Here is a 72,089-nt window from a genome sequence, read left to right as displayed (position 1 = left end):
CCAGTTGTTAAATCCATATTTTCAGAAGTGTGGGTGAGAAACTGACCAATATTTAAGCCCTTTTTTAACTGTAAATCTACACTTTCACTTCCACTTTCTAGAGTGGAAGTGACTTTCACGTTTACATTCAGAAACCTACTGGTTGTGGCTGGTCAAAGATGGAGATTTATAGTAAAAAGGATTTAAATATTGATCTGTTTCTCACCTACACCTATCATATTGTTCAGAAGATATGGATTTAACCACTGGAGGCTTATAGATTACTTTTATGCCTCCTTTATGTCATTTTTGGACCTTCTGAATTCTGGTCACCCTTCACTTGCATTGTTTGGACCAACAGAGCTGAGATATTCTACTAATAATCTTCATTTGTGTCAAAGCCGTACACACATGGAATGGCATGAGGGTGAGCAAATGAATGAATTAAAAATAATAGTAAATAGTAAATGAATTAATTTTCATTTTTGGGTGAACTATCCCTTTAATATTATTTATAACCTGCTACACTTCAAGCAGAATGTAGTACCTATAATACAAAGCTGCAATGTAACACTAAATGATAAACATGACATTTACAACATAAGTGTGTTAAGGCATGTTAAAAAATATTGATTTTGGGTTTAATGGACTGTTACCTTTCCTTTATTTATTTAAAAAAAAATGCAGTAATCTAAACAGAATATTAATATTTATTTATATTTACTTTATAATACATTAGAACTTATGTCTGTTCTATGAATATTTTCAGCATTTTTTCCTGTAAAATGTAGAAATATGTGTATGGGGGAAGAATTAGTGACGGATGGGTGATTGTAAACTAAATAAAATGTGTCAGATATTCTTTATTTATTATGTCCATTCTACATAAGTGTGCAACAACCAAGTGCATGTTTATTTAGTCAGAAAAAAACAGTTAACTGACCTACTCATATGGAGTTCTTGTATAGTAATTCAAGTCATGACTCAATTTACCTGCATTTAGTCAGCAAACTCAAGATGATAGTTTCCAGTTGATGTTGACAAGATTGTATGATTTTCAGTGCTTTTCTTCTTTTTTAATTTTTTTCTTATTATTTCACAAGCTGTATTCGTCCAGTCATTGCTATCAACCTCATTCAAATAAGGGTTGTGTTTTTTCGGTGAGTACTGGGGCATGTTTCCCTATGATATTCAAAATGTCACTGCTTAATTTCCCTCTGCCTCTCTCTCTCTCTCTCTCTCTCTCTCTCTCTCTCTCTCTCTCTCTCTCTCTATCTATCTGTCTGTCTGTCTGTCTGTCTAGCTATCTGAGTTAGAACTGACATTGGTAAATAATGCAAGCATATCCTTATGCTATAATTATAACAGGAGAGCATCATTAACAATTATAGTATAGGCCAATAACCTGTCAGTCATGAGCACTACCTTGTACACGTTACAACACATTACACAGTGCATAATAACAGTTTAAATTAATGCACAGATAAATAGAAAATCATATTCATAGCATACTCCGAAATATTTATACACTGTGTATCATATCAAACATTCAGAAAAAGGTTTCATTCACAAATATAAACCCTTTCAGAAAATTACAGTTCTTACCTGCTCATCTGTAATACCTGCCTGTCTGCTTTCCTCACCCAGAAAACCACAACTGATATTTTCTATGGATGCCTTTAACATCTATACTGACTGCACATATGACTCATGTGATATACAGGTGCATCTCAATAAATTAGAATGTCGTGGAAAAGTTCATTTATTTCAGTAATTCAACTCAAATTGTGAAACTCGTGTATTAAATAAACTCAATGCACACAGACTGAAGTAGTTTAAGTCTTTGGTTCTTTTAATTGTGATGATTTTGGCTTACATTTAACAAAAACCCACCAATTCACTATCTCAACAAATTAGAATACATCATAAGACCAATAAAAAAAACATTTTTAGTGAATTGTTGGCCTTCTGGAAAGTATGTTCATTTACTGTATATGTACTCAATACTTGGTAGGGGCTCCTTCTGCTTTAATTACTGCCTCAATTCGGCGTGGCATGGAGGTGATCAGTTTGTGGCACTGCTGAGGTGGTATGGAAGCCCAGGTTTCTTTGACAGTGGCCTTCAGCTCATCTGCATTTTTTGGTCTCTTGTTTCTCATTTTCCTCTTGACAATACTCCATAGATTCTCTATGGGGTTCAGGTCTGGTGAGTTTGCTGGCCAGTCAAGCACACCAACACCATGGTCATTTAACCAACTTTTGGTGCTTTTGGCAGTGTGGGCAGGTGCCAAATCCTACTGGAAAATGAAATCAGCATCTTTAAAAAGCTGGTCAGCAGAAGGAAGCATGAAGTGCTCCAAAAGTTCTTGGTAAACGGGTGCAGTGACTTTGGTTTTCAAAAAACACAATGGACCAACACCAGCAGATGACATTGCACCCCAAATCATCACAGACTGTGGCCACTTAACACTGGACTTCAAGCAACTTGGGCTATGATCTTCTCCACCCTTCCTCCAGACTCTAGGACCTTGGTTTCCAAATGAAATACAAAACTTGCTCTCATCTGAAAAGAGGACTTTGGAACACTGGGCAACAGTCCAGTTCTTCTTCTCCTTAGCCCAGGTAAGACGCCTCTGACGTTGTCTGTGGTTCAGAAGTGGCTTAACAAGAGGAATACGACAACTGTAGCCAAATTCCTTGACATGTCTGTGTGTGGTGGCTCTTGATGCCTTGACCCCAGCCTCAGTCCATTCCTTGTGAAGTTCACCCAAATTCTTGAATCGATTTTGCTGGACAATCATAAGGCTGCGGTTCTCTCGGTTGGTTGTGCATCTTTTTCTTCCACACTTTTTCCTTCCACTCAACTTTCTGTTAACATGCTTGGATACAGCACTCTGTGAACAGCCAGCTTCTTTGGCAATGAATGTTTGTGGCTTACCCTCCTTGTGAAGGGTGTCAGTGATTGTCTTCTGGACAACTGTCAGATCAGCAGTCTTCCCCATGATTGTGTAGCCTAGTGAACCAAACTGAGAGACCATTTTGAAGGCTCAGGAAACCTTTGCAGGTGTTTTGAGTTGATTAGCTGATTGGCATGTCAAAATATTCTAATTTTTTGAGATAGTGAATTGGTGGGTTTTTGTTAAATGTGAGCCAAAATCATCACAATTAAAAGAACCAAAGACTTAAACTACTTCAGTCTGTGTGCATTGAATTTATTTAATACACGAGTTTCACAATTTGAGTTGAATTACTGAAATAAATGAACTTTTCCACGACATTCTAATTTATTGAGATGCACCTGTATTTCATATTTTCAAAATTCATAGTTTTGTGAGTAACAGACCTACAGACCGAAATTGCACGTTGTCAGACACTGACTGTCTTATGAGACACAAAGTTTTATTCCTGCAGGGGGCGCTTGATGCTCTGAAAACCGAATCCTCCTTCTATACGCATTTAAATCTCAGATCGCTTTATATCTCATTGCAGACATTTTACACTGGATAATATTTTTTTAATAAAAAATTATAATTGCAAGGAATTCTGCCTCGAGCATTATTTTTAAAAGCATTTAAAAAAATCCTCATTCAGTAATAATAAGTGATTGGCCCATCCTAGCCAGCGCTGAGAAAGTAACAGGTACCACCTGTTCAGAACTTGAAATAAATTTAAATCAAGCCAATCTTACTAGTAATTTTTTCAGTGAAGATAACCCAGGATTAAGAATTACTTATTTGTACATGCTTGCTGTCTGCATTGTTTTAGCCCCTTCATAAGGAAATTATACAAATCAGGTAACGCCGCAAAAATTACCAAAACATTTATGCTAAACATGGCGCATAGAATTCAGTTGTTCAGTGAATTCACCCCTCTCTGTTTATATACTCAGTATACTCGTGGCTCAGTGCTATTTCTGTGCATTTAGCACCTAGTTGTACTGGATTGTGAGTGTTCAGTCAATAAGATGTACTTTTTGTGCTGAAATGCTGTGTGCAAAAGTGGTTCAAGTGTGAATTTGCCCCTGTGTGTTTACATTTTGCATACATAGTCTCAAATGCTGTTTCCTTTAGTGGTTAATAGAAGGAAATGCAATACCACACTTGCAGAGCATCACGAGTCAGTGTGCTTGCAGAATAGTTACATATGCATGTGTGATGTTCAGAACAATTTAAATCCAACAAATTTACAGTAGTATCTACCCATAAAACTGTCTATGAATAGTTTTAAATGTGCGCTCAGTAATTTTTTCCCCATTAAAAAAGTTGTACTCCTTAAGAAATTAATTCTGAAACATATGTATAAAATCCTGACCACTCACATGAGATGAGAAATCTAGTAATATCAGTAACCTAATAAAAGTTGTTTTATTCTACATGGAGAAGGTCCGCACATGGGGGCTGCCATTTTAGAATTACATGACCAGCTGAATGCTATTCGCTTAATCTCAGTTGCTGAGTTCGGAATGGCATACTACCATACTACTCTTAATATTTCTGCCATAGACAGATATGGCAGAAGTAGTATGTGTAATATGGGTAGTGTAACATAGGCTGGCAAGCAATGACAGGCAGGAACAGATGATGACGATGAAGTGTAGAACCCAAGTGCAGTTTATTACTTGAAGCATGGTAAATCCAGAAACATGAATCCAAACAAACAGACTTGATTTGACTTGACTTGAATGACATAACATTACACATAAACATGAACATAAACACATCTAGAGGTCCCAATGCCCCGAAACATAAACACCAAGTTCAATAGGGAGCTGGGGTGGGGGGATGTTGGCCGTGGCGACTTGACGTGGCTACATGGCATGACATGGTAACATGGTATGACAGGGTCACTGACTTGGCCGTGGCAGGCGTGGGCGGACCGTGGGGCAGAGGCGGGCCTGGACCATGGAGCAGACACGGGCCTGGACTGTGGAGCAGAGGCTGACCTGGACCTTGGAGCAGACGTGAGCCTGGACCATGGAGCAGACACGGGCCTGGACCGTGGAGCAGAGGTGGGTCTGGATCGTGGAGCAGAGGTGGGCTTGGGCCGTGGAGCAGAGGCTGACCTGGACCTTGGAGCAGAGGTGGGCCTGGACCTTGGAGCAGAGGTGGGCCTGGACCATGGAGCAAAGGCTTGCTTGTGACATGGCATGGAGCAGTCTGAGGCTTGGCTGAGACATGGCATGGAGCAGACTAAAGCTTGGCTGTGACATGGCATGGAGCAGACTGAGGTTTGGCTGTGACATGGCATGAAGCAGACTGGGGCGTTATTGTGACAGGCTCAGGCATTGCTGTGAAATGGCATGGAGCAGGCTGAGGTGTTGCTGTAACATGGCATGGAGCAGGCTGAGGCATTGCTGTGACATGGCATGGAGCAATCTGGGGCTTGGCTAAGACATGGCATGGAGCAGACTAAAGCTTGGCAGTGACATGGCATGGAGCAGACTGAGGTTTGGCTGTGACATGGCATGAAGCAGACTGAGGCGTTATTGTGACAGGCTCAGGCATTGCTGTGACATGGCATGGAGCAGGCTGAGGCATTGCTGTGACATGGCATGGAGCAGACAGAGGCTCGGCTGTGACATGGCATGAAGCAGACTGAGGCGCTATTGTGACAGGCTCAGGCATTGCTGTGACATGGCATGGAGCAGGCTGAGGCGTTGCTGTGATATGGCATGGAGCAAGATCAGGATCTGGGGTGGAAGGTGACGCAAGCTCTGCGACCATGACGTGGGATCCTGGCTCGGCGACCATGACGTGGGACCCTGATTCGGCGACCATGATGTGGGACCCTGGCTCGGCAACCATGACATGTGACACTGGCTCGGCAACCACAACGTGGCACTCTGGCTCGGCGACCACGACGTAGCACTCTGGCTCAGCGACCATGACGTGGAACTCTGGTTCGGCTGCCATGACGTGGATCTGTGGTTCACGACCATGACGTGGATCTGTGGTTCGGCAACCATGACGTGGAACTCTGGCTTGGCGGCCATGACAGGGAATTCTGGCTTGGCGGCTATGACGTGGGGCTCTGGCTTGGCGGCCATGATGCGGGGCTCTGGCTTGGTGGCAATGACGTGGGGCACTGGCTCGTTATCTGCCTCCCCCACAGAGAATGGTGAACCACTTATCAGTAGGGCAAGGTCGATATATTGAGCCACAGTGCAGGTATTCCAACTGCCAGGCATACAGGAGTGCACCGGCTCATTCAAGCCTGCACTAAAATAGTGTTTGAGGGTGATATCATTAAATTCCACCTCGTATGCCAGGCTGCAGAAGTCCTCCACGTAGTCTTCTATGGAACGTTTTCCTTGACGTAGACGTATTAGTAGATCTGCTGGGTTCATTTTGGTGGTCAGGTATTCTGTAATGTAGGCTGGCAAGCAATGACAGGCAGGAACAGACGATGACGATGAAGTGTAGAACCCAAGTGCAGTTTATTACTTGAAGCGTGGTAAATCCAGAAATATGAATCCAAACAAACAGACTTGACTTGACTTGACTTGAATGACATATCATTAAACATAAACATGAACATGAACATGAACATGAACACATCTAGACGTGACAGGTAGTATGTCATTCCGAACTCAGCCAGTAACCGGCTTGTTATTGGACACTTTCATTCGTGGATTAAAATAAGTTTCTTTCTTCATCAAAACAGATTTTAAAATTTTTAGGATTTCATTTCAGGCCTCCTCCTTTAAACAATGCAGGTGAATGTACTCCAAAATGCATATTTAGGGTGCATCAAAATAATCCTCAAAACTCCAGTCGACAAATAAAGTTCTTCTGAACCCAAACGATTGATTATTTTTAGAAACAAAACAATACTTATATACTTTTTAACTACAAATGTTTGCTTCCGTACATCTCTGTAACGCGCACTCATGAGAGGGATGACGTAAGCTCGTTGGTAAGGTCACGTGTGGAGGAGGCAGGAAGCACGTCATTGTTTACAAGAGAAACTTGCACAGACCACAGACCAAGCCCCGTTCACAAACCAAAACAGTCCAAAATAATTTCAAACACGATGTCAAAGGATTTTGATTTTAGAAGAGGAGATGGAGTTTTTCACCCAACCCTACCTATTTGAGCCCGAATACACTGATGAGAAACTGAGGGAGATGGAGGAGGCTGCAGCAGCAGCGCAATCACAAGTCTCGGGGAGGCAGAGATCTATGAAGACATGGTGGTGCACATGTAGTAAATGCCAACCAATGCCAACAGAGGCAGAGAGCTTGTGCTGCCACGACTGGACCATAGCAATCCCACCGCTGGAAACAATTAGCGAGGCAGCCGGTGAGAACACTCCTAATCCTAACTGCTTTCCCGAACATAATGGTTTTCCACCATTACTGAGCCCCAGCGTTTTTGAAGTGTTTTTCAGTTTGCCACGAATAAACTGGAAGTGCCGTCCAAGGCCAGAAGGACCCAGTGGCACCCTATCAGTAGAGTAAGTATCATGTTTTGTTTGTTACTATAGCTACTATATAGAAATATATAGGCTATATGACAAAGTTTTCACACATACCTGAGTTCGCTGGAAAAACAGCACGGGCACAGCCGATGAATTCAGATATCGACCCTTTGTTTCTTTCGATGGTCTGAAATCCTCATGGGTAAAATGTTCACTGCACACCCTCCAATATTTGAGAGAATGTAGGGGTGTACTGATATCCAGGTTCAGCGCGATAAGCCAGAGCTTCAATAGCTCATGATCATGTATAGGCAATCGATGAAAAATAAATATTTTTCCCGGCGTGCATTTTCTTTGGGGTTTCTGAAGCATCCAGGATCCACACGCCAAACGACCATTTCGAACAATACACTTATACAAATACAAATCTACAGCAAAGACAACTAAACTTTTGTAAAGCGCTCCTTCTCTTGTAAACAATGACGTGCTTCCTGCCTCCTCCTCCATGTGACGCGTGACCTTACCAACAAGCTTACGTCATCCCTCTCATGAGCGCGTCACAGAGATGTACGGAAGCGAACATTTGTAGTTAAAAAGTATTAACAGTAAGTATTGTTTTGTTTCTAAAAAAAATCAATCATTTGGGTTCAGAAGAACTTTATTTGTCTACTGGAGTCAGATACGTCTTGGATGGCCTGAGGGTGAGTAAATTATCAGCAAATTTTCATTTTTGGGTGAACTATTCCTTTAATTAGTGAAACCAATCATGAAATGGTTATGCAGTGTGTATATCTGGCTGCTAACTCTTTTAAATATGTGGACATTGCAAAGGGACAGCATTTCCACCACAGGAAACCCCTAGTATCGAACAATAGCTTTATCTTCTTTGGCTGCAATGAGGTTTCTTTGGATTTTCCGGATGTAACCTAGTTACAGGTCACAGTAGAAAATCATCCCATCACATGACATTGCCTTCTTAAATCACTCAGCCTTGTTTGTAGCACCCTTGCAGGTTTTGCCTGCCTGTCTGTTACCTTTAAACCCAAGCATATTTTGAAAGGCAGTTCCTGTTTGGAACTTTTTCAACACAATTTCCTTTGTGAAAAGCAATCAATTCATTTTTATCAAGTGCCGAATGTCCTTTGATTTATTTTGTTTAAAAAATGCAATGTCTAGGCACTTTTGCAGCTAATTTACTGATGTCACTTTGCTTAAATGAGTTCACATTTACTATATAGTCTAGCCAAAAAAGAGTTAATAATGTTGCGACATTATGAACAATTCTGAACAGCACACTATATAGTAAATGTGAACTCATTTGAGCAAAGTAAAGTCAAACCCATGGGTGGGGTCAATAAGCATCAACAGGATGTGTAACAGCTTTTGTGATTTATTTCTTTTTTTAATTAGTTAGACTGTTGTTCATGTTGTTCATCTTCATTCACGTAAGTGTAGTTTAGCATTTTGAGTAACAACACTGGTGATAAGGCCCCCTCCAAAATATTTACAACAGCAGCAGATGGGATGGTGATTATTGCTAAGGATTCCATGTGTTTGGTATGCCTATATGTCTATGAAAGAAAACACAACATGAGTGTATGAGAACAAACTGTATTTGTAACTTTTCTTTTAACCAAAGAAGTAATTTGAAATTAAATAAATAATCTCTGCCCCAAACAAACAACATTAAAAACAAAAAACATTCAATTGGATTTTACATGGCATTTGCACATATGAAAATGGATGCTAAGTAAACTTTAGATCACTTCCTAACTTTTAATTCAGAACTGAAACCAAAATGCATGATTTCCGGTTCGACTTTCACCTTCTGCAGACTTGACAACTGCATAGGCCTATCTAGCTAAACCATGGTAAATGAAGACCAATAGGCATAATAAAAACATACAATTGCCATTTTACTATTTGCAATGCTTGATAGCTAGATAACATTTAAGTATTTCTTAAGAATCATTATATTTGAGGAAGTTGTAAATGAATCCTAAAGCTAATTCTTAATGTCAAGATAATGAGAAAAAGAAATCTTAGTCTTTTCTCTTTGTGTGGCTTATGTAACTGTTAAGCAAGGAGCTTGGGATGATCTAAGACTATAATCATATTAAGCAATGTAGTACTGGATTCCCTGGGGTCATTTCTCATAAGACTATCAGAAGGGAGAGTTTATTACATGGTTGAGTAACGAGTCACTCTATAAATCAAAATGTTTGCAGAGCTGTGAGGATGCAATTCAATTTTGGAGAAAAGCAGAGCTCTTTTAAATGACCATAAGAGAGACTTAGTGTACTAGAGGAGGGTTTAAGAGTACTAGGGATATTAAACTAGGGATGTAAAAGCATTTATAAGCCCTGGAGGATTGATGGTTGAAATTGTATGCACCATTTTACCTAGTGACTCCACAATGATCCACAAAGTTTTCAGACTTAAAACAAAGGTTTTGTGTGGATAAGAGGTGTAGAAATCCAATCTTTCAAAAGTAATTCTAGGAACAGGGCCAGATTTACCATATGGGCTGTTAGGCACCTGCCCAGGGGCACCATGTCTAATAGTCGTACGTCAGTTCAAATCTGCCAAGTTCACCACAGTGCATTCAATTTTTATTAAATGTTTACATTTTTCAGCATCATTATTCGGGTGTAAATTAATGTCTCTAGATCCAGACCAATGATGAGGTAGCGCTTTTCTCAGCGCTGGTCAGAATGTGCCAATCATAGCTATTTATTATCACTGTTTGAGGATTTTATATATATATATATACAGTACTGTGCAAAAGTCTTAGGAACATAATATATTTCACAAAAACATTTGTCTTAAGATGGTGTGGCGAGGAGGAGGGCGGGGCCGGGCCGTAACTACACACGCCAATCGGGCTAATCAGCCGAGGAGAGGGATAAGTGCAGCGGGATGCGGCAGTTTGAGAGAGAGAGAGCCACACGCAGCTGTTTATATTTTATATATTTATAAAATATTTTATTAAATATTACTCTGACTGTTTAGCCGGTTCCCGCCTCCTCCTTTCCCATTTTAACCTTGTTACATTGGTGCCGAAACCCGGGAAGGAGGAGAGATGCGCTGTCGTGGAGTCCTCGCCACTGCCATCTGCTTGTTTTTCTCTCTCTCTCCTCTTTCTCTCTCACTGTCGCTCCACTTTACCCTTTCCCTCTCCTCTTTTTTGTTTTGTTTTTGTTTTTTCTTCCCCTTGTCCCCCTCCCCAGCTATAGAGAGGCGAGGAAAAGCCTGGGCCCAGTAGGGCAGCGCCCCCCCCCCCCCCCACCCCCGGAAAGGAGGTGGGAGATATATGTCATGCTGGGGATTCCCCGGCCTGAGGCAAAGGAGGGAGGAGTGTGACGAGGAGGAGGGCGGGGCTGTGGCATATTGTCCAAGAAGGTTGGAACATCCTATCTGCCAAAAAACAAGAAAAACTGTGTCCAGGTGTACGTAGGAGAATTGGTGCTATTTTGAATGCAAAGGTGGTCAAACCAAATATTGATTTAGCTTTTTTATGTTTATTGGACTTTGTATGACATTAATTGATCAATGAAAACTATTTATTGCATTATTTTTGAAGAAATCCTCACTATGTAACATTTTTCACAAGTGCCTAAAACTTATGCACAGTACTGTGTGTGTGTGTGTGTGTATATATATATATATATATATACATTAGAGATATTGTTGGGGCGGATTTCCATCCACAGCTATGAATCATTGCAATTATTCGTTTTTATTAAAATTACAACAATACCTTACACCATTAATTTATTTTTAATAGGTAAACTGAATTGTGTTGTGTTTGTGGAATAATGGAAATGGTAGAGCATGTTTTGTTTTGTTTTGTTTTTTGAAAATATTATGTGGAAAGAAGATTGATGGTTAAGAGCTTATGACAGAACTTTTCAACTACTTTCTTGCGAGGGCCAGATTATCCAGATGAAAACTTAACGGGGGCCACATTTTTTTCCATATTTATCTTAGCTAACACTTTCATCGCAAGTAACAAGTTACTTAAAAAGCACCCTTAATACTTTGCCTTTATTCATATTAAAATAGTCACAGGGTATACTGTATATTGTATTATATTTTTTTAAGGTCTGACCATAAATTCCTTCATAAGATCTGGCTGAAGAACAAACATGACTTATACTCTTAACTAACAAATAATTTTTCATCAACTATACTTTGAAAAAAAACAAACAAAAAAAAAACATAATAATTAATTTAACATTTTAGGGCTATTGTTTACAAATGATTAAAACTGATGAGAAGCAGGCCTGCTAAAGCCCTCTCACAATATCAATATCACATTTGGAAAACAATGGTCATATAAAAATGTCATGTTTACATAAGAATGCATTTAAATTCTATTTTCTTTTTGGAAAAATGTAAAATGTCTATTCTTCCATTTTCTCTATAAAGTATCATCATATTCAGTGAGGAAAAAATTTGTCCTGCAAATATTGTGAATTTGCACACAATAGCCAGTGCAGGGGCCAGATTTTGTGTAGGTAATGGTAGGGAAAAGAATAACAAACTGAGTTGATGCTGCTTGTGATTGAGATGGCTGATTCACAGCTGTATAAAACCAAATATAATCTGTAGATTTAACCGCACTTCACACAACCAAGCAATTTTATATAAATACATTTGGTTGAAAAAGATGCTATCAAATGCTCACCTAAATGGTGTGATCCATATTTAGCAAAGCAGTGTAACTAAACTATCGCCAGAAAAGCTTAAACGCGTGCTTCGGTCCGCACAACTGATGACGTTTACTCCTAAAGAAATGAATTGTAATTTTGAAACATATGTATAAAATCTTATGGAAGTATGGAAGAACTAATATGGAAGTAAATTCATGACTAAAGTCTATGAAGCATAAAAGCATGTTGAATTGCTCTAATCGAAAAAATAAATGCATTGTATCATGTGGAAACATTTCACAATTAATTTCATTATTAAAAATTAATCAATAAATATTCAACTTATTCAAAATATTCAATATACCATCTAGATTTTTTGACAGGTAAAATTCAGCCCATTCTATTTCACTTAACAAAATTCACTTCCTCAAATTCAGTGGTTCAAATTCAGTTGGAAATTCAACCTTCCACATCCAGGAACTGCAGGAAAAGCAGCAGAGTACCGAAGCGCAATCTCAACCTGGTGCTATTCGTTCTCACTAGTAGGTGGTGAAATGCAATCGGGTGTTGACTGCTGAAGACCAAAGCTACAGGTAGAGAGAACAGCCGTGTATGTTTTGATAGTTTGTTTTTCAATTTGAAAAGAAATGAGAAGAAACAAGAAAATGTGAAAATTAAATAAAATAATATATTACAATAAAAATAATAAATGAATGAATGAAAAATTAATTAGGCCTAAACCAATAAACAATAGGCCTACATTTGTGCATGAGTTGGTTCAAAGTGGCCGTATGATATAGTACTAAATTCAGAAGGGATGATGTCGATGTTATACTGTATCTACGGGGAAATTGTCTATCTTGGCGCATCTTCCCATATTCCTTCTCTTTATAAACTCTCATCTTCCTGTCTGACACCGAAGGGCGCTATTACACGCACATTGTTATGCATTGATGATCAGTTTGGGCGCAAAGTGCAGATCTCCGCTTAATCAGTTAATGTTTGTACATTTACCCTATGTTAGTGCTTCCACCACCCTATTGTGCACATGAAATAGACCTGCCAACACGTTAACCTCTTTATACTTTTTATATAGTCTTCACAGACCCTAGAAACTTGCACCCCGATGGTCGACCCACAGATGATAAATGAAATATTGCAAACGCACATTAGATGAACAAAGCAGTGATTGTGTAAAAACAGTAGAGCGTAGCCTCCAGCACATAATAATTACAAAACTAGTTTAATTATTAAGAAAATAACTTTTAACATTTTTCAGTGAGCTAAATTACAAGTATTTATAAAGTTATGCACAAATCTATGAATGAGCAACACTATACGGTCAGATTTCAGCACTTCACAATGGACAGCAAAGAATCACTTAAAAGTGCGTCGCTCGTTCGTGTTAAGTGCAGGTTTGGGAAACCGCACGAGAAAAAGGAAAGGATGTTCGCAACTTCACAAGTAGAGAACGCTCTTAAGAGCTAAGAACCATAGTTATCGGAAAAGGCCCATAGTTATCAGAAAAGACCCATTGTTATCGGATAACGCAGCTTTTGTTTCTCATAATCAACAAGGTTTAAACAATGTTTTCCATGCTTGTTCAATGAACCATAAACAATTAATGAACATGCACCTGTGGAACGGTCGTTAAGACACTAACAGCTTACAGACGGTAGGCAATTAAGGTAACAGTTATAAAAACTTAGGACACTAAAGAGACCTTTCTACTGACTCTGAAAAACACCAAAAGAAAGATGCCCAGGATCCCTGTTCATCTGGGTGAACGTGCCTTAGGCATGCTGCATGGAGGCATGAGGACTGCAGATGTGGCCATGGCAATAAATTGCAATGCCTGTACTGTGAGACACCTAAGACAGCGCTACAGGGAGACAGGAAGGACAGCTGATCGTCCTCACAGTGGCAGACCACGTGTAACAACACCTGCACAGGATCGGTACATCCGAATATCACACCTGCGGGACAGGTACAGGATGGCAACAACAACTGCCTGAGTTACACCAGGAATGCACAATCCCTCCATCAGTGCTCAGACTGTCCGCAATAGGCTGAGAGAGGCTGGATTGAGGGCTTGTAGGCCTGTTGGAAGGCAGGTCCTTACCAGACATCACCGGCAACAACGTCGCCTATGGGCACAAACCCACCTTCTCTGGACCAGACAGGACTGGCTAAAAGTGCTCTTCACTGATGAGTCACAGTTTTGTCTCACCAGGAGTGATGGTCGGACTCGCATTTATCGTCGAAGGAATGAGCATTACACCGAGGCCTGTACTCTGGAGCGGGATCGATTTGGAGGTGGAGGGTCTGCCATGGTCTGGGGCGGTGTGTCACAGCATCATTGGACTGAGCTTGTTGTCATTGCAGGCAATCTCAATGCTGTGCGTTACAGGGAAGACATCCTCCTCCCTCATGTGGTACCCTTCCTGCAGGATCATCCTGACGTGACGATGTGACCCTCCAGCATGACAATGCCACCAGCCATACTGCTCGTTCTGTGCTTGATTTCCTGCAAGACAGGAATGTCAGTGTTCTGCCATGGCCAGTGAAGAGCCCGGATCTCAATCACATTGAGCATGTCTGGGACCTGTTGAACCGGAGGGTGAGGGCTAGGGCCATTCCCCCCAGAAATGTCCGGGAACTTGCAAGTGCCTTGGTGGAAGAGTGGGGTAACATCTCACAGCAAGAACTGGCAAATCTGGTGCAGTCCATGAGGAGGCGATGCACTGTAGTACTTAATGCACCTGGTGGCCACACCAGATACTGACTGTTACTTTTGATTTTGAGCCCCCCATTTGTTCAGGGACACATTATTCCATTTCTGTTAGTCACATGTCTGTGAAACTTGTTCAGTTTATGTCTTAGATGTTGAATCTTTTTATGTTCATACATATATTTACACATGTTAAGTTTGCTGAAAATAAAAGCAGTTGAAAGTGATAGAACGTTTCTGAGTTTAGATACTCGCGCTTGCCGCGTCCCCTGTGTAACGGCCTTTAGAACGGTCGCTTTGGCGCGTCCAGTGTAGACAATCTCAAGCCGTCGCGGTGCATTGTGCACCCAGTGTAGACGAGGAGTGACACTTCCTGTGTAGACAACAACATTGATTATGCCAGACAATCGGTCAGAAGTCCAATAAAAAGAACAGGCTCGGGTAAAAGAGAATGCAGTCTGCCTATTACTGCTCATGTGTGGCTGTTGTTTGTGTGTTGGATGTTAACTACCTCGATAGAGACAAAACGTGATCAATTATCTATTGAGCTGAACAGACCAATTCGGTGAGAAGAGCTACACGACCCATTTCAATTCACCAAAACCATATAAATTTTATTTTAAATGTAAAAAAATTTCTTACTACATTTTCTAACAGGAATATGATTATTATCATGTGAGCTATTTTGCCTGTGACAAAATGCAGTTTATTTTTATTTGCAAACTATTAGTATATTCTGGCAGATTTTATTGGATGGACCAGTGCTGCTCGTCATAGTAACATCATTATATTTGTGCTTAACTTTATAAACATTTGTAATTTACCTCCCTGGAAATGTTTAAAGATAGCCTTCATCCTTGGGGCCTGGGTAGCTCAGCGAGTATTGGAGCTGACTACCACCCCTGGAGTCGTGAGTTCGAATCCAGGGTGTGTTGAGTGACTCCAGCCAGGTCTCCTAAGCAACCAAATTGGCCCGGTTTCTAGGGAGGGTAGAGTCACATGGGGTAACCTCTCGTGAGGCGAGAAACCACGCCACCACAAGGACCTAGTAAGTAGTGGGAATTGGGCATTCCAAATTGGGGAGAAAAGGGGATAATAAATAAAAAAAATAAAGATAGCCTTTATCCTAATTAACTACATAATTACATTTTGTTTTGCAGTAGTTTTGTGCAGAACGATTGTGTATTTCTTTTACACAATCAATGCTTCATTCATCAGGTGCGCATTTTGCCTATGTGCATTTGTAATGTTTAGTTCTCACAAATTGCTGTGTGGGTTGAGATGAAAGCTTCCAGGATCAATGAACACATTGGAGGCCGTATAGTCCTGTCAATTACATTAATTGAATATAACTCACCTTGTTATTTTGGAGCGCCAAACAAGGAGACATGTGGAACCTGCGCTTTAGGGACATTCACCAATGGAGAGGTCTGCTCTTTACTCCTAGAGGTGACAGAAATGTGGTGCTGCACAACGCGTGGTGCGGGCGAGAGCACCCTTGGGTGTCAGAAAGGAAAAGGAGACGATAAGAAATGTCATTGACATTTTTCTGCTTTCTCTGATTTTATTTTATCTATTCATCCATTTATATATCTATTTTATGCATTATTATTATTACTATTAACCTTGGCTGGGCTTCCTGAAGCACTAAGTAGGACATTAGTAGCACTTATGTAGTACTTAATCTCTGAGGTGCGTTTCCCAAAAGCACTGTGTGACGAGGAGGGCGGGGCCGGGCCGTGAGTGCGCATGGCCGGCCCCCAGTCGGGCTAATCAGCCGAGGAGAGGGATAAGGCCATTATTTTGACTGTTCAGCTGGTTCCCATCTCCTCCTTGCCCATTTTAAACCCTGTTACACATTGTTATCCAAGTAGTTAATAAAAACTTTCATAAATTAATGCTCTTGAACCGAAATATGGTTAACAGCTGAGATTAGAACGAGACTGTGCAATGAGAAATTCCCTCTCTCTCTCTTCCTCCTCCTCTTCTTCCTTCCTCCAATGGCTGGTTCAAATCGGCTCACCTATAGTCTTTTTACAAGGCAGTAACAAATTGCATAATGATGCCTAATTTCTTTAAATAAATTCTGTAATAATTAGATAATAAATTTTGGCACCTCGTGAAGAATACAAACAACGTCCATGTTTGTCAATATTTCCACCTTATTTTCATGTTGAGAAGACAAACTCCTGGACATACTGGTCAAAGTGATCTGCACCTTTGGACTGAACAGCTCCCGTAATGATGCACTTAAGTTCAACTTCATAACAAGCGATCTACCTTCTGGTTTGGGAAACAGACGTTACTCTATCGTAAAATAACGAGCAACATCAGTTAAGATGATCGTTAAAGCTTACTACAGGACACGATGTCACCCGGTCCTCAACCGCTCCTCTGCCCTCTGGCAGAAGCCAGCTCGTTCCTCCCCCGGCAGACGGCAGCGGAAAATATGCACTTCTTGGAAAATGGCCGCGGTTCCTTCTGCTCTTGCCGGCCTCAACTCAAATTGTGAAACTCGTGTATTAAATAAATTCAGTGCACACAGACTGAAGAAGTTTAAGTCTTTGGTTCTTTTAATTGTGATGATTTTGGCTCACATTTAACAAAAACCCAGGCAGACGGCCGCAGCTGCTCCCCTGGCGGTCCGGTCCAATGCTGAAATCTTGGCCAATATGTCCAGGAGTTTGTCTTCTCAACATGACAATAATGCAGAAATATTGACAAGCATGGAAATGATATGTAACCTTGTTGAGATACCGAACGTTAATGACGATCACTGCATTTAATTGAAGAAATAATGATGACTTTGGTAAGATAGGGTTTCAGATTGATGCTCAGCTTTATAGAGATTAATGATAGAAATACATGTATGTGAATGCATGCAATGTGAATCATAATAAGGGACTCTAATGTTGCCAAAAGTTTGTTTCTTCTGCTGGAAACTAAATGCACAGAGTATTGTCATTTTTCTATTTCATAAAATGCATCACACATTTATTTATTTTTGAATCAGTGAATGCAAAACCTGGTGTAGTACTTTTTGTCAGTTAGTGCAAACTGTCCCTTCATTTACCTGTGCATTTGTCTTCTGGATTTTGGAAAATAATTAGGTAACATTCTAAAATAATTTAATCACATTTTATTACCACATATTAAGCCTAGTTTTTGGATATATTAACAGGCCTACCAACTCCATTGATAAAAGTGTCATTAATTTGTTTAAGTTAATAAATTCATTATAATGTAACATGGGCTAAAATGAAAATAAATTTAGTGCTAAAAAATGGTTATATTTGTGAATGGCAATTGTTGTTAAAGTTACAAAAAATGTCACTTTTTTTGTGCTTCAGTTCTTGAACACAGTTTTCCCTTGGCACACCCAAAGCCTTGTTTCTGACTATGGCTTTCCAATTATCCAAATATATCAATACAAGTTATTAAACATTCCTTATTATCTGATAAACTGTGAAAATGCGAGAAAGATACATCTAAGTTGCACCTATGACTTTAGAGTGGTTCAAAACCCTCGTTAATTTACGTTATGTCTTTTAACTTTTTTTTACGTTTTTACTTTACAACTTTCATGCTTTTTGGGAAACGCGCTGTAGAGATTAAGTACTAATTTAGTGATACTAACGTTCAACTTATTGCCTCAGGAAACCCAGCAATGGACAAATAAGTGAAATGAGCCAAAAAAGTTTCCAATTCGGGACTGGTCACCCTACTACATTATACATAATGCCTACCTACACAGCAATCAGCGCTTCAAACATCTGAGTTATGTAATAACCTGGACTAGGCTTCCCCGACATCTATTGATCTTTGCATTTAAGAGTGTTTTCTATGAGTGATTTTATGAAAGTTCTTTATTTTTTACGTGCGTTTCCCAAAATTGCATTTAACATGAACCTGCAAGGATGTGCTTTAAGTGTTACTGAAGAGAGACACTGTCCATAAACGTGAAGTGCTGAAATCTGACCATATAGGGCTGCTCGACATTGCAGCTTCATTATATTCATTGCGTAACTTTAAAAACGTTTGTAATTTACCTCGCTTGAAATATAAAAAAATATATTTTTTAAATGTACAACTTAATTCACCACATAATTGCATTTTGTTTTGCAATAGTTTTGTGCAGAACATCCTGGTCACTTTCGTAACCTCCTTTCCCTGATGGAGAGAATGAGACGTTGTGTCAATGTAATGACACTAGGGGTCGCCCTTGGGAGCCCCAAACACCTCTGATCTTTGAGAAAAGGCCAATGGAAATTGGCGAGTGGAATTTGCATGCCACTCCCCGGACATACGGTATAAAAGGAGCTGGCTCGCAACCACTCATTCAGGTTTTGTGCTGAGGAGCTGATATAAGGTCTGGCCATTTCAGTGGGTAGTTCAGCATTGTGGCAAGAGGGACACAACGTCTCGTTCCCTCCATCAGGGAACGGAGGTTACGAAAGTAACCAGGACGTTCCCTATCTGTCACTCACTCGACGTTGTGTCGATGTAGTGACACTAGGGGTCCCTATACGAAATGCCACAACTAGCTGAACTGTGTTACGTGGACTGGCGGTGCAAAACGGGCAAACCATTGCGTGCCTCGTAGCTAGTGCACCAGGCCGTCACGTAACCTCCAACCAACGCTCCTATGAGCGTCGTACTGTCCCCCGCACCTCGGGGACAAGTCGACTGCCCAAAATGGGGACAGGCCGCCCCAGCTGTGGGGCGTAAATGCCATAAATGTCCGCGTCGGAGGGATGTCCATTCCCAAGGGGAAGACACCGCGGAGACCACATCCTGCCCGAAGGGGAGGCAATTGTGTGGAAATACGTCACATGGTCTTACAGAGTCTTGTCGGCAGTGTCGCATGTGGAGAATTCCCCATGGTAGGTCCTACCCAGAGAGGACGGAGCTCTACAAACACGGCGACCGGTAGCAGAGGGAAACCGCCTCATGGAAGATACATCACACGGGGTCACAAACAGGCAACCAGCGCATATGGAGCACCTACCGCACGTGTGGAAGATGCGCTTTAGGGACATTCACCAATCAAAGGGAGATCTGCTCTTTACTCCCAAAAGTGATAATGGTAACAACAATGCTACACAACATGTGCGGTACTAAACTACACGTGGTGAGGGCGAGAGAGCCCTTAGATGTCAGAGAGGAAGAGGAGACGAGGATGAGGAGCCAGTATATTGTACGGATAATTTTCATGCATGGCAGCAAGTTATTGACTTTTTTCCTTCTCTCTCTGATTGTAATATTTACAGTTTTCTGCAACAATCATCCCACCACTTTGTTGTTACCAACTAGTCCACAAATAACTTTTATTTGTTTACTTATTAATTTATCTGTTCATCCAATATTGACTAACCATTTTATGCATTAATTATTATTATTATTATTAGCCTTTTCGGTTAAAAAATAAAAAATAAAATAAAACGTATGTATAATGATATTAAATGGGCATAAAGTGTAGCTATAGGTGTTTAACTTGTATCAGGTGTAATTTCGCGTTTGTCCTGCAGGTGTCTGCATAAGTATACAGGTGCATCTCAATAAATTAGAATGTCGTGGAAAAGTTCATTTATTTCAGTAATTCAACTCAAATTGTGAAACTCGTGTATTAAATAAATTCAGTGCACACAGACTGAAGTAGTTTAAGTCTTTGGTTCTTTTAATTGTGATGATTTTGGCTCACATTTAACAAAAACCCACCAATTCACTATCTCAAAAAATTAGAATACATCATAAGACCAATTAAAAAAACATTTTTAGTGAATTGTTGGCCTTCTGGAAAGTATGTTCATTTACTGTATATGTACTCAATACTTGGTAGGGGCTCCTTTTGCTTTAATTACTGCCTCAATTCGGCGTGGCATGGAGGTGATCAGTTTGTGGCACTGCTGAGGTGGTATGGAAGCCCAGGTTTCTTTGACAGTGGCCTTCAGCTCATCTGAATTTTTTGGTCTCTTGTTTCTCATTTTCCTCTTGACAATACCCCATAGATTCTCTATGGGGTTCAGGTCTGGTGAGTTTGCTGGCCAGTCAAGCACACCAACACCATGGTCATTTAACCAACTTTTGGTGCTTTTGGCAGTGTGGGCAGGTGCCAAATCCTGCTGGAAAATGAAATCAGCATCTTTAAAAAGCTGGTCAGCAGAAGGAAGCATGAAGTGCTCCAAAATTTCTTGGTAAACGGGTGCAGTGACTTTGGTTTTCAAAAAACACAATGGACCAACACCAGCAGATGACATTGCACCCCAAATCACCACAGACTGTGGAAACTTAACACTGGACTTCAAGCAACTTGGGCTATGAGCTTCTCCACCCTTCCTCCAGACTCTAGGACCTTGGTTTCCAAATGAAATATAAAACTTGCTCTCATCTGAAAAGAGGACTTTGGACCACTGGGCAACAGTCCAGTTCTTCTTCTCCTTAGCCCAGGTAAGACGCCTCTGACGTTGTCTGTGGTTCAGGAGTGGCTTAACAAGAGGAATACGACAACTGTAGCCAAATTCCTTGACATGTCTGTGTGTGGTGGCTCTTGATGCCTTGACCCCAGCCTCAGTCCATTCCTTGTGAAGTTCACCCAAATTCTTGAATCGATTTTGCTTGACAATCATAAGGCTGCGGTTCTCTCGGTTGGTTGTGCATCTTTTTCTTCCACACTTTTTCCTTCCACTCAACTTTCTGTTAATATGCTTGGATACAGCACACTGTGAACAGCCAGCTTCTTTGGCAATGAATGTTTGTGGCTTACCCTCCTTGTGAAGGGTGTCAGTGATTGTCTTCTGGACAACTGTCAGATCAGCAGTCTTCCCCATGATTGTGTAGCCTAGTGAACCAAACTGAGAGACCATTTTGAAGGCTCAGGAAACCTTTGCAGGTGTTTTGAGTTGATTAGCTGATTGGCATGTCACCATATTCTAATTTTTTGAGATAGTGAATTGGTGGGTTTTTGTTAAATGTGAGCCAAAATCATCACAATTAAAAGAACCAAAGACTTAAACTACTTCAGTCTGTGTGCATTGAATTTATTTAATACACGAGTTTCACAATTTGAGTTGAATTACTGAAATAAATGAACTTTTCCACGACATTCTAATTTATTGAGATGCACCTGTATGTCCTTAAATGGCTGTACGATTACTCCACAGCTCTTGATAATCGACGAGCATTTTCAAGTACTGCTTAAATTTTGATGCTTTTGGGAAACGGGCTGCAAAACTAAGATGAATCGTAAGATGGATTCTACGATCCATGCGGGTGCAAGGCGATCGTATGGTGAATAATATATATGTTAATATAAAGAGTAAACACATTTTATTTATTTGTTATACTTTAGTATCTTTAAACTCCAATACAAGCTGGGTGGCGTTTCTGGGCGCATAGCGCCCTCACCCGACTAAATTATCATAACCGACATGTTAACTGAATATTTAAATCATCCACAGAATTATCATTAAAATAATATCACCTCAGTGAATTATTTAGTAAATAAAGAATTATTCAGCTTAATGGCAAATTCTGTATAAATATAAATAAAGAGTACATTTTAAAATGTATCTGTATGTTTTGCCTCTCTATAAGTTGTTATTTTAATCAAGTAATGATTTGTCAAAAAGTAATTTAATACATTCAGCATGAAATAAAACATTGCAGGAGTGAATGAAGCAGTAAACTGGAATCTCTCTCTCTAATTTTTACCGTAATAATTACTAGAAAGGTTTCCAAACCTCTCCTCTTACTGACAAATTCATCTAGATCTGACAAGAGCTCTTAAAGGAATAGTTCACCCAAAAATTTAAATTTTCATTATTTGCTCACCCTCATGCCATCACAGATGTGTATGACTTTCTTTCATCTGCTGAACACAAATGAAGATTTTTGAAGAATTCCTTAGCTCTTTTGGTCCATACAATGTAAGTGAATGGGTGCCAACATTTTGAAGCTAAAACAACATCACATAAATCAGCATAAAAGTAATCCATACGACTCCAGTGGTTAAATCAATATCTTCAGAAGCGATATGATAGGTGTGGTTGAGAAAAAGATCACTTTAACATTCTTCTTCTTGTGTTTTTGGTGATTCACATTCTTCATGCATATCGCCCCCTACTGGACAGGGAGAAGAATGTCTAGCAAATATTACAAATATTGATCTGTTTCTCACCCATACCTATCATATCACTTCTGAAGATATTGATTTAACTACTGGAGTCTTATGGATTACTTTATGCTGCATTTATGTGCTTTTTGGAGCATCAACATTTTGGCACCCATTCACTTGCATTGTATGAACCTACAGAGCTGAAATATTCTTCTAAACATCTTCATTTGTGTTCTGCAGAAGAAAGGAAGTCATACACATCTGTGATGGTATGAGGGTGAGTAAATGATGAGAGAATTTTCATTTTGGGGGGAACTATCCCCCCAACTATCCCTTTAACCTGATAGCTCAGCCATAATTTAATATTTTGTCATAATTTCCCTACCCTCATGTGTTTCCAAACCCGTGTGACCTTCTGTATTCTGTGGAACACAAAAGATGTTAGACAGAATGTTAGAGACTGACAGTCTCGGTCACCATTCACTTTCAAAATATGGAGAAAAAAACTATATTCACAGAAATTAAATGGTGACTCAGGCAAACAGTTTGTCTAATATCTACTTATTGTGTTGCATGGAAGAAAGAAAGTCATACGAATTTGGAACAACATGATAGTGAATGATGACTTTCCATTAAGTAATGGAATATAGGGTAGATAACGTCCATTATGTAATTTGTGAAATTAGCGAGTTACTCACTACTTGAGTACTCTTTTAATTGGATACTTTCTTACTCTTACACAAGTAATTATTTATGTTAGTACTTTTACTTCTACTTGAGTAATTATTGTTTTTTAAAGTAATTGTACTTTTACTTGAGTACAGTTTTTGACTACTCTACCCACCTTTGCACACACATACTGTATGGGCACTCATGCTTGGTGATCCTATTTAACACGCACGGTGTCACCCATGTTGTTTTCACAGTAAACAGTAGGTGGCGGTATGTGCCTAAGGTGCTATATCCACCAACAACTCAAAGAAGAAGTAAACAAACTTCTGGTAGCAGCTACTTGAGAAGTATTCCGACAAGTGGACCGAGATACAAGCGTTACTTGACATTTACTCGACAGGGGAAATCCAGAGAGGTTTTGATTCGTAGAAGCGTAACAGCAAAGTGTACACAAATATCTCCGCACAGCTGTTGCAGTTCGGGAAAAAAAAGACCATAACAACCAAAATGGTCTGATCACCGGACTGGAAAATAGTATGAGACTATAAATGCAATCCTTCGTCACAAACCAGCATACAGTGGCACTGTAGTTAGAAAGGATTCGGCAGATGTCCATATGGAGCCCATAACCAGCGACAACACTGAAGAAGGCAAGTCACCTCCATATATAAAATGTAGCTGCCTATATACAGTATATAACGATTAAGTACTAGTATATAGGTACAATAAGTGCTTTGTAACTCTGTTACGTTACTCTGCTTATAAGTAGGTAAGCATACTTGTAGGATAACGTTACAAACACATCTCCCCTCACAAAGCGAAAATAAACGATATCCATGTGTATCTCTTTCTGAACCATCTGTTGATTCTACAGTGCTCACAGACAGTGCTTTTGCCTGCGATGCCCCTTTGGCCTCCAGTAACCCTCACCGTCCAATCTTTCCTTCAGCTGGCTCGCCTGTGAGACCAGGTAATTATTTTATTTATTTTTATTAACATATATATATAACATGTAATACAGAGTTTTAAACACATATACAGGTGACATACGCCAGAAGACAGACAGATTTCAGAGTTTGAATTGTACAAGGTAACTCGGTTAGCTGGTTATGGTATATTATAGGTTATTATAATAAAGAAAGAAATAAAGGGCAGGAGAGAAAAGAAAAAAGAACAATAAAAATTATATGTTAAAAGTGTTAAGTATTTGATTTCATATATAAATATACATACTATATAAATACATACATACACCGATCAGCCACAACATTAAAACCACCTGCCTAATATTGTGTAGGTCCCCCTTGTGCCCCCAAAACAGCGCCAACACACATCTCAGAACAGCATTCTGAGATAGCATTCTTCTCACCACAATTGTACAGAGCGGTTATCTGAGTTACCGTAGACTTTGTCAGTTCAAACCAGTCTGGCCATTCTCTGTTGACCTCTCTCATCAACAAGGCGTTTCCATCCACAGAACTGTCACTCACTGGATGTTTTTTGTTTTAGGCACCATTCTGAGTAAATTCTAGAGACTGTTGTGTGTGAAAATCCAGGAGATCAGCAGTTACAGAAATACTCAAACCAGCCCGTCTGGCACCAACAATCATCCATGCGATTATCTAATCAGCCAGTCGTGTGACAGCAGTGCATAAAATAATGCAGATACGGGTCAGGAGCTTCAGTTAATCTTCAATTAGTGCCAGACAGGCTGGTTTGAGTATTTCTGTAACTGCTGATCTCCTGGGATTTTCACACACAGCAGTCTCTAGAATTTACTCAGAATGGTGCCAAAAACAAAAAACATCCAGTGAGCGGCAGTTCTGTGGACGGAAAATGCCTTGTTGATGAGAAAGGTCAACAGAGAATGGCCAGACTGGTTCAAACTGACAAAGTCTACGGTAACTCAGATAACCACTCTGTACAATTGTGGTGAGAAGGATATCATTTCAGAATGCTATTCAGAGAAGCGGGTTAGCGTTAATTTGGTACACAATATTAGGCAGATGGTTTTAATGTTATATATATTCCTACATAGGAAAGCAGATCAGAGCATATGTTTACACATCCCTTGTCATATATGAAAAATGATCATTATATATTTCATTATATATATATACTCACACATATACATACATACATACACCAATATCCTAAGATAATATGTGGAGGATGGTATTGGAGGATAGTAAAATTCGTTTTTTTAATTTTTTTTTATTCAGTACTGCCCTGAAGACAACAAGTACCTACATCCACAGGAGACAAAATGGTAGCTGAACCCACACAACCAATCACGCCCCAAAGCGTACACACCCACAGAGCCAGCTTTGGCACTCAGTACTCAGAGTGTTAGGAGAAAATTGAGGTGCTTCCCAACAGTGATTCACTGATGTGAGGGCCCAGCTCAGACACTCAGGGCAATTGAGGAACCTATACACACTAGGGATGTGGAACGACTAATTTCACTGATGTTTAAATGAAACTTTTGGAGTCGACTAATTTAAAAAAGAACCAACCTTCAGAAAACGAAAAAAAAAAAAAAAAATGGGTTCATGCGACCCATTTAAAATACTTGATCTATTCCAAATCTGACGCAAAATTCCACTCAAAAGGAGCATTTATCTGCGATATCTTGCATTAACATCATTGTACATTTAGAACATGACACGCATTCACCTTTAGCGAATACAGGTTTATTTATTTAAAACAATTGAACGAATAGTGCAGGACCAATAGCGAAACCCATATAGCCTATTCTAAACAGAATTCACCAAGTAAAATTTACTTAACATATTAAAACAGTCAGGACTTTGTTGAAAATAATTAACAGGTAAGCCAAATGTAAGAGAGAGAAATAATTAACAGGTAAGCCAAATGCATGAGAGAGAAAAACATTTGCCAAAAAGTCTCGCATTTCACGACGTGCAGTCGTGCATTAGCGATTGATCTAATATGACAGCTGTTCTGTAAAGAATGTTAACCAATAAGTTACGATGTAAAAAAAAATATAGGATAGAAAAAATAGGCCTGTGATGTAGCCAACAATAAACCTAATGTATTCTAAACATGACGTGCACACAGAATAAAAGTTAGTTTAACCTGTTAAGCAGTCGGCACCTTGTTGAAAATAGCCTTCTTAATCAGCAGATTAAAAATGGCATACCTAGCCTATAACAGTAATTTTCTAGGCTAATTACTCAAAAGCATACATTTTTTGATGAGCAAAATTAACACGTCAACATGGTCTGGTGAAAGACGAGACCTTACTCACCTGAGGTGACTATCCTGTGCTTGAAAAAGCCCGCTCGGTGGTAAAATAGCTTACAAGCACGTATAGATTTAAAGAAGACTCAAATGTGAAAACATCCGACTTTGAAGCCATTCGATTCCCACACCACCACCACCGAAGTGATTTCACAGCTACTTTCCTGAGTTTGCTTGTCTAGCGAGAGGACATTTTCCTGCTTGAGTGAGAGAAGGAAGAAGCACCCGCAGCCTGAGATGAAATGCAACTTTGTATCTGCTCCAGATAACATATTTTTTTTAAATAATATTTGTATTATTATTATTTAATGTATTTATTTATTTATATATATATATATATATATATATATATATATATATATATTATTTTTATTTATTTATTTTTATTTATTATTTTTTCTCCCCAATTTGGAATGCCCAATTCCCGATGCGCTCTAAGTCCTTGTGGTGGCGTAGTGCCTCGCCTCAATCCGGGTGGCGGAGGACGAATCTCAGTTGCCTCCACATCTGAGACCGTCAATCCGCGCATCTTATCACGTGGCTTGTTGAGCGCGTTACCGCGGAGACTTAATGCATGTGGAGGCTTCACGCTATTCTCCACGGCATCCACACAACTCGCCACACGTCCCACTGAGAGCAAGAAGCACATTATAGCGACCACGAGGAGGTTAACCCATTGTGACTCTACCCACCCTAGCAACCGGCTCAATTTGGTTCGAACTCGCGACTCCAGGTGTGGTAGTCAGCGTCTTTACTTGCTGAGCTACCCAGGCCCCCTAATATTTGTATTATTAATTATATTTAAAATGTGTAACATTAATATGACATTGATAATATTTAAGTGCAGCCTCTATAAAAATATAAAGCCAAAAGTAAATATGTAAAAATGTTGAACAGTTTAATGGGGAAAAATATTAACCGACTAGTAATTCCAGTGTCGACTAGCAGCATCGGCACCGTTTAGTCGACTAGTCTTGCACATCCTTAATACACACAAACACACCCATACACCAAAAAAAGGCAGCACCCGTCCAGCCCCATAAAGGTGATGCACCATGCCAAGGGCGCGCAAACCCCAAAGCAGGATGATCGGCAGAGATTATTATTTCATTATAAAACTAAAATTTAAAATAAAAAGTTTTTGAAATTGATGACTTGGACCAAATAATACAGAAAAGCAGCCAATAAGTGCCCAACATAGATGGGAACTCCTTCAATACTGTTTATAAAGCATCCGTGGGTGATACCTCAAGAAGTTGGTTGATAAAATGTCAAGAGTACATGTCTGCAAATTCTAGGCAAAGGGTGACTACTTTGAAGATGCTAAAATATAACACAGTTTTGATTTATTTTGGATTTTGTTTAGTCACAACATAATTCCCATAGTTTCATTTATGTTATTCCATAGTTTTAAGGACTTTACTATTATTCTAAAATGTGAAAAAAAAAAAAAATTATAATAAGAATGAGTAAGTGTTTCATTCATATATACATACATAACATATTTGAATAGAACAAAATAGAATTTTCACAATCATGTTGTGTAGGGCATCAATTCGCCATAGTAATATCAGTGTATTATATAATATACACAATTGTGTGGCATGGGGCTTTAATTCAGTTGGGGTTCACTGTGGTATTCATATTTAGAATTGAGAGGAGTGGAGTGAATAGTAGTGTAAATAAATGTATGTAGATTTTTAAGTGAAGCAGTTTGTCTCTCATTGGTTATGTGGTCTTTTAATAATTGTAGCCATTGTGTGATAGAGATTTGGTTTTTATTTTTCCAATTAATAAGAACAGTTTTCTTGGCAATAGTTAGAGACCAGGTAATTATAAACCCACACCCATTTTTTGGTCCTGTCGGTATCGTATTGGCACGCATTTAAATTCCAAAAATGTTGGGACAGTATGGAAAATTGCTAATAAAAACAAGAAGTGATTTGTACTTTTTATTCACCCTATGCTACATTGAAAGCACTACAACAACACGTTATTTGATGTTTTACCTTGTGAATCTTTTTTTATTTTTTTTTAAATGAACGGTTCAAATCACATTATTGCAGCTTGTTCCAAAAAAAGTTGGGACAGTCAAGTGTTTATCACTGTGTAACATCCACATTTCTTCTAATAACACTTATTAAGCATTTAAGCACTGAAGACACTGAAGTTTGTTAAGTTTAGCAAGCAAAATGTTTACCCATTCATCCATTATGCAGGGCTTCAGCTGCACAGTATTACAGGGCCTCAATTGCTGTATTGTGCACTTCATAATTAGCCACACATTCTCAATTGGAGACAGGTCAGGACTGCAGGTGGGCCAATCTAGCACCCACACTCTCTGCTTACACAGCCATGCACTTGTAATCCGGGCAGTATGTGGTTTGGCGTTGATAACGTGATATGGGTTCGGGAATACTTCGGTAAACCTTTGTCAGTCAACATCATTCGCCACTGCATTCTTACATGCAAATTATGGCCTTACTATGCAAAGCAGAAGCTATACATCAACACTGTCCAGAAGCACCGGCAACTTCTCTGGGCTCGGTCTCGGTAGAACAGTGGGATCATATTTTGTGGTCCGACGAGTCTACTTTATAAAAATATTTTTTGGGAAAAAAACAGCTGTTGTGTTCTCCGGCCTAAGAAGAAATAGACCATCCAAACTTTTATCAGCGTCAGGTCCAAAAGCCAGTGTCTGTTTGGGCCAGGGGTGTGTCAGTGCCCATGGCATGGGTAACTCGCACATCTGTGAGAGCACCATTAATGCAGAAAAATATGTAAACATTTTGGAGCAACATATACTGCCATCCCAACACAGTCTTTTCCAGGAACGTTCCTGCATTTTCCAGCAGGACAATGCCAAACCACATACTGCCCATATTACAAGTGCATGGCTGCAGTCCTGAGCTGTCTCCAATTGAGAATGTGTGGCACATTACAGTATGAAGTGCACAATAAGGCAATGAAGGCCCCATACAATTACACAGCTGACAACCTGAATAAGGGATGAATGGGGCAAAATTCCACTTGCTAAACTTAACAAGCTTGTTTCTTCAGAGCCCAAACGCTTAAGTGTTTTTAGAAGAAACTGTGATGTTACACAGTGGTAAACACTTGATTGTCCCAAATGTTTTGGAGTGTTCTGCAATCACCCGATTTGAAATTAGAGTATTTATAAAAATAAAATAAAAAAGAAGAAAAAAACAATTTATTCACAAGGTAAAACATCAAATCATGTGTTGTTGTTGTAGTGTTTTCAATATAGCACAGGGTGAATAGAATTTAATTTTTATTTTTAGTAGCATTTTCGATATCATCTGATACTTTTTCGGAATAGGGGTTGTACATGTTGAGTGATTAGCATGTATTTCTTTATGTCTTTGCCAGGAAAGAGGAAAAGAGGATGCACTTATGGCGCTTAAGAAAATTAGGAAGTTGGAGGAGGCTATGCAGTGAGAAGCCAATGCTGCTATGGAACGTTTTTTACAGATGATGGAGGAGCAAGAGTCAAGAGAGGCTGCAGCATGGGAAAGGGAGCTGGCAGAGCGTCGGGAAGAAGCTGCAGAGGCAAGGCGTTAGCAGAGCTTTCTGGACCTTTTTGCAAAGCTTGTGGAGGGGGGACAACCCCCCTGCCCACCCAACACTGGACTAAACCTGCTATTTAATAGTAAATAACATTAACAATTTTTTATTTCTGTGCATTTTGCATTTGTACATATCCTTGCACAAGATAATTCTATTATATTTTGTCTGTGATTGTTTCTGTTTTTCTATTGGTTATCCAATGTGTTTGAATAAAGATTTTATAGTAAACTGAAGACTTAAAAGAAGTACTCATGTTAGACTAAAAAAAAAGTAGGGTTTAAAAATGAGTTAAATTCATTCCAAAGTAATATTGTTTAAAATGTATTAATTTTGTTCATATAAAATGTATAGTTTTTAAGGGCAAACTCCTCATTAAAATTGCATCACATTTATTTGAAATATATGTACATTAAAGTTTACTCAGTTCAGTTTGGTGTCATACCAAGGAGATGCATAAATCTTATAAATAGTGAAGTCATGAAGGTATAGATCAATAGGTTTGCATTTTCTCAATAAAATAGATGTTTTTTACTACAATTAGCATAGTTGAACTATAGTTCAACTATGATATTCAAAGTAAGACCACAACAATAATGCAGGAAAACCCAAACTATGGTAGTAAAAATCATAATCATTCTGACACAAAAAATAAATAAATATTGTTAGTACAGTTTTACTAGAAACACCATGGTCAATTTGTGGTACAAGTATAGTTTAAAAACCATTGGTTTCACTATAGTAAACCTTTGTTTTTTATTTTTTAAACCATGGTACATGTACCACAAATTAACCATGGTGTTACTATAGTAAAAGTAACCATGGTTTGTTTTTTATTGGCAGAATGATTATAATTTTTGTTAGCATAATTTCCTGAATTATTACTACAGTTTTACCACAAATATCATGGTTTAAATATGGCTACTGTAGTAAAACCATAGGTTTACTAAACATAGTTTAACCATGATATTTGTAGTAAAGCTGTAGTAACCACAAAACAATATTACGATATTAAAACCATTTTTTAAATTAATGCTAGGGAAGGCAAAACTATTTTAGATAGGAATCAAAATGAAATTTAATATTTATTAATAAATGAACAATAACAAAGCTTTGTGTGTCGTGTCTAGTTAGTTGTCAGCAGTGGTCAGATAATGCATTAAGGCTGCACATACTCCCACTCCTCCAGTCTTTGCGCTAGGTGCCAGCGGCACATCCGGCTGGGCAAATGGGACTGATGCACCCCATTCCTCACTGCACTCCTCACTATTGCTATCACAGAGGTTATGAAGCACACAATTGGTAAACACCATGGACTTCACTCTCTCGAGGCTGCAGTCATTTCATTCTAGCAACCATCTCCATCTTCCCTGAAAGCATTTTCAACCACCTCCCTTCCCTTGCTGATCTTGAAGTTGTACAACAGTTGCCCTTCAGTCAGACGGCCATCGTAAGCCATCAAACTTGTTAGTGGATAGGCTGCATTTCAAAGGATGTAGTGGCTATCCTATCAACTACTGCCTGTAGTAAAATGGAGCTCCATCCATGGGTGCCAAAAAGGGGATCAGAATGTTCATTTCAACGGGCATTCAGAGAAATACCCATAGCTAGCTTAGCATATTTAAGGAACTATAAGGGATAGTTCACCCAAAAAATTAAAATTCTCTCATTGTTTACTCACACTCATGCCATCCCAGATGTGTATGACTTTCTTTCATCTGCAGAACACAAGTGAAGATTTTTAGAAGAATATTTCAGCTCTGTAGGTTCATATAATGTAAGTGAATGGTGACCAGAAGTTTAAAGCTCCAAAAAGAACATAAAGGCAACATAAAAGTAATACATATGACTCCAGTGGTTAAATCCATGCCTTCATAAGTGATATGATAGGTGTGGGAGAGAAACAGATAAACATTTAAGTCCTTTTTTACAGTAAATTCTCCTCCCTGCCCAGTAGGTGGTGATATGCATGAAGAATGTGAATAGCCATAAACAAAAGAAGATGGATGTAGAAGTGAAAGTGATTTTATTTATAATAAAAAAGGACTTAAATTTTGATCTGTTTCTCACCCATACCTATCATATCACTTCTAAAAAAACACTGGAGTCTTCTGGATATGCTCCCTTTATGTGCTTTTGGTAGCTTGCGGTTCCAATGAACTAGACTAAGCCTAGGCCCTTCAAAGCCCAGGTCCAGACCAAAACCAAAACCTAACCCCATGATCTGGAGGAATGAAAAATGCTGAAAACCAGACAAAATCTTCAGAGAAAGAAAGAGGTGGATGGGGTTAAATTAAACGCTCTGTATCCTCATGTACTAAAGCGCTTGCTGCCAAATCTTTTATGCACAAACAGTGGACAAGTATGATCAGTTGAAAAGTGGTCATCTCCATAACAGGCCAGTCCCGAAAGATGGTATACCATAGGGGTGCACCGATCGATTGTCCACCGATCGAAATCAGCCTGTATTCATCTTAAATCCGTAATTTGTCACAATGACCTTTTGATACTGACAACAGAACTATTCAAAACTGTTTCAAAACAAATAAATGTTAGTAATTTTAATGTAAATTTGGTAACACCTTATTAAAATGTTTAATTTCTTTAACATTAGGTAATGCATCAGGTATCATGAACAAACAATGAACAATATATTTTTAAAGAATTTATTAATCATAATGTTAGTTAATAAAATTACAGTTGTTTATTGTTAGTTCATATTAGTTCATAGTGCATTAATGTTAATTTATACAACTTTTGATTTAAAAAATGTATTAGTATATGTTGTAACTAACATTAAGTTCATTAGTTCATGTTAACTACAGTAATGTTGTTAAATAACGTTAACAAATAGAACCTTTTTGTAAAGTGTTACCGTAATTTTACTGTGTGGGGCACAATATAACTTGCAAAAGTGTGGCAAATCAAATCAAATCAAATCACTTTATTGTCACACAGCCATATACACAAGTGCAATGGTGTGTGAAATTCTTGGGTGCAGTTCCGATCAACATAGCAGTCATGACAGTGATGAGACATATACCAATTTACAATAACATCAAATTAACACAACACAATTTAAACATCTGTTATACACATAATTACACTCAACAATATACAAATAATAACATACACTGTACAGTATACAATACGCACTATATAGATACACATTATTCAATAAAAATAAAAATATATAAAAAAAAGTATATATAGTATATATAGAATGTACAGTATTGTAATGTATTGACATTCAGCTGTTGGTTGATAGTCAGTTGTTAAGAGAGAATATAATATAATAATAATATAATTTATGACAGTCCGGTGTGAGATAAAAGAGTAAGGGTAATAAAGTGCAGTGCTGATGTATTTTGATCGTGGGAGATCAAGAGTTCAAAAGTCTGACTGCTTGAGGGAAGAAGCTGTTATGAAGTCGGCTGGTGAGGGTCCTGATGCTGCGATACCGCCTACCTGATGGTAGCAGTGAGAACAGCCCATGGCTCGGGTGGCTGGAGTCTCTGATGATCCTCCGAGCTTTTTTCACACACCGCCTTGTATATATTTCCTGGAGGGAGGGAAGCTCACCTCCGATGATGTGTCTGGCAGTTCGCACCACCCTTTGCAGTGCATTGCGGTTGTGTGCGGTGCTATTGCCATACCAGGCGGAGATGCAGCCAGTCAGGATGCTCTCTACAGTGCAGGTGTAGAACCGTGTGAGGATGTGGCGGTTCATTCCAAACTTCCTCAGCCATCTCAGGAAGAAGAGGCACTGATGAGCCTTCTTCCCAACGACTTCATTGTGGACGGACCATGTGAGTTCCTCAGTGATGTGGACACCCAGGAACTTGAAGCTGCTGACTCTCTCCACTGGTGCTCCATTGATGGTGATAAGACTGTGTTCTCTGTCTTTTCTCCTGAAGTCCACCACAAGCTCCTTTGTCTTACTGACGTTGAGGGAGAGGTTGTGCTCCTGACGCCAGTGTGTCAGAGTGTGCACCTCCTCTCTGTAGGCTGTTTCATCATTGTCAGTGATCAGACCTACCACCGTCGTGTTATCAGCAAACTTAATGATGGCGTTGGAGCTATGTGTTGCCACACAGTCATGTGTGTACAAGGAATACAAGAGTGGGCTGAGAACACAGCCCTGTGGGGCTCCAGTGTTGAGGGTCAGTGAGGAGATGTTGCTGCCTATTCTAACCACCTGGCGTCTGCTTGACAGGAAGTCCAGGATCCAGCTGCACAGCGAGCTGTTTAAGCCCAGAGCCCGGAGTTTCTCATCTAGCTTGGAGGGCACTATGGTGTTGAATGCTGTGCTGTAGTCTACAAACAACATTCTCACATAAGTGTTCTTTTTTTCCTGGTGGGAGAGAGCAGTGTGTATTGTAGATGCAATGGCATCATCAGTGGAGCGGTTGTTGCGGTAAGCAAACTGCAGCGGGTCAAGAGAGAGAGGCAGCACAGAGCAGATGTAATCTCTGATTAGTCTCTCAAAACATTTGCTGATGATGGGGGTCAGAGCAACAGGACGCCAGTCATTTAAGCAAGTTATTTTTGATTGCTTTGGAACAGGCACTATGGTGGATGTTTTAAAGCATGTGGGGACTACAGACAAAGAGAGGGAAAGGTTGAAAATGTCCGTAAAAACACCAGCCAGCTGGTTCGCGCACGCTCTGATGACGCGGCCCGGAATGCCGTCTGGGCCCGCGGCTTTGCAGATATTCACCTGTCGGAAGGATCGGGTTACATCCGCTACAGAGACGGAGAGTGAACTAACCTCTGTAGCTTCAGCCGCGAGAGCTCTCTCCGCGAGGGCGGTGTTATTTCCCTCAAAACGCGCATAAAAAGTATTTAGCTCATCCGGGAGAGAGGCAGTGGTGTTCATGGCGGAGTTTTTGAAGGGGCACTTTGGTATTGGCTGATCTTAGTGTTAAAAAAATCGGAAATCGGTATCGGCTTAAAACTTCCTGATCGGTGCACCGCTAGTATACCATCATCTCAAACTTGTCCATTGATCTGTCATTTATTACAAACAGCCTCTGCAAGTCACTTCGCTGCATAATAGCCAAACCAGTAAAGGTTTAGTTACCCAAAAATAAAAATTCTCTCATCATTTACGCACCCTCATGCCATCCCAGATGTGTATGACTTTCTTCTGCTGAACACAAATTATGATTTTTAGAGGTATTTCTCGGCTCTTTAGGTCCATACAATGTAAGTGAATGGGTGCCAAAATTTTGAAGCTCCAAAATCCACATAAGCGCAAAATAAAAGTACTCCATACAACTCTGGTGGTTAAATCCATTTCTTCTGAAGCGATATGATGGGTGTGGGTGAGAAATGGGTCAATATTTAAGTCCTTTTTTTACTATAAATTCTACTCCCTGCTCAGTCAATCTCCACTTTCTCATTCTTCTTAACTTTTTTTTGGAGATTCACATCCTTCTTGCATATCACCCCATCATATCATATCACTTCTGAACACATGGATTTAACCACTGGAGTCTTATGGATTACTTTTATGCTCCCTTTATGTGGACTTTGGAGTTTCAAAATTTTGGCACCCATTCACTTGCATTGTATGGACCTAGTGACTTAATATTGATCTGTTTTTTACCCACACCTATCATATAACTTCTGCAGAGATTGATTTAACCATTGGAGTCATAAGGATTACTTTTATGATGCCTTTATATGTTTTTTGGAGCTTCAAATTTCTGGTCACCATCCACTTGCATTGTATGGACCTACAGAGCTGAAATATTCTTCTAAAAATCTTCATTTGTGTTTTGCAGAAAAAATAAAGTCATACACATCTGGGATGGCATCAGGGTGAGAAAATAATTTTCATTTTTGGGTGAAGTATTCCTTTAACCTACCTTTCTCCTCAGCCTGAAGCGATGCATTTCTCTCTGGGTTGTCATGAAATAAAACAGAGTTTTCACCTCTTCCTCTCTCTTGCTCTTTCAATTGATTGACTCAGGTTTTCACATCGTCTATCCAACTCCCATGATAATATATAAAACCAACGAAGTATCCACAGATTAACAAAAGTGCAGCTCCAATCCTGGCGTCCTCCATCGCATACAAAAACAATACAAAGGGAAATGTTCATTCAAATGTAGGCAACATTACCTCACTTAATACTTTGTTTCAATTGTGCAAACCATAAAATAACATAAAGCAAATATAAACAGGTGCCAGAGTACAAAAAACAATGAGGAAAGGTGCTACTTATATATCAGTATTATACTTCATAAAGATATTATAGCTTGATTGCCATCGTTGTTGTTGCCATTGTACAGCACGTGCAGAAACAACGTCAGAAGAAAAACAGTAGATTACGTCACTACGAGGTTTCTGTACTAGGTCCCAAAGTCTCTCTAGCAAGTCAGTCCACTGTCGGCTATCTTTGGAATGCTCTCAGAAGGCTATTTCCAGTCATGCCAGTGCAGATCCAAGCTACTTGAATGGAGAAAGACCAAAATCTCAAAAACGGCTGGTCAAGATTACGATCAAAGAACATATTTTAAATCAGCAATAAAATCTGACAATACTGGGATCATAAATTGTGATTCTTTACCTCATATTACACTAAAAACAAAATTTTTACAACTCGTGAAGCTATTGCGCATGCGTGTTCTAGAGTTGCTTGACAGGTGAATATCTGTATCTAAAAGGTGATTGGCTCCTAAAATTCAAGTTCAAGTCCCTATGCACATATTTCATTCCATAAAATTCACTATTTCATCAGCCATGATTAATTTAATCCATAAGTGAAAGTGTCCAATAACAAGACGGTTGCTGAGATTAAGCGAGTAGTATTCAGCTGGTCATGTGATTATAAAATGGCAGCACCCATGTGGGCGTCCCTGCCCCATGTAGAATAAAACAGCTTTTGTAAGGCTTCTGATACGACTGTCTTCATCTTATGTGAGTGCTCATGATTTTATACATATGTCTCAACATCACAATTAATTTCTTTAGGAGTAATATTTTTTATTGAGAAAAAACTTACTGACTGCACCTTTCAATTTAACATTGATTACTCTTGTGATTTCTGTAAAAATGACAAAGAAACAATTTTTCAATCTTTTTTCATTGCATACCTGCACAGATGTTTTGTACTGAAATTGAAAGTTTCTTTAAGAAGAAAGTAAATATAGTTTTACAGATGGGTGGAATTGACATAATGATATATTTTAACACGGTAGACAAAGCTTATTTTATAAAATTATTAATATCAATGGGGAAGTTCCATATACATAAAGTGGTCTAGCTCCAAACCTATTTATTTATTATTTTTCACTTTATAAATGACTTCAAACAATACTGTAGTGATTTGTATAAATGAAAAGGAAAAAAAAAAAACTATACGAGTATGGAGGACGAAACCTGCAAAAATAATAAATAAATAAATACATACTTATGCATAAAATAAATATATATATATATAATTACATGTGGGAGGAGATATACAAATAATTAAATACATAAATAAATAAATGCACCCATCAATGCAAAAATAATACAGTATTAAACAATTCAAATAATTCAACATTTCTTTAATCATTCATTTATTTCTGTATGTAGTTCCATATTTATTTTTCCTTCGTGCAACATGCTAATGAGAGGATGTCAACAGACGTCCAGGCATCACAGTCAGACTATCGAGTGATCATATGTCAAATGTAGCTGCTAACTGCCCTAAATCGTCTATGCATTTATCAACTCTGAATAGTACAATCAGCAGATAACTATTTTTTTTTTTTTTTTTTTTTTTTTACTGTGTCAGTGAGCCTTTGCAGGTCTTTGGCTATTAGTCTGACTTCGTCCACATTTTCTCTTTTTTAATGTCAAGTACAGCACTTGGTCACTCGATCAGCCAGTGTCATAAATTCCGCCTACTGATGTTTGATTGTCATCCTCTAATTAGCAAATTGCACGAAGGAAAAACAAATATGGAACTACATACATAAATGAATGAATGAATACAGAATTTATAAATATAGAATTAAAAACAAACAATTTTTTCATTCCTTTTGCCTTTTTGCATTTCCCCAACCATTTATATTCTGTATGTTTTATATTGTATTATTTTTGCATCGATAGGTGCATTTATTTACTTATACAGAATATCTCCTTGTACATTTATTTATTTATATATGTATTTATGCATGGATATGTGAATATATTTAATTATTTATTAATGTATTTTTGTATTTATTTAATTATCATTTTTACAGGTTTCGTCCTCCATATTGAAGCCTGTAACAATTGTTATTAAATAGCATATGAAATTGATACGTGGTACCTTTATCCTCTTTGTTTTTTATTTTATTTTATTTACTATGGCACCTGTTTATTTATTTATTGCTTTTTGTTATTTCATGGTTTGCATGATGGAGTACATTTGAAAGAACATTTCTCATTATAATGTTCTTTTATGCATCAATTAAAAAGAAAGAAAGAAAGAAAGAGAGAAAGAAAAAGGAGGGAAAAGTTTCTTCTGTTATGCAGTTCCCCCTAAAAGTTCTCCTTCCAGAAAGTCTTCATTCTATTTCTATTCACCAATCACCATATTCACTCAGATAATGTCTGAACTCCTCTGGTTTGTACCCTTTAAAGCACATTGATCTGGTGGTTAAACATAGGTCACCAGATCTAACAAAGCACAATTAAAGGTTAGTGAAATCTGTTAGCCCCCTTTATTTATAACCACGGGTCTCTAATGCTCATCAAATACTCTTTCCTGCTCAAAACTATTATGTCCCCTCTGCCCCACGAATGTAAAAATCCTACTATGGTGAAGGTGTACGTCATGAATATTAATTACGTAACGTGACGTTCGCCAAGAAGAGCCATACTTGGAAGCTGGGCGCTAGCCAGCTGGCGAATCAACGAACGCTACTACATTTAAGGTTTGGCTTATAAATATCAATATAGTTCTTGACTGGACGCTCAAGGAAGGTTACTAAGCATCGCCAGTGTGACCTTATTAATATTAACGAGCTAAGCCGTCGCCATAGTATGCTTTCCGCGAGCCGGCCACACTCTCATTCTCCGTTCATCGGCTGTCCTCAGCATCCCTTCGGTGATGATGGCGTGTATGGATGCTGCTGATGCGGCGGTGCCCGGGCCCTAAACGACCGGTGACCGGGAAACCCGAGAGACGTGGACGTGCGGGTTGTCCACTATGCACCTTTCCTTTAACAACCGGTTACCGGATTACTGCGGTATCTCGTGTCAGTCTCTTTGCTCGCGTGAAACCGAGGAATGAAGTGCTGCAACCATGATGCAAGGTAAAAATGCACTTTAGGCCCTGATTCAACGCTGTCTGTTGAAATCTATCTAGCGATATTATTTCATTGCATGTAAACGCATTGCATTCTCTACACGACTGTGCATGATACTCAAATGCAGCACGTCTGTCTCCTTGAAGGAGGTGAAGGATTATGTGTCTCTCACGATGTGTGGCCGGAGTGCATCTTGGCACTAGAGTTGTGAGTGTGTATTTACACCATTTACACACAAAAACGTCCTTATGGTATATTAAAATGGGGGTTTGAAGGGGTAAGATGTGCTAAGAGCCCCTGTGGAATAAGAATATGAGACTGCAAGTGAAATCTGTCATCTGGATGTTTGTGTGGATTCTGCTCAGTGGTCCAATGTCCCACCCTCATGATCTTGGGTCATTTCTTGTTTATTTTCCCATGTAATTTAAAGGGATGTTCAACCAAAAATGATTATTCTGTCATTATTTACTCACCCTCATGTCGCTCAAAACCTTTATGACACACACACACACACACACACACACACAAAAGTAAGTTCAAAAGAATTTTATGGCCGCTCTTTTTCACGTAATAAAAAGTAAATGTGTATTAGGGCTGTCAAGCTCCAAAATGATATATAAAAAAGACAAAAGTAGCAAAAGTGGCCCATACAACTATACTCTAATGGCACTTTTCCACCGCACGTTACGGGTCGACGCGACTCGACTCTGCTCGCTTTACTTTCCTGAGCTTGCTTTTCCACTGCAGTTTAGTGCCGCCTCAACGTGGGTGGGATTATAGGCTGATCGTCATAGTTGCACCGCCTCTACTGACGTGACATCATCTTAAATGTGACACAAACACACAACAAAGGAGCAATGGAGGATATCGAAGGAATGGTGTTCTTGATTCTCAGCATGTGGCTGTTTTTCACAGCAAGACAACAAACTTTGTTTCAAAAGAGGCTGACAGCAGCAAGACAAAATACCGGAAAAAAAACAGGAGAGTTTGGGAAATCATACACCAAAGCGCAGACAAGGACATCACTGTGTTAGCTCAAAGACGACACACGAGGGTAAGCTAACCTGCCATATAGCTTATAGATTCTCTCTGACCGATCAGTGATCTGCAGCGTTTTGACGTCACATTTAGTATCGGCTCGGCTCGCTTGGAACCTCGACCGAGGTGGTACTAAAAAAAGTATCCGGTACCAGGTACTATCCACAGTGTAAAACCCCCAAAAAGCGAGCAGAGTCGAGTCGAGCTGTACCGTGCAGTGGAAAAGCCCCATAAGTCTTCTGAAGCCAAACGATAGAATTTGGTGAGCAGCTGACCGAAATTTAAAGCTGAAATGTGTAATTTCTGCGTCACTACCATCACCAAATGGAATTGCAAAAATAATCACTGTTTTCAAACAGATTCCGGACTCCAAATTCCCCGATCTTCCTAAAACTGGCTTACTTATAGTTGTCTCTGCATATAAAGTTGGGACACGAGAAAGAAATTTAAAATTGAAAAATTTGGGGCTGTTGATGTAACACGTTATATAAATGTGATTAATTATATAAAAAAATTAACGTAATTAATCATGTCCCCGGACCATAATAAGGAATATTCCTACCATCGGAGTGCTTCAAGCTTGAAGTACCGCCTATTTTCAGCAGAGAGCAGTAAGCGAAACTCCAGCTGTTTAGACATCCCAGTGTTGCGCAGCTGTACAGACAACAAACCCCGCTCAGATTGCTAGTCACCAGCGACAGCACAAGATCAGAATGCGTTCTTGCATTCAAACACAGCTGGACGGAGCACAGTTCCGAATGCATGGATCTCCAGATGTGTTTTTCTAAGTTTCAAACTACGTTAAATTTGACACAGTGACCAAAAAAGGCTGTGTTAACGATGCGATGCAACCAAAGTGAAACGTTTCAAAAGCGTCCGTCTGATGCATGTGTACATTGACGCGTCCTTAGAAGAGCTTTGATAAGAAATCTATCTCTGAAATATTCAATTGCAAAATGGATTGCTGTATAGACTGTAGGCCAATGATTGGCCTATGTTCAATAATTATGGAAATAAAAAATATATTACTTTCTAAAGCCACTTTTTGTACTGACTTATCAATGCGTTACTCATTTGCCAAAATGATGTAATGCATTTTAATAATCTAAATACTTATAGTTATTTAATCATTATATATTGCAATCTTTTTTATTAAAGGGCCTATATTCGCAATTATTTATATATATGATTAATTCGATTAACAATTTGAATCAATTGACAGCCTTAAAAAAATTACATAATCTTTAAGTCATCATTATTCTCTGATAATGTTCACCTCTGCTGAAGCTCTGAAATGGACTACAACTGTCGCATGGGCAACAAAAACAGCACGTCGATGTCAAATGTTCTCGTTTGTCTCATTTTCAAATGTTGTTGGTGTCTACTGTATGACTTGGAATATAGCGCACAAGTGAAATGGACCACTTCTATTGCGCTTAACAGTCCCAGGCATCATTCACTTTAATTACATGGAAAATATCTCTCTGGATATTATTTGTGTGAGCTGTTCCTTTAGTCTAATCATAATGCACCATCCTTGTTTAATGGCATTTCAGCATTCAAGTAAGCAAGATGCAACCAATTTCATTTTCTTCGATAGGGCCTTTCCCACTGGTGGTACTAAAGCCCGTTTTAGGTACTTTTCCACGGGACTAATGCTTTTTGTCGCTTTTGCACCTAAGGAACTATAGTTCCTCTAAGCTGTTTTGGGGACCTTTTTTAGCTCTTACTCCAGGGTAGATACTTTTTGGGCATATAGGGACTGTGGGAGGTGCTGTAGCCTATGATTGGTCAGAAACCTGCGTTGAGAAAGGAGAGGAGCTTCCACAGCCACCATTAGTAAACAAACTAGCTGATAGCCTGCTCCTGAGAGGATTGCACTAATTTTACAATTCCGTTAACAGAAATAAAATATAACAAACAAAGTATCCAAAGAGAATCGCCTGTTTCACATGTGTGTATGTGTGACTTAATCGGGAGACACGCTTTGAGTTTTCATCGCATCTGTACTGTGTGACTTAACAGAAAATAAAGTGAATTCTGGATTACTGCAACGACTTTTTCCTGGGATGACAAATATAAATAATCAGATGTTTATCAAGAGTGGATAATTGAACTTTATTGTACACTAAACCGTCATTAGATCTTTTTTACATGAGGGAAGTATTGCATGCATGATACTGCGTGGTTTACTTGCATCAAGACTTCTTTAAGTAAATGAGTATTTCCATACAGTAATTTATGCTGAGTCATAAAAGCCTTTATTGTAAATGATCGTGTTGATAAATAGGTTTATAGTGCATTTTCAACATGTTGTCCACTGAGTTTAGCATGTGCTGCGTGGTTAAACAGCGCTTTCGCCGCCTCGTCTCATCTCTCACACCAGCTGCTGCAAGGTGCACCGCACGCACGGCTCACGAGCCCAGTTTAAACTGTAACCTGAAGACACAAGCTGCGTCTGAAATCTGGTAAATGCTGCCTTTGGAGGCTGTATAAGGATGAATGAAGGTAGGATGAAATAAGGTGCTTTTTAAACTGTTCAGAGAGTTTCATTCATTCAAAAACACTGTTGTTTAAACCATTAACTGATAAAGCAGCTGCCGACGTTTTCCGATGCAGCCATAGTTCGTATGAATGGCCCTAAACAAACAAAAGTGTAGCTCCGATCCTGGCATCCTCCGTCGGTATTGTTGATTTTGTGTTTTACACTAGCACAGTTCTCCCACACTGAGACCCCAAAGCGCTTCCGTATGCCACTCTGCCAACATCTCCAGGCTATAAATTATCATGCTTTGCCAGTTAATATCCACCATGATGCCAGTCCTTAGGGGTGCTTGTTTTTGCATAGACTGACAGATTGAGAATATATATATATATATATATATAAAAACATGAGCAATAGACATGCATTTTTCTTGTTATTGATATCCTTCTATTAGTGCAAGACAGCATGGTGTGGCATCATTGCAGATTTGGTCATCCAGGTCAAACTCGTTCTGTGAATCCAAGCACAGAGTTAATTTGTAGGTCTGGATGCAAAAAGAGGCCTTGGAAAAAAATGGTTTTGCATTTTTTAGTTGCAGATGTTGAAATATTTATATAAAACTTAACTCCCTTGGTGTCTGAACTCAGAAAGCATGTTATACTGATGTTTGTGTATTTCTTACTCTGCCATGTATTTAGCTATGCACTGAATTTATTACTTTGTATTTAATGTTTATTGAATGACATCTAGATTGATTGTCTCTGTATATTATTTATTTCTTACACTTGACTCTAAGGGATAATAATAAATATGAATTTTAACAGGATTGAAAAAGCGTACCCGAAAGGCCTTTGGGATACGGAAGAAAGAAAAGGACACTGACTCCACGTGAGTAAGAACAATTAGTGATGTGATCAAGGAAACCAGCTCTATTTACTGGATCTCTAAACAAAATACAATATTATTCACATTAACCATGTTACCACATGACAGATGAATTTGCCACTAAATACTGTTAGAGTTAGATTTGGTCACACAGTCTTTAGGGCTGTCAACAGCGTTAAGAAACTTAATGCGAATTTTCACTGAAATATTACCAAAATTTGAATTATTAGAATTTTGTATTATATTATTTGAAATTCGAATTATATTCCAATTTTAAAGACATTATTTCAGGTAGGGAAAAAAGACATCTGATTTTTAAACCTACGTTGTCTCTTACATCCACAAGAGAATGCAACATAAGCCAATCAGCATTGTGTTGTAGCGATTGTTTATTGCAAAGAACAAATCTGGCTGTTAACAAATATGCATAAAATGACAAAAGATTTAGCCAGTTCATATTCTCAAATATAAAGTAAATTTTTTTTTATTTTTTATTAAATACACTTGTATGTACATATCTAATGCTTATGCAGCGAGATGCTAATAAGAGCGCAGTGCATAGTCAAGAAGACACAACTGGCAAAAGACCTTCACCTCTGGGGGGCCGTTCACTCTGAACGTGTAAACGTGTTCGTCTTTTTCTACGTAAGCATGCACTAGACGGACATCTTAGACAGTTCCGCCGTATCTCGCTGTTTTTACAGTGTCACGTGCAGTCATGATGCATTTTCTTAGTTGCTGTGTCAGTTTAAAAGGAACCTTTAAAACTCGTCTTGAGACACCTGCTTTCTGTTTGCTTCGTTGCACTGCTTCTGTTTTAGCCCAAGAATGAAAGTCATCATCAGTGCTTGGCATACATGCAAAATTCTAATGCTCATTTTAGCATTTGAATGTGCATTTTTAGCTTAAATTTGACAAATATTCAAATTTTAAATTGAAAAGCCTTTTTGTTTACAGTCCATACTTGTCTAGTTTTAAGCATTTTTTATTTTTTTTCCCTGCTTTTTGTGACCCCATCTGAACAGACCTACGACCCATTTTTTAGGGTCCCACTATGTCATCTCCAGTAGATTGACTGATATATCGGTCAGGCCGATTAATCGGCTGATAGTTGGCTATTTTGCAATTATCCATGTCGGCCGACAAAGTGTTAACTTTTCCTTGTGTCAGTTCCAAAATCTACCAATAGATGTATCAATGGATAATCAACACTTCCTGTTTAAAATTGTTTTTTTTAATTTTGTTATTATTTTTTTTATGCAAATCTGACTAAATATTTCACTTTAGAAATTTTGTATACATCTGATTTGCTGTTGTTAACAGGGGCGGATATAGAAAGGTTTTTGTGGGGTGGCAACACTAAAGCAAGCTCCCATGCATAGTTCTTATGGATTAAGGTTCCAAGCTTCATTGCAACAAGTACTAGTTCATTAATTGGAGTCACTATCAAATTATAAATGTCCATGAATTTGTGATACAACTGCATTTCCACAGGAACCTCATAGTAACCATTTTGCTACTGATTTGCCAACATTAAAACAAATAATATTTGCATAATAAAAAATAAGTAACAAAATTTCTATCTCCAGAGCACCAAGACATTGTCTATTAAACACATCAACAAATTCTAAATGTCTCTATGCTTTATAGAACCAGCAATCTGGACTAAACGTCACCACCTTTGTTAAGTGTACCCATGGATGGAAAATGCATGCATATCCCATGTTATTCTGCTAATAAAGACCTATAGGCCCATCACCTTTGTAACAGCTGGAATATTCAATTTGAAAGCAAAGATTAACACAAAGTTTGGTCTAAATAAAAATAAATTGTACAGAAAATTGTACTGTGGGGGACAGTGCTGCAAAACTCATGAATATTAATTATGTTATGCTCAGTAAAAGATTCTTTTAAATGACCTGTTTTGATCAACAGTCATTCTTAATGACTGATTCAAGCACCCAGATATTTCACAAAATATGGTAATTTCATTTCTACATCTGCCACTATCAGTCTTGGGATTTTGTTAATCAGTAGATGAACACATAGATCAGCACTTTGATTAAGAAAATGACTGATTGATCTAGTGGTAACTTTTTGCCTTAATTTTTAGAGGTTTTGGATTCTAATTCACCCAAATTTAACTTTTTATTTAAATAAAACAAGATTGCATTTGTACATCAGTGGATGGGTGTTACATTTTAAAAATAAAATGCAATACATTTGCGGGGAGACGAGAGTAGCGGAAACACAGACACATTTTTAACAGTTCTGTATATGAAAAAACAGCGAACTCCAAAATTCAACCAGCAACAATCACAAACTCTCCACTCCAGCAGCAGGAACCCAGAATGTGCCTGAGCGCCCGGGAACAAGATGACACAGTTCACAAACAGTCATGAAACACTCAGTTTATATAGGGAGGAAACACACTGCGCACCGGTGCGCCCCATCAACAATCAGCTCACCTGCTTACCCCACACCTGAGAGTGATTAAGAGAGAGGGAGAGAAAGAGAAATTGACAACACACAAACAATACATTTGAGAAGGTCATCACAATGGGGGACATGGAAAAGAGCGCAAGCTGCGGCAAAACTGCTGACATTAAATGACACTGATAACAGCCGCTTATCAACACTTATCATAACATTCAAAATAACACATTCCAGTGCCGGATCACCAGTCAAAACACACACAGATGAAATAGAAACTTCAACTCAAGAACTGGAGATGTTTCATGTGGATTATACACATACCTGACGAAAGCTATTTCAAAAAGTGGTGAGGACACGTCTCATCCGTCTCAACCCATAACTGACAGTGATGTATCTAATAATCATTCAGTGAATACCTGGAAACAACTGAGAAATTAATCTTTTACCTCATTTTTTCCACTTATTTGTCCATGTGGTCACTGTTGTTGAGGAAATACAGTAAGCTCATCAACCCGCAAGAGCCCAAACACTGTACATGCGCTGCAATAGTAGGTAGGCAATTGGTCGATGCTGTGATTGGCTGCTGCTGTAAACAATCACGGGATTGGTTGCTGCTGTAATCATTCAATGGGTCTGTAGTCATTTGTGCGTTTGGTGAGAGTTTAGGCAGTTTGACACGAATAAACCCTTACACAATGACAAAATCAACGATAATATACTTACATTTATGATTACATTTGGATACTTATGCTGGGGTGGCAGATGGGGTGGCGATGCTTTTTCTTAGGGTGGCATTTGCCACCCCGGTAGATCTGCCTCTAGTTGTTAAATTGTATTATGGCCATCCTGCTCTCTAGATATCGGTATCGGCCATTGAAACCCCCATATCGGTCAACCATTAATCTTTACACTCTAATAGAGAATTCTAGGTAAATTTTATGTCATTTGGAATCAAACAGTTGCATTCTATGTAGAAGGAAAATGAACAACCATTGCTTTCTTCTCTTTCAGGGGATCACCAGACAAAGAAAAATCTGTGAGTACGGCATAGCTCATCAAGTCAAAAAGCAGTCTACAAACTTACTTTAGATAGTGTTGTTAATTAATATTCATTTTGATTGTTCATGTCTAAATTTTTATTTCCAGAAAAAAGCTAATGGAGCACCCAATGGTTTCTATGGTGAGATTGACTGGGATCGATATGTAAGTAATGCCGAATTAACATGAGCATAAATCTCTTTATAGCTAAAGTGAATGCAATGCCTCATTTGTTTGTCTTTTCCATAACAGAACTCTCCCAATGTGGATGATGAGGGCTACAGTGTTAAACCAGGAGATCAAGGAGGAAATATCCTTTCTGCCTTTGCAAGCATATATGTCTGAACTGTTTCAACATCCTTGTTATCTCTTCTTCCACTTAATTGACTAAAGTAAAAGCAATAACTATGGAGATGGAATGTTTAAAAAGTATAACGTTATTACAGCAATTTTGGTTTTGAAATAGTTAGTTTATAAAAATTAAGTACTTTTTCTTTAACCTCATTGTAACAAAAAATAACAGAAGCGTGTGCATCGCATTTTCATCGCTAGCCTTGCGTTACTTTCTTGCACCCAAGTTTAACACTTACGGTTAGGGTGTTTGTTTAGATCCCCAACCCTAAGTTGAGCAATAAAAATAGTGATGCTTGCCTCAGTTTTTACCCTTTCTTTAAGAATTTAAGAATTCTTTAGGAAATGTACATTTGAGATCTAAATTTGTATAATTTTGCTCTTGTTTAGTTTTATTTTTTCAGGCGTATCTCAGTCATTAATAACTTTGATTATTTAATCACACTTTATGCACTTTGAGAGGTTTACAAGTTACTGTAAGAGTACCGGTAGACTTCTGTGTGTGTAGTCTACTTACACTTTTGAAAATACTCTTCCTTAATAAGTCTCACCAGCTCCAAAAGTCCAAAAGACGCTCTGCTCCTCCAGTGAGTCAGAGGGTGAGGAGGAACATGAGAAGAAATTTAAGATCAAGATCAAGCCCCTGGCAGCAAATAGTGGCAGCTGTACAGTGTCTACTATGGATGAGCTGAAGGCCTCAGTGGGGACGTTGGCGATATCTCCTTCTCCTCTTGTACGTCTCTATGTTTTACTTTCCAGTTCTGAACTGGAAATGATTTCAGCTACATTTTTCCAATGTCACTTGTAATCAGCAGAGATGATAATTCTGAGATGTATTTCCTCTGTTCTTCTATTTGTTTCCTCACACAGAGAAAGAGTCCGGTAAGCCAGTGTCTTGAGGCCTCTTCATTCTTGAGTTCGATTCTCATACGTCTCATCAGTCTGCGCTTGTAAAGAGAAACATGACTCTTGCATGTGTGTCAAGGTTCCCACAGTCATGCAAAACCTGGATATATCAGGGAATTTTCTAATGATTGGCCTGGAAAAGTCATGGAAATGAACAAAATATCAGCAGTCATGGAAAAGCCATGGACATTTCTATAGTGAATGTACATTTTTCTAGATACACTTTGCTCTTAAATATTTTATCACCTTTATATTGTTTTTAGGTAGAGCTTGTGTAAAGTAGAACTTGCTCGCAAGCCAAAGTGATGTCCGATTTGTGATTAAATCCATATTTTTGTTTATTTATTTGACTATTATTTATTAGACTATCACTCAATATGAAAGATCCATCTGGATGTTTTTTTTTTTTTCCCTTTTGAGTATTTTTGTTAATATTAATGATTTACTGATCTGTCACTCGCTCTCTGACCAGGTCTGTTTTTTCTTCCTTTATGCTGATCGCAGAGGCGAAGTCCAGTGAGTATAATTTATTTGAATTGTGTTTTTTGGTTTGGTTTTGTGTTTTTGTTTTTGATTTGGTTTTGAGTTTTTGTTTGTTTTGATTTAGTTTTGTGGTTTTGTTTAGTTTTATTTAGTTTCTTTCTGTTTTTTTTCTGTTCTGTTCTGTTTTGGATTGGTTTGGGTTTTTTGTTTCATTTATTTTTTATTTATTTATTTTTATTTTTTTTTTTTTGCCTGGATTTATTGAGGATTTATGTTGTACATGTTGGCATGCAATCAGATGTGGCATATTGATTTTGTAGAACTTACTTAGTCATAGATAACTTAGTGTATGTTTTGGACATTGTTTTAGGTTTTATTTCATGTACTGTATAACCCATGTGTTGATGGAGCTTGATACAGCTCATTGATCAAAACGAGTGATCACATTCTCTATCATCAGCAGCTTTCAGCATGTTTTTAAAGTGATGTCAAATAGAGTCCAATGTTGGCACTTGGACTCTTCTCCATTAGCTGAAGATGTTCGTCATTCATCTGTTGTGTCAGAGAGGCTTCATCAAAAATTAAATAACAGAAAATATCATTCATGTGCCAAATAATGTACTCTGCTTGACATTCTCTGATGACCTCAATAAGTAAAAACCTTCAGTAGCACATTTGAGTTTTTGAAACTTGTTTTGTGGTAATGCATGCATGAAAGGTCAAAGCAAGGGAGACTTTTTCCCATCAATCAGGTGTTAACTGTATAAGACGGACTGTTCTAGCTCTAAAACCTGATTGGATGACCCACGTTCAAAGATGTTGTCAATATATGCACATCTGTGAGTGCACATTATTGAACTCTTCAGTATATTAATGCACCAAGTTGCTACGTTGCAACTGTAAACAACCTACAGTTATAAACGCACAAAAGCTTATAGACTTAATTGGTGGAAGAATGGTTTACTGTGACTTGTTTTTAATATGCTTTATAAAAGAAATAAGCAGCTCAAGGCTGTGTTTCACAATGAATAAAGGGGTACAATTACTTTGCATCATGCCTTACAATATCCCTTAACCATGGGAAAATCAATGTTAAACACTGCCACTTGTTGCTTATTGCTTTGTTTTATTTCTGATGGTTTTCAAATGTCTTTATTTTTTGCCATTTTCTCCTTCTATATTCTTTATTACAGTGCCAGATGAAACGAAACCTGTCAAGTAAGTGTTTTCACGTATTGATTCCTCTGAGCATTGATATTCTATGCAACAAATGTTATGAACATTAATAAAATGAACAAAAAGTAATAAAAATAAAAATTGATAAATATTAAAGCCTATGTATAAATGTATAGTCTTGCATATTCCAGGTGAGGAGATTGCCAGACCAAGACGATCTACTCCAACACCCACGACAACCCCAGGGCCTGGTTCAGAAACACCCAGGTCAGTATGCTGTATGTTTGTGGTTCTGCTCATTTTATTAAATGTAATTATATTACTAAAATGTGGGTGTGGTTTGACCTTCTTTTATTCTTCTGTCTTGCAATATAAGAGAAAACGCATCAGTGTTCTTCAGCCCATCATTTAAGACCAGTCTTGAAGCACACAACTCAGAAGGTAAACCTTATGCCTGATTGGCAAGCTTAAATAAAGTGAATAACTAAATTAAGATTCCTAACTAATTGTTGACGTCTTACACAAATGATAATCCGTTGTAATATTCCATAATTATCGCTGTGGATAAAAGTATCTGCCAGGTAATTGAATGTAAATGTAAATAATGATGATAACAAATAACACAGCGATTTTTCAACACAGCCTCAACCAAGAAATCTACAGACTCATTGGATGAAATATAATGACCTGAAGTTACTTTATTTGTCAAAGGGTTATACTTGATTTAAAAGATTAGCTTTGTATGAGATCTTAACCTTAATCAAGGCTTTAGAAACTGTTTTTAAGACTTAATCAAAAATTGTTATTCACTGTTTTGCATTACTATGACTTATTAAATATGTGTTTTAGTTGACAGTTGTATGGATGGATGCTTATTTCATGTATTCTTTTGTGGTGTTATGTTGTCCTCCTGCATTTAGTGTTTACAGTTGAGCCGGAGCTCTGGTGTCAATCTGCCTCTCTCTCCACCACTTCTCTGAGCAGATCTCTGCCCACTGGAGGTACTGCACCACAAATTCACCAGAGCACGCTGTTCTCATTCAGGTTGTGGATGTGTCACGGTCCCTGTGAATTCGCCGGTTTGTTCTGTTTGTTTTGTTTTTTTCTCCCTCGTGTGTCTCAGGTGCTGCCGGCATGTGTGATCGCCATTTTTATGGGAACACTGATTGTTTCCATGGGAATGTTGATCATGCCACTAATTAGCGTGCTGACAGCACCTGTTCTCCGTTGATTCTCTGCCTACTTAAACACTTTGTTGTGTCAAGTTTGATTTCAAGCTAGATTGTTGTTGTGTTCAAGTAACTCACCTCGCTCGTGTATCTGTATTGGTTGCCCGTTTCTGCCCGTTTGTCTTAAGTGCAGTTACCTTCCAGTTTGTTGCTGCACCTGTCCTTTTGTCCACACATTCTTCAAGGAGGGTTCCTCACGGATCTATTCCCTACTACCACGACGCATACACCCCCACACTTCGCCAGCCCTGCTGTGTTCTAATTTATTGTCAATAAATCCTGTGAACTGTTCCTTTGCTCTTGGGTCTCTTGCTTTCTGACAGAACAATCTAACCAGGATGGACCCAGTGGAGGAATCCACTCTTCACTCCACCCTTTCTTAGCAGGGAGCTTTACTGGGACATCAGCAGGATGAGATCTCTGCTTCTAACCGGGCTCTGGAGATGATGGCGATGCAGCTCGCTGTGCTCACCTCTGTCGTCCAACAACTCCGCCAGCCTCCTGATACTGGTCCCACCCAGGAAGCGCCCTCACCAGCTCTGGCGGTTCCCCACGTTTCTGGACGCTCTGAGCCTCATCGCAATCCTCCAGCCCGTTCTCAGGTGAGGCGGGTTCTTGCCGCACTTTCCTTTCACAATGTTCCTTGTACTTCTTGTTGCCGCTCTCTTTTTCCCCATTGGAGACAATGAAGGCGGCATGCGTCATCACGCTCCTCATCAGAAGGGCCGGTGACTGGGGAACCGCCATGTGGGACAACGGACATCCCTGTTGCGCTTCATTCCAAGCATTCTTGGCAGAGCTCCGCCGAGTGTTTGATCGCTCAGCTCAAGGTCATGAGACGGCGAGGGTTTTATCTGGATTGTCTCAGGGAAACCGGCAGGTCGCAGACTATGCCTTCGAGTTCCGCACCCTTGCCGCATCTTGTGAGTGGAATGATCACGCAGTGGGTCCGGTTTCTGCATGGGCTATCCGACAACATCCAGGATTAAGTCTGTGCCTTGGACCCGCCTCCCCGCTTTGACGACCTAGTGGATCTGGCCATCCGAGTGGATCAGCGCCTGAACCTGCGTCGTCGCCGTTCTCCACCTGCCCAGGTGGCTGACCGCCATATCCAGTCCACTGTTCCTGCCAGGCCATCGCAATCACGGTCCAAAACAGAGCCCATGCAGATCGGGAGGACTCTGCTTTCTCCCGAAGAGAAGCAGCGATGCCTCACCCAAGGACTCTGTTTATAGTGTGCCCGTCCTGGCCATGTCTCCGCCTCCTGTCCAGTAAAAGCCACTGCAGTAGGCAGGAGCTACTGGCGAGCGCAACACCCCTGAGCAAAACCCCCGGACTATGTACTCTTGCCGAAGGGAACATTCTGGACATCGACTTGGCTTTCAAGTGGCAAGTTCCGGTGGTCCAGTTGGACGAACCTATAACATCCCATACCATCAGCGGCACGCCCCTGACCATCATCACCCATTCCACCAAGCCAGTTACCTTTGTCTGTGGTAATCATTCGGAACAGTTATCCTTCTAACTGGTCCAATCTCCATTGGCACCGATTGTGTTGGGGCATCCTTGGTTGGTCATGCACAACCCACACATAGACTGGTCAACCAGTACTGTTCTTGCTTGGAGTTCGTACTGTTTGTCTCACTGTCTTAACTCTGCTATCTCCCTTGTCCAGTCTTGTGTTTTGTTTCAAGATGAATCAACGGATTTATCCAGAGTACCGTTGGCATACAATGACTGAAATGTGTTCAGCCGGTCCCGCACCGCGACCCTACCTCCTCATCACCCATGTGATTGTGATATTGATTTTCTCCCTGGCACTTCTCCACAAAGATGGCTGTTTTTGCTCTCTGCTCCTGAGAGGGAGGCCATGAACAGGTACATCAATGATTCTCTGGCAGCTGGTCTCATCTGCCCTTCCTCTTCTCTGGAAGGGACAGGGTTCTTCTTTGTGGAGAAGAAGGACGGCTCGCTTAGACCTTGCATAGAGTATTGGGGGCTGAATGACATCACGGTGAAGAATCGTTATCCTTTGCCGTTGATGTCTTCAGCTTTCAAACTCTTGCAGGGAGCTGGGATGATTTTGGTCGCATCAAATGGCAACAAGCGGACCCTGCACCTATGCGGGACAAATGCTAGGAAAGAAGAAGAAGGGGGCACTTTGAATATTTGGTTATGCCGTTCAGATTGGTCAACGCCCCAGCCGTCTTCCAGAGGCTCGTGAATGACGTGCTCAGAGACATGGTCAACCGTTTTGTGTTTGTCTATCTAGATGATATTCTGATCTAATCCCAGAATATCCAGGACCATGTCCAGCATGTCAGGAAGGTGCTTCAGCTACTGCTAGAGAATCAGCTGTTCGTTAAAGCGGAGAAGTGCGCTTTTCATGCACAGTCTGTTCTGTTCCTGGGGTTCATCGTTTCGTCCGAGGGAGTGTGCTTGGAGCCTGCCTAGGTCAGAGCCATCTCCGACTGGAGAAGGCCTTGCAGAGATTTCTGGGGTTCGCTAATTTTTATCGTAGGTTTATTCGTAACTACAGCCAACTCTCCGCACCTCTTACAGATCTCACCTCCACCCACACTGACTTTTGTTTGTCTCCACGGGCCGATGCCACGTTTTCTAAATTAAAGAAGCGGTTTACCACCGCCCCTATTCTTAGTACTCACGACCTTTCATGTCAGTTTGTGGTGGAGGCGTCAGAGGTTGGGGTCGCAGCAGTTCTGTCGCAGCGCTCTTCCTTGGACAGAAAGGTGCATCCATGCACTTTTTTCTCACACCGCTTAACTCCAGCTGAACAGAATTATGACGTCGGTAACAAAGAATTGCTGGCGGTCCGGCTGGCTTTGGCTGAGTGGCATCACTGGTTAGAGGGTTCGGGGGTACCTTTCGTGGTCTGGACTGATCATAAGAACCTAGAGTACATCTGTAGCGCTAAGCGCCTTAATTGTAGACAGGCTCGCTGGGCACTGTTTTTCACCAGGTTCGACTTGATTCTCTTGTATCATCTGGGCTCTAAGAACATTAAATCTGATACGTTATCTCGATGTTTCAAAGTCGAGACCTCTACCATCCCACCGGATACCATTCTATCTGCCCCTCGGGTGGTAGGCATGGTATCCTGGGATATGGAGGCCAAAGTCTGTGCTGCGCTACGTAACTCCACTCCGCTCCTCCTGCTACATGCCCAGCGAGTCTGTTATTTGTTCCGTGATCAGTTTGGACACGCATCCTACAGTGGGATCACTCATCCAATATTGCTTGTCATCCAGGGGCAGCTCGCACCCAGGTGCTCATTAGACAGAGATTCTGGTGGCCATCGCTAGCACAGGATGTATGCCGGTTTGTAGCTGCTTGCTCCATTTGCGCTTCAAATAAATCCTCCAGTCAACCCCCGGCCGGGCTTCCTCCAACCGCTGTCAGTCCCCTCGAGACCCTGGTGTCACATAGCCATGGATTTTGTTACCGGTCTCCCCCTTCCCATGGCAATACAGTCGTTTTGACTGCTGTGGACCGGTTCTCGAAGGTGGCTCACTTCATTTCCCTCCCCAAATTACCCACAGCGAGGGAGACAGCGGTGGCAATCATTAACCATGTTTTCTCCATTCATGGCCTCCCAGTCGATGTGGTTTCTGACAGAGGCCCCCAATTTGTGTCACGCTTTTGGACAGCTAGGGGCTAATGTGAGTTTGTCCTCTGGGTCACATCCCCAGACAAATGGGCAGGCGGAGTGGGCTGATCAGGAACTTGAGAAGACCCTGCACTGTATGGCCTCCCGTAATCCATTTCATTTTAGAATTTAGTATGCCCACAACTCTACAGTTGTCGTCTACAGGGTTATCACCCTTCCAGTGTAGCCTCGGTTACCAACCCCCTTTGTTCCCTGCCCAAGAGCCCGACATTCTGGTCCCGTCTGCTCACGCCTTTATTCAAAGTTGTCGTCGCACCTGGAAAGCCGCCAGAGAAGCCCTCATACAGACTGCCGCTCGTGTTAAGAGGTTGGCGTACCGGCACCGGTCCAAGCCCCCAGCTTACGTGTGTGGTCAGAAGGTCTGGTTGTCCTCCAAGGACATTCTGCTATGACTCCCCTAACATAAGCTGGGTCCCAAGTTTATTGGGCCATTTCCCATCATTAAGGTCATTAGTCCGGTGGTGGTCCATCTCAAGTTACCTCCCTACCTCAAAAGCATCCATCCCATTTTCCATGTTTCTAAAATTAAACCAGTTTTTCATTCCAATTTGCATCCCACCACACCTGTCCGCATCCACCATGTCTAGTTGAGGGCTCTCCAGCACATACAGTCAAAAGGTTGATCGACGTCAGGTGGAGGGCAGAGGGTTCCAGTACCTGGTTGACTGGGAGGGTTATGGACCTGAGGAGAGATGTTGGGGCTCGGTACATCCTGGACCGTGCCCTCATTGATCAATTCCACCTCCAGCAAGGTAACTCTGGTGGGGATGCCAGAAGACATCCCTAGGGTGGGGGGTACTGTCACGGTCCCGGTGAATTTGCTGGTTTGTTCTGTTTGTTTTGTTTTTCTCTCCCTCATGTGTCTCAGGTGCTGCTGGCATGCGTGGTCGACGTTTCCATGGGAACACTGATTGTTTCCATGGTAACGCTGATCATGCCACTAATTAGCGTGCTGACAACTCTGCCTACTTAAACCCTTCATTGTGTCATGATCTTGGCTAGATTGTTGTTGTGTGTTCAAGTAATTCACTTCACTCTTTGCCTCAGTTGGTCCTGTCTTATGTATCTGTATTGGTTACCCATCTCTATCCGTTTGTTTGGATTGTGGTTACCTTCCAGTTTGCTGCTGCGCTTGTCCTTCTGCCCACATGTTCTTCAGTGGAGGATTCCTCATGGATCTGCTCCCTACTTCCACTTCGCTTACACACCTACAAACACACTCTTCACTGAGGATTCCACACAGATCTGCTCTCTACACTGCCGCGATGCATACACACTTACAAACACACTCTTCATGTAGGATTCCTAACGAATCTGCTCTCCACATGACCATGACGCGCACACATCTACAAACACATTCACCGCCTTCCTGCTGCAGTCGGTGCCGTGTTCCCCATGCTTCACCAGCCCTTCTGTATTCTAATTTACTGTCAATAAATCCTGTGAACTGTTCCTCTGCTCTTGGGTCTCTTGCTTTCTTGACAGGATGTCCAAAAAGTGGCTGTTTTTGAAAGTGACAGTTTAAAGCATCAAAATTGTCCATATACTGTGTATTGTATGATTCACTATATAACAGTAACAATATCGGATATTTGAAGTAGATAATATCAGAGCTTATTTTTTCCAGTTCAAACCAAATATTCTTTCTAAGCCAGGTTACGAAACAATTAAACAGTTGTTCCTCTTATCCTGTTAATTATAATGTTTTATATTATAATATACAGATTGGCAGTAGGCCATCTGGCTATCCCAAGCATATGGAAATGTTGCATACTGTGCTCAGTATGTACATACTATACACTGCAGGAAGAGTAAGAAAAGAATGGTAGTGTGCTATTCTGAACATTGCCTATGTCATCTGACCTTTCAGCTCCGCCTCCACTTCCTCCAAAGAACATTCCTGTCACTCCGCCTGGACGCAGTTCTAGCTCTTTAGGATCCTCTGGTATGTACACCTTTTTTAAGGTGCAACACCCCCCCCCACACACACACACAAACGCACACAAACGCACACAATTTTCTTGAAATAACCGAATTCCAGTTTAAGACATGGTTATTGTAATTTTTAAATTAAGTGAATGTTTGTTTTCTAGTTTTAATTTGTTTTGTTTTTATTTTAGTTCTAGTACTTTGGGGTTACCAAAGCTAATGCCTTAAATTTTATAATTGAAATAATGCCATTAAATTGTGCCATTTTCATATTTAATGAAGGCTTTTTTTGAATGTTTGAAAATGTGTAATATACTGTGCATCACAAATTCAAATTAATTAAATTAATTTAAATTAACAAGGTCATTTTTATTGTATTTTATATTAGTTAGCTTTGAGTTATGAAAATTTATTTAATAGGGCTGTCGATTTAACACATTAATTCATTGGTATTAATTATATAAAAAATAAGGGGTTACTAAAATTAACGCAAATGATCACGCCCCCTGAGCATAACCATTCCTACCATCGGAGCAACTCAAGCTTCAAGTACCACCTTCATGTTTTAGGAATCTCAGTCTGCAGGGGGCAGTAAGCGCAACTTTTTTTCTCTCTCTCTCCCCTTTTCTCTCCAATTTGGAATGCCCAATTCCCAATGCGCTTTAAGTCCTCGTAGTGGCGTAGTAACTCGCCTCAACACGGGTGGCGGTGGACGAACCTCAGTTGCCTCCGCGTCTGAGACCGTCAATCCGCGCATCTTATCATGTGGCTTTTTGAGCACGTTACCGCAGAGACACATGTGGAGGCTTCACGCTATTCTCCGTGGCATCCACGCACAACTCACCACATGCCCCACCGAGAACGAGAACCACATTATAGCGACCACGAGGAGGTTACCCCATGTGACTGTACCCTCCCTAGCAACTGGGCCAATTTGGTTGCTTAGGAGACCTGGCTGGAGTCACTCAGCACGCCCTGGATTTGAACTCAAGACTCCAGGGGTGGTGGTCAGCGTCTTTGCTCACTGAGCTACCCAGGTCCCCCCAGCTGTTTTAGCAACGCGCAGCCATACAAACAACAAACCACACTTAATGATAGCAGACAGCAACTCTGAATGCAGGTATCTCAAGACGTGCTTTTCTATGTTTTAAACTACGTTTAGCAAGACGCAACATCCTAAAACGCTGTGTTTATAATGCAGCGGCCTTAGAAAAGCCCTTATAATAAATATATCTCAGGAAAGATTGATGAATTCAATTTCAGAATGGATTGCTGTGGCCTGTAGGCCAAGAAAAAGGCTTATGTTTAAAATTATAGAAATAAACAATTAAGTCTTCTAAAGCCACTTTTTGTTTTACCTAATCAATTCTGTACCTGTCTGCCACTGTAATGTACTGTATTTTAATTATCTGAATCATAATATGTATTACAAATATTATATATATATATATATATATAATTATTTATAATTATTTAATCATCATTATATACTGCAGTATTTTTATTGGAGGCCTTTTTCAGCAAATATTGATATATGCTATTAATTGCAATTTAATTTGTTTAATTAATCAGCAGATCATGTAATTAATTTGATAAAAAAATTTTAATCAATTGACAGCCCTAGTATTTAGGTATAGATTATGTTAGATTTTTTTTTTTTATTTCAGTTACGGAAAATGTTTTTTAGTTTTTGTTTTATTGCTAATAACACTGGTTTAAAGCTGAAGTTTGTCATTTTTGAGACCGAACGGAATTTTAAAAATAAACTTTGTTTTTAAAACAGTTTTCTTAGTACGCCCTCCATCTGTTGTTGGTCAAACAAAGAGATAGTCCCACCCCCAACTCACTCCATTGCTTAAGTAACGTTGTTGGGGCGGGCCTAAGCGGGTCATTCAAAGACATTTTTATAGTGCAACAGAGACGTGTTAACAGTTTTCGAGAAAATGAACCTATGAATGGCTTACTTGTAGTTGTCTCTGCATATTAAGCTGGGATAGAAGAAAGTATTTTAACACCAAAAAAGTTACATACTTCAGCTTTAAGATTGCCTTGTTACAGTTCTCTGCTTTATTTCTGCTTTGGCAAAAAAGTTTTACTTGTTATTCTTTTGTCTGAGCAGGTTATTATAGTGTGGTTCCTAGTGTCAGAGGAGACGGCTCAGCCTCGGCCTATCAGGACTCACTTTTAGCAGACCCAGTAGGAGTGGCACCTATTCCTGACCTGGACAATGTTTTTGGACCCATTGAGACCCCCAAGTCTGGTTCAGACATTGTGCAGTGTAGCTGGGTGAGCTTCACTGACCGCTCACCCGCCAGACCCCCTCCACCAGACGAGCCCGCACCATCTCCACCTCTGTCCTCTTCCCCCGCGGACTCGCCACCGACCTCACCTCTTAACATTCCACCACCCGCCTCATCACCTCCCCCTCTTCACCCCATCCCGCCTCCAGATTCTCCTCCACCACCCCCACCCTCAGAGTCCCCCCTGAGCCCCCTGCCCCTTCCCAGCTGCTTTCAGCTGCCAGAGTCAGAGCTCGCCCAGGAGACCCCCATTACCCCCACCAGTCCTGGACTGCCTCTTATGCCAACTGAGCAACTTCCTTATGGACCCATACCTTCTCCTCTTGCCCTGAGTGATAACAGCAGAAGAACGCCTGAGTTGTCTGGGACGAGAGAGGAGTTTGCTGTGTTTTGCACGTCACCCAAAGACATCGCAGCAGGAGGGTTCAGGGGAACGCCACCTCCACTGCCGCCTCCTACCTACAGGAATGTGATGGGTTCACCAGGGCCTGGCAGTGGTGAGTTATCTGTTGTGTGACTTATGCAAAAGTGCAAAGATGCACAAGGGGTAAATATTACAAAAGAAAAAAATAAGAAATTATATTTTTCCTAAAGAAAATGAAGCCCATTTGTAGGACCCTTTTATATTCTTTGTTAAATTATTTTCATGAAAAATCCCTTTTCTTGAAATACTTTAATGAAAATAAATTATTTTTATTTTATTAAAATCCGCATGAATTAAATTCAGTGCAACAAATACTAATATATATATATATATATATATATATACATACATACAATTGTACTGTACATTTGTATTTACAATTTAAACTAGATAAGTAAAGTTTGTCAAGACAAACTTTGATGTTGACCTCACAAAGCCTTGTCTAAAAGTTTAAACTAGTTTTAAAAGTTTGAAGATTAATGATTATACAGACTTTACAGTGAGACAAACCGTCAGTAAGCTAGCTTGACAGTTAGTCAGACAGAACGTCACTTAGGTAGTCAAATAAACCGTCAGACAGAGAGAGATTTTCTTATAAAAATAATAGAAAAGCTTTAAGAGCTTTAAAGTGCAGATTGCATCTGTGAAATGATGATTGTTTGTCAGAACCTGTTATTGGTTTTGATCAAAGTTAAATCTAGTCTAGTTGCTTTTGAAAAAAAGAAAATTTTCTCTAAACAATTGCACCATTTGTTTCTATTCAAATTTAACTCCAAGCGAAACCATGTATGCTCTGGTATTGGCTAGCACACCTACATTTAATTTTTTCCTATGTCAAAATTATTTAAATAGTTCATCAGTTAAATCTGGCTTCACTAAAGTGTCCACAATGCAGATATATCTCTAGATGCCTGAGACACCCAGAGCTCCTTTTATGACTGCTTATATTAACTGAGGTTGTAGTTTGCTAAGTGTTTGTTTTACTGCTGTAATGGCACCCAAAATGCTAATATCACAAGCAAGTTTATTACGTTTATTTAAAAGAGTTTTGAAATTCATCAAAGTTTTCGTCCATTCAGGTGGTGTGCAATGTTGCCACTTTTTAAAGTCTGCATGTGCAATATACTGTACAGACAACATCAAACCTTTATCCATACACTATTAGTTCTCAGAGAAGAATTTGTTATAATCAGAGCCAGGCATTATTATTATTTTTTTAACTCATTCTGTATTATTAATAGTCCTCAGAGCTAAATGAGAGCCCATACATTGCATTAACCTTTTACTGTGCTTTATATTAACTGTAATATCAACCTCAGTATTATTCTGTAAATTTGAGAATCTCATCCAAGGACTTCTCTAGTAAATTTATTAGAGTTTTGGATTCTTGTGCTCTTCAGGGCCGTCCTCTCCCGCACGTGCTGGCACTCCTCTGTCTGCTGGCAGCCCGATCCCACCTCTACCACCAAGACCATCTTCAAGGCCTAAACTACCACCTGGAAAACCAAACCTAGCAGATCTGGTACGACTGCTTTAGTACACTTTTACTCTGTAGAGTGAATTAATTACTCTTGAGCATTGTTGAAATCAAAGGCGGTGATTTTGCTATTTATACAGATATGTGATTAATTTTTTTAACAGCACCAAATGGTCTGATTCTCTACTATATGTCAAGTCATTTTTATTTGTATAGCACTTTTCACAACACACATCGTTTCAGAGAAGCTTTACAGAAAATTATACTTAAACAGAAAATGAAACTGTAATGTCTATAAAGACTTTAAGTCATCATTGTGTAGTTTGATTAAATATTATTGTGAATTGTGTTTAAAAATAAGTAATTAAATAATAATTGTATTTATAACCCCAGTGAGCAAGCCGAAGGCGACTGTGGTAAGGAACACAAAACTCCATAAGATGTTGGTTAATGGAGAAAAATAACCTTGGGAGAAACCAGGCTCACTGTGGGAGCCAGTTCCCCTCTGGCTAAACAGCATGAATATAATGCCAATATTGGTTATTTTTGTGTAGTGCAAGTCATGGTTTAAAATTAAACTAAGTAACTAAGTAAGTGTTAAGGGTATGGGTTTAAAACAAGATTTTGTAAGAACTGTAAGATTAATGACTAATGTCTTTGAAGTCCATCCTGGATTAACTGCAGAAGTTCACATAGATGCATCATCCTTGTTAGTTGGCTAATGAAGGGTTTTGTTGGCAATTAATTTATAGTCTATGTATTAAGAGTGTAGTCCTTCATTAGACCAAGGTGATGCAGGCAGAGATCAGTGAGGTGTATCGCAGTTCAACTGGCAGGTCATTTTGGTGAGGTCCATCCTAAATCCAAGGTTCAGGCAGTGGCATATGGAGTATCCCATGTCTTACGGTTGGAGTTGGCATCAGTTCATCCTCTGATGTCCATTGTAGTAGACTGGAGTGATGTCTGGCTGGCACCAGCTGCAGTTAGTCATCATCACTCAGCGACACATAGCAGTGGAGTCTGACACCAAGCAGGAATGGAGCTGAATCCCGAGGTTGAGACAGGGAAACAAATAGAATAATATTAGCATAGATGCCATTTAATTTATTGCAGAGTTACAGATCATGATAAATGTTTCTGGTTCCGGCAGAACTAACTAAAGCAGCCTAATTGTGAGTTAATGGATAAATTAGGTGTATACCTGGCTGAAGAGATGAGTTTTTAGTCTAGACTTAAACTGAGTGAGTGTGTCTGAGTCCCAAACAGTGTTCGGAAGACTATTCCATAGTTTAGGAGCTAAATAGGAAAAGGATCTACCTCCTTTTGTGGATTTTGATATTCTAGGAACCATTAACAGGCCAGAACTTTGCGATTGTAATGAACTTGATGGAATATAGCGTGGTAGAAGGTCACTTAAGTACTGCGGAGCTAGACCATTCAATGCTTCGTATGTAGTTAGCAGAATTTTAAAATGAATACAAAATTTAACTGGTAGCCAATGTATCTACGATAAAATTGGGCTAATTTGATAATATTTCTGACTGGTTTTTTTATTGTTTATTTATTAAACTTGCAGGACATCTTTCCAGTAATGCATTACAATAATCTAGTCTTGAGGTCATGAACACATTAATTAGTTTAAAGAATGCGGTTCTACAATCAAAATTTGTAGAATTTGATTTTCAAAGGACAGATTGGTATAAAATATAACACCTAACTTCTTCTCTGTAGAAGATGATGTAATAGTGCATCCATTGAGAGTCAAATGATATTTTAGCAGCTTATTTTAGGGATTTTATTGGTCCAATAATTAGTACCTCTGTTTTGTCGGAATTTAGTAGAAAGAAATTTCTGGCCATCCAATCTTTGATTTTATTGATACACTCTGCTAATTTGGAGAATTGTGAAATTTCGTTGGGTTTCACAGAAATATAAAGTTAGGTATTGTCGGCATAACAGTGGAAACTTATTCCACGATACCTGATAATGTCTCCCAGGGGAAGCATATATAAGGAGAAAAGCAGATGCCCTAAAACTGTTCCCCGTGGCACTCTATACTTAACTTTTGTTTGATTTGACAATTCCTCGTTTAGACAGACAAAGTGATAGTGGTTTGCTAAATAGGACCTAAACCATGCTAATGCAAGTCCACAAATGCCAACATAATTCTCAAGCCTATCCAAGAAAATGTTGTGATCTATGGTATTGAAGGCAGCACTAAGATCTAAAAGCACTAGAAGAGAAATGCAGCCACTATCAGATGATAAGAGCAAGTCATTTGTAACTCTGATAAGTGCAGTTTCTGTACTGTGATGGGGCCTAAATCCTGACTGCAATTGTTCATTTATACTATTTCTCTGTAGAATTGAACATAGTTCAGAAGACACTACCTTTTCTAGTATTTTCGACATAAAAGGGAGATTTGAAATCGGTCTATAACTAGCCAATTTGGGTATATATGATATACATCAGTATACACATATACATGGGTATATATGTGTACATGATATACACATGTAATGCTGATTCTTTTAGAGATTTAGAGGTAGATGATTTTTGTTGTTGTTTTTTCTCTGCAGGCTCGTCCCTTCAGTCCCCCCATCCACTCCTGGAGTCCTCCGCCCTTTGCTCCTCTGGCCAGAGCTGAGAGCACCTCCTCCATCTCCTCTGTCACCTCTCTAAGCGCAGCTTCCACACCTACCCTAGGCCGAGAACTCAACTTGTCTGTGTCAGGTGAGCCACAACAGAACTGTCACACAAACAGCTCAGATCAGTTATTGCTTTTTACTTTGTAATGTTATTAAACAACACAGGGATGCTATTACTGGTCCTCAACTCATGTTTATTTCATAGTCATTTCTGGCTGATGTTGCCCAGGTTTGATGATTATTACAAGGCATAGGGTTTTATTTTGGTCAGGGGTAGGAGGTTCTGTGACTTTTGAGTAAAATTGGGCCTATTACTGCATTTCAGCATGTTCCAGAGGTCCGAGTCCCCTCACAATGGGTCCCCAGGACACTCTACCTGTGGCGGCCGCCTTCACAGAGACCATCAGCGCATACTTTAAAGGAGCAGATCCCACTAAGTAAGCATGAGCTCTCTTTTGTGGTCAATTAGATTCAAAATGTTGGCTTTAGTCCTGACTCAGATTTTCAGACTCCTCCAGCTGTGTCTTACTCTGTGTTGTAGGTGTTTGGTGAAGATCACTGGTGAGATGGTGCTGTCTTTCCCAGCAGGAATCACCAGACACTTCTCCACCCTTCCCACCCCACCAGTGCTGACTTTCACCATCAGCCAGTACAGTCGACTGGAGCAGGTCCTCCCCAACCCACAGCTCCTCTGCTGGTAATACAGACACTGTCTGCAGTGAAGTCCAATTCCTGTATGAATCATTCTGTTGAACTGGTACTTTTTTGTGATTCAGTCACACTGATTTGCAAAGCGTTTGTAAATCACCCCACTTTCTAAAAACATTGGGAGTGTCTGGATGCTTACATGTAATTAAAAAATGGATCTTGTATGAGAAAGACACGCATTTTGAAGCCTTTGTGAGAAACTTGTATTTTTTAATTTTTTTGGATTTTTCCCCTTTTTCTCCCAATTTGGAATGCCCAATTCCCAATGTGCTTTTAAGTCCTCGTGGTCACGTAGTGATTCAGCTCAGTCCAGGTGGCGGAGGATGAATCCAATTTGCCTCCGCGTCTGAGACCGTCAACCCGCGCATCTTATGTGCCTTGTTGAGCACATTGCCACTGAGATATAGCGCGTGTGGAGGCTTCACGCCATCCACCGCGGCAACCACGCTCAACTCACCACACGCCCCACCGAGAACGCCCCACATTATAGCAACCACGAGGAGTTTACCCCATGTGACTCTACCCTCCCTAGCAACCAGGCCAATTTGGTTGCTTAGGAGACCTGGATGGAGTCACTCAACTAGCGAGCTAGCGAACTCCAGGGGTGGTAGCCAGCGTATTTTACCACTGAGCTACCCAGGCCCCCGAGAAACTTGTATTTGAACTTTGAAATGTTTTTGTCTTGCAGTGACATGGCACCACCTACAGGTGACTCAAAGGAGTTTTGGGTGAACATGCCAAACCTGATGAGTCACTTGAAAAAAGTCTCTGAGCAGAGACCACAGGCCACGTATTACAATGTGGACATGCTCAAGTACCAGGTAAAGTTTTCTATATGAACGTGTATGAGCTTTAGCTAAAGAATAGCGCTGATGCATCGTAGTGCATGCATTCACATTAAACACACTTTGTTTTACATTTTACATCTATAAAGCAGATCTACAAATACTAGATCTCCTAATATTTGTATCAGTAAGGATTACTTGTATTTCATTTTCTGATTAAAGGAATATTCCAGGTTCAATACAGGTTAAGCTCAATCAACAGCATTTGTTGATACCACAAAAAATAATTTTGATGCATAAATGCATAAATCAGGTTACAGTGAGGCACTTACAATGGAATTGAATGGGGCCAATTTTTGGATGGTTTAAAAGCAGAAATGTGAAGCTTATAATTTTATAAAAGCACTTATAATAATTCTTCTGTTAAAACTCAAGTGTTTTTGAGCTGTAAAGTTGTTCAAATCCTCATATTTGTGGCCGTTTTAGGGTTTGAGGGTTTACACCGATACGTCGCCATGACAACAAAATTGTAAAATTGGATGTAACTTTACAAAGAAAAGGTTAGTATGCATTTTTATCACACTAAAATATTGATTACATCTTGTGGCTATAGTTTTGAAACAGTAAGTATTTTAAGTAAGTGCCTCACAGTAACCCAGATTTTTGAAAAGGAGGGATTAGTCGAAATTCATTTCTGTGGTAATCAACATTATGCCATCTATGCTGTCGATTGTGCCTAACTTGTACTGAATCCAGAATATTCCTTTAAGGTCCTTATTCTGATTAAGGCCTTTTCATAAAGCTATTGGAATATTCCTGTTCCTGTTAATCAGCATATTCTGAATAAACTATGAAATGCATGTTCTTTTCCTGCTATTCTCTTGTGCAAATACTGAAGATGCGCCCTCTAGCCATTTATTATGATGCATTTTTTTGGAATTTAATCAACTCCTTGATTATCATTCTCATTCATGGCATGGACATGCGCAAATATAAATGAGTTTTCTGTTGCATGGCATATTGGAATAAGGTGTTTATATGAGAGTTCCAAGAATTCTGATTAATACAGTAATATTCTAGTTGTTATTTCCATTTTTAGAAACTGGAATATTGCCTTAACCGGGTTCATGCGTTTACATGATGCAGACATAATCGGAATATGAACAAATTCTGATTAATATCAGAATATCGCTGTGCATTTAAACACAACTATTGCAGTCTGAATCTAGAATTGTATTTGTAGAGGAGATCAAATTGTATTTCTCTCAGCATAATCTTTGTAGTAGTGTGTGATTATTTTAGATTTGTCCTCACAGGTATCAGCTGAAGGGATCCAGTCCACTCCACTGAACCTGGCGGTGAGCTGGCGTGGTGATGCCAGTAGCACAGACCTCAGGATAGACTATAAATACAACACAGAGGCCATGCCCACACCAACACCCCTCACCAACATCCAGTTCATGGCAGCTGTGGATGGAGGCGTGAACAAACTACAGGCCATGCTTCCACCTGCCACCTGGTGAGGATCAATCAAGAATATCAAGCAAATCATTATCAAGCAGTATATTGATTTGTAGTAATGTTTGTTCATCCATTGCTTTTTAAGGTACCCAGAGATGCAAAAAATAGCATGGAAGATCCCAGAGCTGTCACAATGGTCTGAAAATGGAGGTAATTATTCTTCAAATATTAAGTGATTGGAAGGCTTTGCTTATCTTAGCTTATGTTGTCATCTGTACAATGTAATACACTTAGCAGCATGCCCTAATAATAGTAAATATGATTACTCACAGAAATCATTTTCTCTGTTTTATTGAATTAGTGTTTTTAAATGTTCTCATAAAGCTGTTATGATGTGCCATTTCCAATTGTCCTGTCATTATGTATCCATATATCCAGGGGTGGGCGCTCTACTCGCTCGCTTCCAGTTAGCCGAGGGCCCCAGTAAACCATCACAACTCGCAGTGCAGTTCACCAGTGAGGGCAGCACACTGTCTGGCTGTGATTTCCAACTTGTAGGTTCAGGCTATAGACTCTCCCTGATTAAAAAAAGGTTTTCGGCAGGTACGTGAGTTAAGTGAAATCTTTCCAGAAATATGTTTGTTCAAAGGACCAAATACCATATAGTGAAGGTTATATGACATATTTAGTCTGCTTTTATATAAGCTGGGTTTCCATCAAACTATTTTTACACGCATGTTGAAATTGCATGTAAGAAATCCTTAATGGATATGCTTGATATGTGAATAAACTCAAATCTTTGCTCTTGGCAGAAGTGGATTGTGTAGAGTTTTGCATTAGTTAAAACGTGCATTAAGGTGATGGAACCAGTTTATTTGCAAAACGATGACGTGTTTTGACCATTTGTGCACATGTAATGAGTGTGCAATAGCTTGATGTGACTGGCCCAATGAAAGGTCTGACCTTGGCGCACAGTCCTTCGAACATAGCCCTTGACATTCGGAAGTGTTTAACCCACAGCTCGTTGTTAAAGTGGGTCCTTACAATCCGCCAGAACAGTTTTGAGAGTGGGCTCTCCCAGGTATGCGGAGGCTGGCGGCGTATGGTCATCGCAGCCGTTTCAGCCCTCATTATATCACATATTACACTTATTCTGCGATGTCTCCTGGCAGCATTTAATAAACGAGAAACAATTGCTCCAATCCTGCAAGTAAAACTCTACCCGAAGCAAGGAGGTTATTCAGCTGCTCCATCATGACAAGGCAACTCCCTCAAGATAATGCGCATGAAGTAGTGGATGGAAATGTGCAACGATTCCTATTTTTTTAGTCTAATTTTTAGAAATGTGCTTAAAAATTAGAAGTATTTCTATGGAGACCCAGCTATAGTCTGTTTTACTCTAGGGATGCATCAGTACCACTTTCTCTACTGAGACTGATTCCGATACCCTAAATCTGGATATCGACTGATCTGAAACAGTGTTCTTTTTGTGTTTACAAGTTTAAAGTATTTATACCTCACTGTGTGTTTCTTTATGTAAAAAAACAAAACCCTTTAAATACACATTTCATTATAAAATGAAAAACTGTTGTTAACTAGTCTACTGGACAATGTAGCATGATACTTAACAGTAATTCCATTGAAGTTCTTCAAGCCAGTTCAATAATAATAATAATCTGCCTGATCCGCTTATAAAGGTCAGTACTGGAGGCGATACCAATCCAGGTATCTGATTGGTGCAACCCTACTATGCGTTGTATTTTGTTTTATATCTGATTTATATAGATGTATGTTTCAGGTATTTTTTTTTTAATTATTATTATCCTTCTACAGGTAAATATTTGGCAGTCAACTGATGTAGCTGCAGCAATGACCTGCTGTGTGGACTGTGAGTGGGACATTGAGATGCTCTTTTGGCACTACAAAGACTTTCGAAAAATGTTTTTATTAAAATTCTGGAAGTACAGCGCTCAGAATATAATCTCTGGTGTAGAATATCATCAGTGCATTTTGTGGGTGTGTGTATGTGAATATTAGCAAAGGTTTTTGTGTGTATGATATGACTTCAGGACAAATGCAATACGTTGACTTTTCCAATGGGTTTTTGGTGAAGACAGAGTTTCACTTTTCAGTTTTGCACATTCTCTCTCTGCCCCATTATAATGAACATTATAATTTGTGTTTTATTTCCAGATATATGCATATAATTTCACAATAGTTCTGTTGAAGACTTTCATTTGGAGTTTGATCCTATTATTGTTCCACAGAGACCTATACTTTGGATAATGTAGTGGCCACATATCATCCGAAATTGCGAAGACTGACAAGTAATACCACTGCAACAATTTAAATGTTGTGTGCCAGCTATTTGACTTAAAAATAATAATAGCGACTGGATATGAACATGATACTCTCATTTCCCAAGCATAGCCACAATTAAAGACCATTAAAGAGAAATACAATGACTCACAGTGACAATAGTTTCTGTTCACTACCATCGTAAAATGCCTCTTGTGTCAGTGTTATGTTGATGTTATTGGTGATGGGATGTTATGAATGCATCACTTCTGTCTAGCTGGCCTGTAGGATACTTACCTTCTGTTAAATTAAGTGTTTAAACTTGGATGTAACTCTGAAATACATAGTTCATGCAAAAAGTAATGCCAACATGTTTTTTTTTTTTTTTTCTGTCTTTAAATTATTCATTTATTTATTTCAGCATTCTAGGAAAATGAGACTCCATTTGTGTCATGGATGCAGAATTTCTTAAATTGAAATCAACTTAAGTAATTAGTCAGTTGTTTTCCAATTGGTTTTCCACAATGTGGATTTTCTTTCCCAAAAACATTTTCCTGTAGCAATATTTAAAGATAATGTGTAAAAAATGTAAAATAGAAATTGTTATACATGTATCCAAATGGATATCGAGTTTCATAGAACAAATTTCATGTCAAGTTATTGTTAGTATTTCAAATTCATGACCTGCACTTTACTTGTATTTAATTTAAAATGTATGTGATTTATTTAATGCCTAGTTCTGTTGTTCATAATGGATTCCATACCCTTACTAGACTGTTTTTTTTTTATTTTTTTTTTTTATTTTTTAAAGAAGAGTTTGAGGTTTTAAGTGATCAGTACAGAGAATCTGAAACTTTTTCCACCTCCTTTAATTTTTTACTTTGTTACGATACTACGGACTGTATTTCCGGCCATTTCGTCATGTGTTTTGATTTCTGAACTATATAGACCTCTTTACTGCACTCGTATGTAGATCATTGCCTTTTAAAATTTGAGATTGTCCATCAAGTGAATTTGAGATTATCCATAAAGGCAAATGTGTAGAGATGTTCACTAGAAAAGCCTCAAATCAATCTAGTTTTGAATAATCTGTTTGTAGTTAAAGGTTGCATTATTTCTGCTATTAATTAAGTGTACTTTATTAATTCATTTCAATTGTTTTAAGGCCTTATACCAGACCTTAAAAGTGGAGGGATGGATAGACAACTGCTGCTTGTGGGAGGTTCCGGTTGAAACATGTCTCATTTTATAACAATGTGTTTATTATTTTTTTTATCCCACTGAATGTGCGATATTGTGTTTGTCAGGTAACTTGCATCTTGTTCATACATCACTCAGAAAATGGAATATGCAAACATTTCATGTAATAATGTGTCCCCAGATTTTAAGAGAATATAGAGACTGAAAATGCTATGTACTGTATATCAAAGGTGAAAATAATGTAATGTCTCGAAAATAAAATCAAGAAATTCACGTTTAACGTTCTTCTTGGTTGGCTGTTGAGGTCATTGTCATAAACACAACATTATGCCATTAATAACAAAGCGTCTGCTTTTTGTTTTTTTGTTTTTTTTTAAAGTACACTGCCTCTGCCTTCCCTTGAAATATATATATATATATATATATACACACACAGTCTATACACCGATCAGCCACAACATCAAAACCACCTGCCTAATATCGTGTAGGTCCCCCTCGTGCCACTAAAACAGCTCTGAACCGTTGAGGCATGGACTCCACAAGACCTCTGAAGGTGTCCTGTGGTATCTGGCACCAAGGCGTTAGCAGCAGATCCTTGAAGTAAGTTGCGAGGTGGGGCCTCCATGCATCGGACTTGTTGGTCCAGCACGTCCCATAGATGCTCAATCGGATTGAGAGCTGGGGAATTTGGAGGCCAAGTCAACACCTTGAACTCTTTGTCATGTTCCTCAAACCATTCCCGACCACATAATCTAAAAGAAAACATGATTCATCAAACCAGGCCACCTTCTTCCATTGCTCCATGGTCCAGTTCTGACGCTCACATGCTCATTGTAGGCACTTTCGGTGGTGGATGGGGTCAGCATGGGCACTCTGAAAGCTGCGATGCACTGTGTGTTCTGACACTTTTTTATCATGGCCAGCATTACGTTTTTCAGCAATTTGTGCTACAGTAACTCTTCTGTGGGATCGAAACAGATGGGCTAGCCTTCGCTCCCCATGCACATCAGTGAGCCTTGTACTAACCACTGCATACCGGGAACACCACACAAGACCTGCCGTTTTGGAGATGCTCTGACCTAGTCCTCTAGCCATCACAATTTGGCCCTTGTCAAAGTCACTCAGATCCTTACGCTTGCCCATTTTTTCTGCTTCCAACACATGAAATTCAAAAACTGACTGTTCACTTGCTGCCTAATATATCCCGCCCCCTGACAGGTGCCATTGTAACGATATAATCAATGTTATTCACTTCACCTGTCAGTGGTTTTAATGTTGTTGCTGATCAGTATTAGAAATACAACATAGGACCTATTTGTGTTTGACCACAGGGTGGCAGCGTTACTCAACTCTACTATGGTAAATGCAAGGGCAAATGTTTACGAGCGTTTACGGAATATTCTGGGTTCAATACACGTTGATTACCACAAACATTT

At 39.5% G+C, this 72,089-nt stretch overlaps 1 protein-coding gene, 1 long non-coding RNA gene and 1 other non-coding gene across 3 annotated transcripts; 2 read left to right on the top strand and 1 right to left on the bottom strand.

The window, feature by feature from the left end:
- The first annotated feature begins 24,441 nt into the window (after positions 1-24,441).
- LOC127441680 (uncharacterized) lies at positions 24,442-31,502 on the top strand. The gene is made up of 3 exons (XR_007897353.1): positions 24,442-24,539; positions 25,792-25,838; positions 30,224-31,502. It is a non-coding gene; the product is annotated as an uncharacterized LOC127441680 (long non-coding RNA).
- Positions 31,503-32,780: 1,278 nt separating this feature from the next.
- LOC127441743 (small nucleolar RNA SNORD2) lies at positions 32,781-32,844 on the bottom strand. The gene has a single exon (XR_007897405.1). It is a non-coding gene; the product is annotated as a small nucleolar RNA SNORD2 (small nucleolar RNA).
- Positions 32,845-39,487: 6,643 nt separating this feature from the next.
- LOC127441678 (SH3-containing GRB2-like protein 3-interacting protein 1) lies at positions 39,488-70,926 on the top strand. Its single transcript, XM_051699331.1, has 23 exons — positions 39,488-39,714; positions 44,056-44,119; positions 47,564-47,588; positions 47,699-47,755; positions 47,843-47,900; positions 48,493-48,674; positions 48,812-48,823; positions 49,352-49,363; positions 50,524-50,548; positions 50,698-50,773; positions 50,883-50,947; positions 51,427-51,507; positions 57,294-57,368; positions 59,472-60,149; positions 61,477-61,598; positions 64,133-64,286; positions 64,527-64,638; positions 64,743-64,898; positions 65,598-65,730; positions 67,011-67,213; positions 67,301-67,365; positions 67,594-67,758; positions 68,989-70,926. Exons 1-23 carry the CDS (start codon positions 39,705-39,707, stop codon positions 69,009-69,011), a joined length of 2,553 nt encoding a protein of 850 aa, XP_051555291.1. The 5' UTR covers positions 39,488-39,704; the 3' UTR covers positions 69,012-70,926.
- Positions 70,927-72,089: the final 1,163 nt, after the last annotated feature.

The sequence above is a fragment of the Myxocyprinus asiaticus genome, chromosome 5 (genome assembly GCF_019703515.2).
Source record: "Myxocyprinus asiaticus isolate MX2 ecotype Aquarium Trade chromosome 5, UBuf_Myxa_2, whole genome shotgun sequence".
In the NCBI taxonomy this organism is placed as follows: Eukaryota; Metazoa; Chordata; class Actinopteri; order Cypriniformes; family Catostomidae; genus Myxocyprinus; species Myxocyprinus asiaticus.
Note: the sequence above shows the minus strand (reverse complement) of the source record. Positions and strands in the feature narration are given on the sequence as shown.

What these genes read in the sequence shown, in the direction of transcription:
- LOC127441678 (XM_051699331.1), top strand. An exon ending in ACCAGGAGATCAAGGAGGAA is followed by an intron (nt 47,901 to 48,492) that starts ATATCCTTTCTG and finishes AATAAGTCTCAC; the next exon opens with CAGCTCCAAAAGTCCAAAAG. An exon ending in CCTGGTTCAGAAACACCCAG is followed by an intron (nt 50,774 to 50,882) that starts GTCAGTATGCTG and finishes TTGCAATATAAG; the next exon opens with AGAAAACGCATCAGTGTTCT.